General features: G+C 34.2%; 1 protein-coding gene and 1 non-coding gene across 3 annotated transcripts; one reads left to right on the top strand and one right to left on the bottom strand.

Moving 5' to 3' along the window:
- The first annotated feature begins 13394 nt into the window (after positions 1–13394).
- DCN (decorin) lies at positions 13395–55822 on the top strand. Of its 2 annotated transcripts, none has more exons than XM_049783729.1 (8): positions 13395–13556; positions 17337–17589; positions 38211–38323; positions 43441–43654; positions 44531–44644; positions 48159–48252; positions 52994–53132; positions 55551–55822. In XM_049783729.1, exons 2-8 carry the CDS (start codon positions 17370–17372, stop codon positions 55743–55745), a joined length of 1089 nt encoding a protein of 362 aa, XP_049639686.1. In that variant the 5' UTR covers positions 13395–13556; positions 17337–17369; the 3' UTR covers positions 55746–55822. The 2 variants fall into 2 exon arrangements, with proteins under 2 accessions (XP_049639686.1, XP_049639687.1); XM_049783730.1 differs by lacking the exon at positions 13395–13556 and adding an exon at positions 16478–16565.
- Positions 55823–60711: 4889 nt separating this feature from the next.
- LOC126023135 (small nucleolar RNA SNORA51) lies at positions 60712–60844 on the bottom strand. The gene has a single exon (XR_007500342.1). It is a non-coding gene; the product is annotated as a small nucleolar RNA SNORA51 (small nucleolar RNA).
- Positions 60845–68196: the final 7352 nt, after the last annotated feature.

Here is a 68196-nt window from a genome sequence, read left to right as displayed (position 1 = left end):
AAAGGAACAACTCTGGGGCTTTCTCAGAAGATTGAAAGCAGATACCCCTTTCTTGTGAGTGCACACCAGTCCACAACCACACTTGAAACCCTCCAGGAGAAATGGCCCTGCTCTATAACTTAACCTTATTGAAATGCTACGCCATCAAATTGTTCTACTTCTATAGGTTCTAAACAACAGTGCCACAAGAGGATGCACAACACTTCAAATTTCACAGGTTTGTCAGTCAAGTACCATCACAGAATATCTGATGGGAAACTTGCATAGAAGACCACCAAGTTTAGTGAACCTACACAGTAACATAGAAGACTCAGTGAACACCAAACACAGCCCAGTAAATCCTTAGACATTGACTTTAGTAATACTATTTAGAGATATAACAATCATTTCAAATTTACCCTTATTAATCTAAGTTTTGAACATTTCATGTGCCTTTGCGTTGTCACAAATAATATGAAGGAAATTTGTTTGTTTCGTAGAGGCAGACTATATTATGGTAGTGGGTGGACACTGATGAAAGAAGGGTCACACTGGTGGTAGGATTGGTGTTTGAGCATTAATACCTTAAACAACTGTATTATAACAACTTGATAAATGATCATTATAATAAAAATTTGAAAATAAAAAACTCATTAAAATTTGTAAGGAGCATTAGGCTCAATAATATTAAATATTTTCCAAAAACAGAAAACTATCATTGCTAGCAACTGTATAATTTCAAGTAGACACTGTTGATTAATTACATTGGAGAAATTATATATTTATTGAAATATATCACAAACTACATCACAGCCACAATTGCGACTATTTCTGACTTTATATTTTGTTTGTTTTTGTTTTGGGGTCACACCCTGCAGTGCTCAGGGGTTACTCCTGATTTTGTGCTCAGAAATCACTCCTAGCAGGTTCAGGGGATCATACTGGATGTCAGATATTGAACCCAGGTCATTCTGGGTTGGTAGCATGCAAGGCAAACCCTTTTTCAACTGTGCTATCAATCCAGCCCCAGAGTATTGCTGACTTTATAATCTTTTAGAACAGTTGGGGTCAGTGTGATTGTAAAGTGGATAAAGTGCTTGCCTGTGGCTATCCCAGGTTCGAGCCCTGTTATCCCATTTTGTTTTTGGAGCACAAGTGCAGAGTAAGGAGTAACCCTGGAGAAATATTGGGTGTGGTTCACAAACAAAAAAAATAATTAAGAACTAATAAAATATAAGTAAAACTGAGGGAATTAAAAGATAACTCAAAGGGTGGGGAGCATGTCTTTTGTACATAAGGTCCCAAACTGATCTCTACATCATCAGCCCTGCCTCATCCCTCGGGTTGGGCTAGTAATCCTGCAAGAAATTGTCATGTGAGCAGCATCACATTGGCTGCATGAAAAACTCAAGAAGTGTCTCCAGCACTCCTGAAAATTGCTGGTCAGTCTTCCAACCCCAAAAATGTCAAACAAAGAAGCCAATAAATGGATGATACTGGTAACTGACTAAAGTTTTAGGATAACTGAATTATGGGGAAATGATATAAATGATGGAACCGCTGCAGTGGAATGGGTATGGAAAATGGGGATGAGAATGGGTATTCAGGGTATGGAAAAGCATCGGTCTGAAAATAGAAGAGAAGCATGTAGAATGTCTTTAAAGATAGGTTATTAAAATCCAATATGTAAATTCTGGGTATCTAACATCCGACTACAGAGATAGTGAATTCTGAATCATGGTAGGGAAATGTGGATGGTCTAGATCTTCAAAACTGCCATTGAAAAGAATGTTGCACATCTGTGGAACATGGACTCCACCTAATATAAGAGACTCTGCCAATAAAGGTATACTTTTAAGGTCTCAAGTATATATGACATGGAAGAATGAAATGTATTTCTTTATGGTTTTGGAAATTTAAGTTCTATTGTATGTCAATGACTGTTACTTTAGCTCCAAGGTCCCATACTTGCTATAATCATGAGAATGATGAAAGTGACAAATACCCCACACTTAGATATGGCTTTTCTTCTGATACCCACTTCTTTTTAAATTATAAATACATTTTATTCTCCTTTATAAGTTTTTCTCCTGCTTTGTAAACATTTTTAAATATCTGAAATTATTTTAACCATCCAGAATTAAACATTGAGGTACATTTTGTTTCAACATTCTTTATATTTTTCAAATATAATTTATTCATTAAATATCTATTACAAAATAGAAGACAAAAATATAAGACAACCTTTTAGGAACAAATTGCCTTTAGTATTTTTAACTATGAAAAATAGTTTACCTGAGATAATTAATATAACATGATCCATGCATCTAAAGCAAAACATACACTCCTTGTTAGTATAGTCATAGATATGTGAAAACATTACCATAAACAGTTTTAGAACATTCTATCACAACCAAAAGAAACCAGTTACAACTCACTGTTAGAAATGTGAATACTTTCACATTCCTCAAAATCTTTTTATAAGCAATTATTTTCTGTTGTTGTTACAGAAATATTTCTAGTGAGACCAAGATTAAAATGTTTATTTGACTGTGCCAAGTTAGTATACTGGTATCTAATAATCATAAACGAGATTGTTAATATTTCTTGTTTCACAGAACTCCTTAGCTTAGTTACCAGAACTGAACAAATAACTGAAAATGGGTGGCTGCTTATTAATGAGAAAAAAGAGTAAACATACCAATCACAAGAGAGCTAATGACTTCAAATGAGATCCTCAATGAATATTTTGTAAGCAATTGTTTGTTGATATTAAAGCTTTCTTTAGTAAATTACTTTTCACTCAAAATATCTGTACACTATTTTTTCCTTCCTTTATTTGACAGGGAATTTTTGTGACTCCAGATCAGTTCTTGACAATATTAGGGCAAATATCCAGGCTCATTTATCAGTGTTTATTGCCTGATGTCAGGGTTATATTCTTAGAAGAATCCCTTCCCTTGAACAACTTGTTTTTGGGCTCCTATGAATTCCAGATTGTTTCATTTATTCACTGTTGTCCTACTTTCAAAAAAAAGTAAGTAAAAACTAACCAAAATAAAGATTTTTCTCTTTTCTAAGTGAAAAACATGTTGCATATTTTTACTTAAAATGATAGCCTGGATTGGGCAAACTTATATAGATAGAAAGTAGTAGAGAGAATACTAGACATTGAAAAAGGAAATGTGGAATTACTGCTAAATGGGTACAAAATTTTAATTTGACATAATTAAAAGGTTCTAGGAGTGAACTGTAGCTATGATTATACAATACTGAAAAACATTTAGGGGTACTAAATTGAGAATATTAAAGGTAAAATGACATGCGATGTACACTTTAACATAATAAATAGACAGTTAAAAAAACACTTTGAATCCACCAAATTTAAAAGGCTTTATTCAAATCTTGTTATTGTATATCCTTGGTGCCACCACATCTTAATTGTCTGTTGGCAAAAGTCAACATTAGCAACAGCATAAAATTCAAAACAAAAAAAAAATTGTCACTGTATTTTTTGTAATCTCTCAGCAACTCTTACTGTGTGGTTTTATTTTTGTCAAACACAGAACATTTTTATAATTCATAACATTAGCAAACTATCCATTTTAAGTAGCTGTTTTGATAGCAGAGTTTCATTTTCCTCAGCCTTTGTGAAGAATAAATGCTCTACTTATAGTTGCATTTTTTATATTGAGACCATTGTGAATTACAATTATTTCACAGTTTTAGTTTAGGCATTTAGTGACAGTGAGTTAGGGTCATTCCCACCACCTGTATTACCTCCCTCAACACTGGTTTTCCGTTTGCATCCATAGCTCAACCCCCAGCCCCTACAACTACCTGTGTACCTGTGTAATGGGTCCATTTTGGTTTTAGCCTTTTATAGTTTGAGTTTCTTAATTCTATTGTCAATGAATTTGCCTTGGGTATTTAGATCTGACATTTTTTTTCCTGATTCAATGCTCCTGAGACTGCTTGGCCCTTGGGTCCCATCAACATGTTTTTTTCTTTTCTCAGTTTGTAGGAAGACATAGAACAATGAGAGCGAAGAAAATGAATCAAGTTCTATGGTTATATAGAAAAAGCGGGAGCCTCTATCTAGAATATAAGTAAAATTAAACGAAAAGAAAGGGGGTGGAAAGGGCAGTTGTGGCTTTTGTTTGTTTGTTTGTTGTTGCATAGGCACAGCAAATGTTGGGGAAATTAGAAAGGAAATTCCATTGGCCTAAGAAATACAGGGCATCTCCACCAATAAATCATACTGTCAATGGACTGAGACTGACTACAAACTCTAGTTGGGTGTCCAACCCCAGTGTCTCTCTTTATGGTCCCAGGAAAAGTTCTGTTCAGTTGCAGTTGTCAAAGTCAGTCTTCTATAGTTAAAGATTTTTTCCTGCAGAGATCCTTGGATGAAGCCTAGAATAAAATCTTACTTTTTGGTTCCAGGATAAATTCTGCTTAATCATGACACTAACCTGCTCCAGAGTAGGTCCATAAGACACCCTGATGAGGAAACAGCAGCAACTTGATCTAAGAGTAGATTGCCCTACTTCACTATCCAAAGGTGATATAAAATCAGAAGATGCTCTGTCTTAGGATCTGTTCAAGAAACAAAACCTCTAAGGACAAAACTAAACAAGACATAAAGAAGAAAAGATCTCTTAAACTCATAATCTTCTGAAAGTCCAATTTAATTCCAAATTAATAATTTATATTAAGTTTACAATAGTTTTTATTCTAAATACCAACTAAATTTCTTCTCATTACATTTTATATGTATAAGGTAAGCTATTTTGTAGGGAAATAGCTTATGAATACATAAATAACAAAAGACATAAAGACTCAAATCAGTCAAGACTGAGAAGCATGGTTCTAAGGCATGAGTTTAATTCTTGCAATCTGCCAAATTTACTGAAAGCTAATGGAGAGAATTCACTTTCGTTGAAAGCATTTACAAGTATAGGATCTTTGCCTTGGCTCAACAGCTTCACAAAGGGTATTTTTTTTTTGTTTGTTTGAAAGAAGGAACAGCATGGTAGATTGATGGAAGCAACCATAATTCTAGCAGCACCACTCAATGAGTATGTAAACAATCAGTAGTAAATTTTTTTGATTTGATTTGATTTTTGGAGATTTTTGGAGATTAATATCTAGCTTTTATTGCTTTGCTGTGCAATATCACCTGGTTTTTTCATATGTAAAAGCTGATCTCACGTGTAATATCTCAAACTTTCTGCCACTGATGAGTGCTGAAGGTCTTTATTTTACAAAAAAACTTGTCTCATTGGATATTTCACAGGAAGAAATAATATAACTACCCTTTTTAATACATTTAAATTTATGATTTCTCTGTAGTCTCTAGATTTTTACACTAGAATTACTATCATGATGACAAACTAATTATGTACCTAAAGAGCTAGCTCATAAACAATGACTAATTTAAAATAATTATGTGGCCAAACTCAAGCTTGTGGTTAAAAAATACAAACCATGCTTATGTAAAATAGAACATGATGACTATACTTAATAATATATATTGTATATTTGAAAGTTGCTCAACAACTAAGTCTTGTAAGCACTAATAACACACCAAAAATTGTAACAAGATATAGTAACAGATGTTAAATCAATTCATTAGAGGTGATAATTTACAACAGATTCAAATAGCAAATCACTATTTTCTATACTTGAGACAAATATAATGTCTTAGGTCAATTTTTTCCCCTTTCTTGTGTGTTTTTTTTTGGGGGGGGAAGGGACACACACAGTGATGCTCAGGGGTTACTCCTGGCTATGCATTCAGAAATTGCTCCTGGCATGGGGGACCATATGGGATGTTGAAGGATTGATGGTTCATCCTGGGTCAGCCGCATGCAAGACAAACACCCTGCTTCTGTGCCATCACTCTGGCCCCAGTCAATTTTAATAAATTAATCAAAATTAAACTTTTGAAATGTAAAAATAAGGAACATATGATCATCTCTGCTCAGCATATGTGCTGATCTATATTTTGATCTTTAATGTAAAGATTTGATTTTAAAAAATTTGATCTTTAATGTAACACATCAATATATTATTAATTACCTTATTTTTGTGATAGCCATCTTGTGACTAAGGCATTAATATAACAAAGTGCTATTAAATAACAGGGCTGAGAACATAGCCTAAGTCGATGAATCCCATGCGTAAGACCCCCAGGGTGATTTCCAGTATAACATGGCTCTCTACGCACTTGCAGTGTGGTATTTGTGATTACTCAGCATCTCTGATGTATGTTAAACTGAAACAGGTATTAGCCATAAAATCATCAGGCCTGTATCACTAAGCTGATTAATGCCCATAATGCCTCATGGCCCTAGCACTGATGGATGGAAAGTCAACAACCAATACCCAATATTTTAACTAATTTTAATTTTATATCTTTACAAAATTGCTATATTTTATTTTATAAAACTAAAGCATGCATTATATTACTACATTATTCCAGTGCCTTGGGTAATATTTAACTATTGTTATATATTTTTCCTTTTTTATCTATTTTTATTTATTATTATTATTTTTATTTAAACACCTTGATTACATACATGATTGTGTTTGGGTTTCAGTCATGTAACGAACACCACCCATCACCAGTGCAACATTCCCATCACCAATGCCCAAGTCTCCCTCCTCCCCACCCGACCCCCCGCCTGTACTCTAAACAGGCTCTCCATTTCCCTCATACATTCTCATTATTAGGACAGTTCAAAATGTAGCTATTTCTCTGACTAAACTCATCACTCTTTGTGGTGAGCTATTGTTATATTAATTGACACTTAAATCACTAAATAAATATTTCTTGAACAAATAAATGAATACATAGCTATAGAAGACTTTGAATTTTCTAGACATTACCCTGATATTTAGTTCCTTTTAGTTATTGTTATTAACATTAGAGCATTTATTTATTGTATGAGTCTCACATGCTACATACCAACCATTGTAGTTATTGAATAGTGATAAGAGTTTATGGCTTCTGTGAAAGTCCCACTTATATTGCATTGTATTATTGACTTTCTCTATTTTCCCACTGCTATGACTTTGATAAGTGCTCATCAAAAACCATTCTTTGGAACCAAATTTTTGGCTAATCATGTTCCTTTTATGTTTGAAACATTGGTTTGGTCTTCATATCTGTAAAATAAATAAATAAGAAGAAAAATAAATATCTCCCTATATCTCCTTTTTTGTCACTCTGGATTTAGTTCTCCAGAAATGTCAATTACTCATCCATGCATATGGTAATATCCCCACTTTGACATGCTTAATTGTTATTTGGATCAGTTTCATAATCATAGGCAAAATTATTAGACTTCCTGGTATGATTTCTATGAACTTACATTTGAATTTTCACAATAACTTCTGTATTATCTTCTTTATTGTAGCATTAATCTTCTGAAGAGATGGCTTTCACTTTAAACATTTTTTTTTCATGCTATCTTATCTAGGACTGCTACTGTTTTATATAGTTATCCATCACTTAATGTTTGCCATTTGGTTGACTAAATGACTGAAAACATTCTTTTTCTTTTGGGGGGGCACACCCGTTTTACGCTCAGGGCTTACTCCGGGCTATGTGCTCAGAAATCGCTCCTGGTTTGGGGGAACTGTATGGGATACCAGGGGGTCGAACCTCTGTCTGTCATAGACTAGCACTTGCAAGGCAGATGCCTTACAGAAAATTGTTCAATAACTTAACAAATCAAGTTTTTACTAAACACCTGTCCTTCTTTTGAACACAATTGTTGTAGTTAAGTCGAGGATAATTACCACTTAATTTACATTCATAAACAAACCAGAGCCTATATATTTAACCCTCTAACGAGGACCCAAGAAGATGAGCACTTTTTCTGGGGGAGGGGGCACACCCTTTTGACGCTCAGGGGTTACTCCTGGCTATGCATTCAGAAATTGCTCCTGATTTGAGGGGGCCATATGGGACACCAGGGAATTGAACCGCAGTCCGGTCTGCCCTAGGCTAGCGCTTGCAGACAGATGCCTTACCTCTAGCGCCAAATCTCTGGCCCCAACAGTCTTACACTTAATATAGAAGCATGTATGTTGCAAATACTTCTAGTTCTTTGATAAATGATGACTTGCTGTTCTAATACAAACTGCTTGATACTATGAACAAATTATAAATTTCTTGACTGTCACTGACGAAAGAGTTTCACCTAAGCATTTAGTAAGACTCTATTATTTCATTGTAATGTGTTTGTTTTACTTTGCTATAATTTAAGTAGTTTTTTTTTTTATTTGCTAAGCAGTAAAATTTTTGAATTACAAGAACATTCATTCTAACCACTGGAATGGTCTAAAGACACTAACAAAACCAAATGGCAATAGCAGAAACAAAGACATATCTTATTTAAAATGTAAAAAAATTATTTGTATGTTTACTTTTTTTTTTTTTTTTTTTTGGTTTTTGGGCCACACCCGGTGGTGCTCAGGGGTTATTCCTGGCTCTGCTCAGAAATAGCTCCTGGCAGGCACGGGGGACCATATGGGACACAGGGATTCAAACCACCCACCTTTGGTCCTGGATTGGCTGCTTGCAAGGCAAACGCCACTGTGCTATCTCTCTGGGCTCGTATGTTTACTTTTTTAAGTCGTGCCATAACCTAATACATACTCAATTCTCTGTTCATCAGCACTGGATAGTTAAGAACATGAGGGACAGAAAGCTTAAATTACTTGGGCAAAGTACAAGATCAGGAAGAACAATAAATGAAGTGATCTATTATAGAAGGAAGATGAACAAGGTAATGTTGTCTACTAACAAATTTTATAACTAACTTAAAAAATATGTCCTCCCCATAAAAGATATATGAGGGTGGAGAGATACAGTAGATACAGTGGATAAAGTCTTACAAATGGCACCAGATATGGTCAATGCAGCACCATCAAGGTGTGATCATGAGTGTAGGGCCAGAGTAAACTAAGCAAAGCTAATGGTGGCTTAAAACCATGTTGAAGGATTCCCAAAATTCTACCCCAATCTTCTTCCTGAATGTCTCAAATAGCAAATCTTTCTGGGGTGCAAAATGAAGAGAAACATAATATGCCCCTGAGCTTGACCTAATTTTGAAAAGTCAATCTAAGAATAAATCAGTTGCCTCAATTACTTGGAAGATAACTAATTATTTTCAGACCTCTTAGAATATAAGAGGATATCAGAAGTAGATTTTTCTAACCTCTGGACTTCTCTTTCTTAATATGAGGGTACAATTTAAATTACTTAAACCTGATGTCTGAGAATGAGTGACTAATCATGAAATCAACTTTGATAATATGTATAATATAGATTCCCTATTAACTAATATGTAGTCAGTAGGTAGAAATCATGGGATCTTTGGTTCCAACAGAAGGTGTAGTGGGTGCTCTGAAAGATAATATATTAAATATCTATAAAGCAGTCATGGTTTTAGTGAAACTATCTTCAAACATTCCAACTAGAATAAGTTGAAACAATGCTTTTACCCTCAAAATTGTTCCATTTCCCAGGGCTAGAGCAATAGCACAATTGAGGCCAGCATTTGCTTTACACATAGCTGACCTGTATAATTCTTCCCCCAACTTCCTTTATCCCTAACCTCTTCTTTTGGTATGTAAAAGCCCACCTGGATTACAGGACCTCCTCCCACCCTGCCCTGGTGGGTGGGGTTCTGAATAATAAAGAGAAGAGTGTGGCTTTGGGAGAGAGAGAAAGCACATGGCACAGGCAGTACAGAGCTGAGAGAGCTGACTCCAATGAATTTCTTTTCTGACTAGTGTATTATGTTTGCCACTACCCTGCGTCATCAGACCCATTGGCCTAATGGGTTAGAAATATGGTGCCTGAGGCAGTCTCACCCAACTTATAGATTATTTTTATATTTTTATTTTACAGACCTGGTTTTATATCCAACATCCCATATGGTCCCCCTGAGACTGCCAATAGTAAATCTTAAATCAAGAATAACAACTGAGTACCTCTGGATGCCCCAAAACAAAAACAAAAAAATTGTTTTATTTCTATACTGATTGCAAACCATTGGTTCTATAATAGTCCTATGACTTCTTTGCCATTTAACTATATAGGGCTGTGCTCTGACTTAATTTCTTCTTTATACCAGTGGGTAAGAAAATACATGCAATTTAAAATTAATGACAACACATATAATAAATAAGAAGTTATTTGTAAAAATTCTTGAGAATTTGTAATCAAAGACACTTTGTCCAAGATTGGTAGATTTGGGAGTTTTTATTTTAGGGCCACACCCAGTGATGGTCAGGGGCTTCTTTTAACTCAGGAATTATCTCTGGTGGGTGTGGGAAAGGGCGGGAATAATGGAGTGCCGAGATTGAATCCAGATCAACTGATGTACAACGTACTGTTCTATTGTTCTGGTACTCAAGATTGAAGATTTGTTCCTAAACAAATAAAGATTAAAAATAATTCATAGTTTTTCAAATAGCTTACAAAGTTAATTTTATGATTTATTTTCTATTGGATTAAATATTGGCTATTTATTAAAGTATAGTATAGTAGTTAAAATCTAGATTAGGTGTTATAACAAAAGTTTAGTTCCTGCTGCACTTCTTATCAGTTTTATAACCTTAAGTACAAATGAACAAAGTGTTTTTATCATATTTAAGTGGTAGTAGAAAATATTATTTCCTTACTCAGCTAAAAAACAAATGTGATATAGAGTTCTACACACACACTATCGCCATATAGAACTTAAGGGGTTAGTTTTTATATATGCATACATCTCTTAGATGACACATCTCTTCATTCCACCATTATGACATATCATTTTGCTCCACTCGGAATTTTTTTGGGGACAAACTGAGCTGTACTAAGGCTTTACTCCTGGCTCTGTGCATAGTTGTCACTCTAGAGGCTCTTGAGGGGACCATATGTGATGCCAGGAACCAAGCCCAGGTCAGCCATATGCAAAGTATGTGCCTTACCCACCATATTATCTCTCCTGCCCTAAATAGATCATTTTAATAAATTTTATAACCCTGAAAAATGGCATTGAGAAAGTTTAAGTAATACTTTGTTTTGATTTGGTATTTGGTACTCAGTACTTTGTTCTGGTCCTGCAATTAGATATCACTCCTGGTGGGAAATTAGGGGTCAATAATGGTGAAAGGATGGAACCTAGGTTTCCACTTGGAAGTAAGTGCTCTGCTGCTTGTACTAGCTTCCTGAACCAAGTTACATAAGTTTTCTACATCCACACAACTTATCCTCCAAGGAAAGATATAGAAAATAAACCAAAATGCAAATGCTTCTATTTAATTAAAGATGATTCTCACTTCAGTATAATGTTGTGTGCACTACCTTTTCTTGCCTTGTTTCTACTTTGCAAAAAAAGATATTACTTTTAAGCTCCTTTCTCTGTTTCTGTTTTTCTTTTCATAATCATTACTTTTATTGAAGCAAAATGGTTTTATTGAAAGAAATGAAGACAGATGTTCTGTGAGAGAGGGTAGAGAGATAGAGAGGGGGGGTTCAAGAAGAGAATATGAGCCTATTCAGAGGAAGAAAATAGGTTTACTATTGTCATTATTTTTTCTATATACTTCATTGAGTTTGGGTCTTTATAAGAAGAAAACCAGGACTGAGGATAATTTTTATCATGTTGCAACTAGCTTATAATCATGAACTAAGTTTATTTAAATGTTAACCAAATACTTCTTTCTTTCTTTCTTTCTTTCTTTCTTTCTTTCTTTCTTTCTTTCTTTCTTTCTTTCTTTCTTTCTTTCTTTCTTTCTTTCTTTCTTTTCTTTCTTTCTTTCTTTCTTTCTTTCTTTCTTTCTTTCCTTTCTTTCTTTCTTTCTTTCTTTCTTTCTTTCTTTCTTTCTTTCTTTCTTTCTTTCTTTCTTTCTTTCTTTCTTTCTTTCTTTCTTTCTTTCTTTCTTTCTTTCTTTCTTTCTTTCTTTCTTTCTTTCTTTCTTTCTTTCTTTCTTTCTTTCTTTCTTTCTTTCTTTCTTTCTTTCTTTCTTTCTTTCTTTTCTTTCTTTCTTTCTTTCTTTCTTCCACACCAGGTGATGCTCAGGGGTTACTCCTGGCTATGTGCTCAGAAATCGTTTTTGGCTTAGGGGACCATATGGGATAATGGGATTCGAACCACTGTCTGTCTTGGATCTGCTGTGTGTAAGGCAAACGCCCTACAACTGTGATATTGCTTGAGCCCCCTGAATATTTCCTAATAATTTATAAATAACTAAACTAGACTTGATCTAGGCATATTAGTGGAGGGTAGTTAGCACATTGGTGGTAATAGGTTTAAGCACCTTTGTATCTCAATACCATAAACATTAACACAGTCTAACCACTTAATTGTAAAATTTAATTAATTAAAAATATTAATTGGATGGTCTGCTTGAAGAAAGAAGGTAAACTCTCCATGTAATAGCACTCTTCCCTCATTTAGATACTCACTTAAGAATTTTAATTCCTTCAAGTTTCATCTGGGCAAGAAGATCATCCTTATAAAATTCTATATTTTGATGACTAGAGGAGGGAAAGAGAAAGGTAGACAGAGGGGTGTCTTCTTAAGTTTCACAGATGTGAACTTCAAATTTCTACCTGGAAACAAGTATACAAGTCAGAAAAGAGAGACACACATAGTGGATGAAATAAGGGGGGGATTGTCTATTATATAGAAAATATTATATAAAATTAAGTTTTTAATTTCTATTATAAAAATCTTGTTACTATTATATGAAATTTAGAATAAACTGACAAACTCTAGAGTCTGAGTACATAAAAATACACAATACAAAGTCAACTCATGTATTTTTAAACTGAATAATAAAAGTAATAAATGACATGCTTTTCATGCAAAACTATGGCTTTCTTCCAAAACAATTTAGAAGTGCACTCAAAATACTACATTAACAAATTAAAAGCCTTCCATCATGGTACTTGAATTAGCACAAACAGCCCAATCAAATAAGAATCCAAATAAATGTTTTCACATAAAATTACTCATTTGTTTTCATAGATCACATTTAAAAAGACTACAAGATGAACTTCACTCCATTTGTGGACATATGCCTCCTACAAGGAAAAGTGCTATTTGCAGAAATATAATATATATTCCTTATAAGCAAAACTATAAGGGGGAGATAGTGCAGTATAATTGGGGGAGGGGGAAGAAAGTCTTGAGCTCCAATATTTAAGGGGAAATGAAGCAACAAAATAAGACAAAATTTGAGTCAGGTTGTTCCATGCTACTAATTTAAACAGATGCAAAAGGAGTAAAGCAAGTGAGGGGGCTGGAAGAGACCGATAAAGTTTCTGGCTAGAGTACAAGAGACATATCATTACCATATGATCTAATGTGGGTGTCAGCCGGATTGTGTTCATTGAGGGAAACCTTACTTTTTTGACTGTGCTATGGAGTAGAAGCAGAAGCTTTAGTGACAGTCAGTGCTGCACCTACCCCTCCTTCTCCCCACACCTGCAAGCTTTTGCTTGGGCTGAATTTAGTGTAATTACATCTCAGCTTTGCTCCTGAGGCAAATCCCCGGATTGAAAGGTATGCTTTTCAATAAATCGTCCTGAACTCAGCTGCAGAGCAATAATACTTCAATCAAGTGGAAAGCAAAAAGGAACGATTTGTTGAGAAAAGGCAAAAAAAGGAGAGAAAAGTTGAGCTAAACTTGGAATCATCTTTATGCAGCATTTGAAACAAGTATTGCTTGAAAACAGAAGCTAAATATTTGGGCAAGTGGTTGAATATATTTTAGTTCTTTCTGTTCTTGCAAAGATGTTTATTTTTTAAAACTTGTAATCTAACTTTAGGACTTGATGTGTATATTTTATGTTTGTATTCGTAAAATATGTTTTTAACTCTTTAGGAAGTCTTCTCAACTGTTATAAGTGTTCTCAACTGTTAAATTACTTGTAATTAGAAGATAGATTTAAGGCTGTAGTCCACTTCAGAATTCCTGTCTATTTTGAGAAATTTTAGCCTCAGAACACTAATGTGATTTACTTGTCCTAAATATAGTTCTAAATTCAATAACAGGATAGAAATTATAATCAGAAAATTATAGACATTAAAAGAATTATGATTATTATCTAAGATCTAACTAAAATAATATCAGTGATGATTTCTTAAAGAAATAAATAAAGAACAGGCTGTCAAAGTTTTAATCAAATGAACTTTTAATATAAATTACATTCAGTACATAGTCGGCTATTGGTATTTTTCTTTCTAATTTCAAAACAGGGAAACATGATGACTTCTGGTGAATAGAGGTCCAGGGACATAAATACCTGTGGCTTTTTCTTGCAGTTTGACCAGAAAAGAACCAATTATTTCCTATAGTAGCACCTATTTATGGACATGTAATATTATTACTGTTAATTCTTAAATCCTTCCTCTCTTATTAGCTCTTTGTATTTTTTTAAGATATGGAAGATTTTAGTTTTGCTTTGCAATTAGCTTTATTTGGTTTGCAATAATTTCAACTGTCTCCTAAGGATTAAAATTTGACTTTGACAATCTCCAAGGCATTAATTAATAACGACACAGTGATGTTGATTGGAATGCTAAAATTTCATGGGTTGAGGTGAGTTAAGGGAAGAGAGAATTTTTAGCAAAACTTGTGTAAACTTTGTATGAATTAGAACTGTTATTCTTAGCAATTAGCATTTAGAAAGGAGTTCTATGTTTTGGGATCAAGCAGTTTCATGAATATTTTAAGATGTGTCACTTGAATCATATTTCTGTACCATAGTTTCTTTGTGAGCAATATTTTGGTTCATCTGATTTATTAAGATAGGACAGAAATAATTAAGGAAATAATTAGGATCAATTGTTCACATTATGTTCGAACATGCTCTTTTCTAGTATCATGAAATTTATTTAAAAGCAGAGATTTTATGGAGGAATTCGTATAAAGGTCCCTGCCATATTCCTCCCTAAAATGTTATGGATTAAAATGCTCATGTGCAAGGAAAAGTGCATACAAACAATTGAGATCTAGATTAAATAAAATATGGGCACTTCTTGTTCATGGTCAACTTTAGCCACACACACAAAAAAAGAATATTTGACAAAAATACACAAATGTCAATGATATATTCCTCTGGATGTTACAATTTCCTTTTTTGAAATAGACAAAGAGCCAGACATTTTCTGCTCTGGAGAAAAGATTTAATTTTTTTTCAATTAAAAAAAAAAGCAACCAACATCTGCATTAATTCTTGTTGCTATTTATTAAATCTGCAATTACTTTGCTCATTTTTCTGCTAAAATTGTAAGACATTAAATATGCAAGGCTTGCAAACTTGTGGTAAACCATAAACGTGGCATTTTAATGTGAAACAGACAGAAAACCCACTCAGCTCGCAAAGATCCAATCCAGAAAAAACATTGTCAAAACAATAGGGTCTGCTTTAGAGAGCTACTTTGTAAGAGGGATAAGGGGTTCTTAAAGGAAATTTGATAATCAACTTAAAGGGACAGGGCACATAATAATCTACATAGTATTTAAAAACCGAAAACCAGAAACCCATGGATGTTCCACATCTGATATTTTTTAGTAACATAATGTTTTATTTTTTTTTATCAGTAACTAATAACCAAAGTGCAAGACACTGATAAATGTTTTCTCTTCAGAGGACCTTGGCGAATATTTTCCCAGATTTAATGAGGTTAAGGCATAAACATTTTTTTGCATATGCTACATTTGGATAAGGAATCCAAATAATTGTCTAATAATTATGGTTATGATATACAGCTTTAATTTTGTTATAAGCATAAAATTTGAAGAGTTGATATTAGACATATCTACACTCTATTCTGGAACTACTTGAGAGTTTCAGTGGGGTTTCTTACTATCAACTTAAAAATTGTCTTTTCTCTCTACATGATCAACTAACTTTCTTAATCATATTTATTGCATTTGTAGCAGTCAAAAAAGCAATGAAATCAACATAACTGTATAATGAATGAAAGACAAAGCTGTAGGATGCTGTACTTCTTGCTAGTATTTTGACAAGATAACCTTAACAAGTCAGCCAATAATAATAATAATACATAAATATGTTATTTTTCCTCTCCATATTTAATTAATGTATTTGAAATGATCAGTTTGAGAAACCAGACAAAATATATTCTGTCAAGGTGGATCTTACCTAACCAAGTTGAGGATTTTTAATATTTGTTATTGAAACAAAGATTATTTTGTGGTCTCAAAAAAGCAGGGCTGCTTCCTGGAACAAAATTGAGCAACTTGTATTGCTAATAAATTGATGGCCATTTGAGTCATTTCTGTGCATAATATTGTGCAAGCTGGAGAACAGAACAAAGACTAAAAAGGCACGCCCTGGAGGAGTACATCTTCTAGTTGGGAGAAAGGGGCAGACCAAGTATGCAAAACAAAGCACAGTATTATTTGATAAGTTCTTTAAAAGAGGTCTGAGCAATTGTGCTTTGGAGAAAGGAGAGGGAGAAAGCAACATCTTGCTTGGATGAGCCAGGAAACACAGCAGGGAGGCTCATTCCCATCTTTAAACTTTGCCACAGTCTTACAAGGTAGGTGTTTTAAGTAGCATTTATTGTGAGTAGGGTGTGGGGGAGTATATGTGTGCTTGGATATTGAAATGGAAATCTCTCCAAGAATATTGTGGCTAGAATATCAGTTGGTATCAAATTATGAATGGTTTGAAATGTAGGACAGAGGAGGGAAGCTGTCAGACCTCACTGTCAAGCGATGGAAAAGTTGGCAGTGTTTGCAGTAGATTAATCCAGTTGCATTTAGCTGTAAGCAGATATTAGGTAATAGAATAGACCATGGCCTGGAAAAGAGATCTTCGGCACAAATCCCTTGGAAGCTCTTGACAGTGTTTAGTGAGTGATGGGGATGGCTTCAACCAGGATAAATACACAGAGATGGAGTGATAGGATTGAATTCCAGAGACATTTCTGAACTAGGAATGAGAGATCTCTTTTGTGATTGAATATGGCATGGCCTGTGCTGAGAGGGCCTTGAACAGTCCATTATCAGCATCATCATCAACCTTTCACAAGAAGTCTAAGTAAATAACAAATCATCAATTCATTCCCGCAATCCAATGAAGCAGAATTAAATAGTCTGCAGTTTCCTTTAGAGTAGAGAGTCAAATTAGCCTTTTATGGGTGCTTTAAGCACCTTTTCTTTCAAATGTATTTCTAAAGTGCTGATTCCTAAGAACTGCCAGTCAATGAAAAGCCATTATTTTCTTTTTTCTCTGTGCTGTCTCCACTGTGGGATACCAGTTATACAAAATCAAGCAATGCTGTTCTAAACATTGGTTTGTTTCCTAGGTTCCTTGGTTTCGAAAACATATGAGATAGAAGATGAAGGCCGCCATCATTTTTCTTCTGCTTGTCCAAGTTTCCTGGGCTGGCCCTTTTCAACAGAAAGGCTTATTTGACTTTATGCTTGAAGATGAGGCTTCTGGGGAAGGTTCAGAAGAGGTCCCCAAGAAGCCTGACTTTCCTGGTCTAGATCCCTTAGGACCAATGTGTCCCTTCCGATGTCAGTGCCATCTCCGAGTTGTCCAGTGTTCTGATTTGGGTGAGTGGTTTGTAGATTCTCTTGACTGAAAATACATGTCCTGCTAATTGAATGCTTTTGCTCAGAGTATGACATTTTCAGTTGAACCTTTGCAGACTCAACTATGAGAGACAGTGCCACCTAATGAAAAATAAAGGAATCAGAGTAGGATAGAAAGAGTAGTTTGACATTTGGAGGACCTTTTTTTTTTCTTAAATTGGTGCTTTATCACCTTGAAACCATAGGCAATTTGAAAACTTTCAAGGGCTTTATGACACACATACTCTTAAGATAAAAATGTTCCCCAAACAATACCTTGTTCTGTGCTTCCAGAGTGTTTTTACTTTACTCAATCTTTTTCTTCTTGAATATTAAATAGTAAGAAATCTTGGCCTATCTAAATAACAGCATTTGAACATAACTGAGTATAAGAAATGCATAATTATCACTATAAAAACAGAAAAAATTTTGGCAAAAAAATTGCCTTTTCAGGTACTTAAATTCTTTCTTAATCTCTGAGTTTTAGATTTAACTTTACCTTTGATATAGTCTAGTTTATATTTTTAGTTTCAAAGAAAATTTTTATAATTAAGATATGGTGTTAACATTTAATATAATTATGGAACATATTTCTTTAACTAGCAGTGTAAATTACTTTGATTGATTGTCTTTCAATAAAATTTTGTCCTGGGAACTCCAAAAGCAATACACTCAGAAGATAAATCTTCAGAAAATATGAATACAAGTAGAATGGACAAAGGAGAATGAATTTGCTTTACTTGACTGATGATTCACATTCCTCATATTTCTCTTTGTTTGATACATTTTCTTACTTAAAAATAAACAGAAAAGAAAATCATGCTTTCCAAAATTACTTACAAAATACTTGAAAAATGATTCTGCCAATTTGCATTTCCTTTCTGAAAAATGATCCATTTACTAGGAAGACATGTCTTATAGAAGTTCTGTGCTTATTTATATTGTGCTTTCATTCTACATTTTTTGCAGGAAAAAAATGCCACTAACTTCACTAGTTGTAATAAACTATGGAAAAACAAAATCAAGAAACCATAAAACATGTTAAGGAAGTAACAACTGAAAAATTATGTGCTAGCATCTTCAGTGCTAGTATATTGGAATTTCAAAGTTTTTTTAAGTACATAGAAATTATTTCAAAATAATGACTGGAGAAATACTCTTCAAGTGATGGCTAGCCTTACACATAGCCAGCCATCCTGGGTGTAATCTTTGATCCTGATTACCCCAAATGATTCCCCAATTTCTCTAGGATTCTTTACTTAGCCAGGAGTAAATCCTGAGCATTGCTGGTATGGCCCAAAACAACAACAACAAAAACACACAATGATTCTATTGATTCATCATTCAATGATTCTTTTATTAAACAAATATATTAAAAATCCACATGCATCAGATGTCTGGGCATAGAAGAATGGAGTAAAAGAGCAAACATGGTCCCCTTTTTGTGGGTCAGTTTATATTCTATTTGTTGTACTTATGTTTACTGAATTTTACATTAACTACAGGCAGAATAAGATTTACCAATCAAAGTTCTACAATAACATTTCAAAAATATCTTCTGAATTTATTAACTATAATAACTATTATAGTTAATTATTAATACTTATCAATACTTTGTTATTAACATTTCATGAAAATATTGTATGAATTATTAAGATAATGAACTTAATTAAAAATCCAAAGAAAAATGTCACTATTTGATATATATATAAATATTTACATAAGGATGGAGTTTCTGAGAAATGTTTAATTTCACTTTTCTACTGAAAGCAAATTTAAAAGTATTTATGATTATTATTAAAACATATGATCATTTTTGAAATATTAATACTTAAAATGAATGGATCAAACTTGTCATTAAACAAAGTTTTGCTTTTTTATACATATTTTCTTGTGCTTGTATGGCAGGGAGTTATGGCTTGACTCTGATGAAAGCAATGGGGGTGATTTCCCAATTGTTAATATTTAAGATAAATGCAAATCTAATGCCCAACACTTGACAATTTTGCCATAAAACATTAATGTTTTACCTTCGATATATTCTAGATGAATTTTTTTTATAATTTACACTTATAGAAACATTTTTATATGCTATCTTATTTCTATGAATTCACAGTATGCATCTATCCTCTAATAAGAATAATCTTTTGAATCATGCATGAAACATCTAATCAAGAAGAGCCACATGTGCTTCTTGGGTATGTGGTACCCTATCACATGTTGCTTTACGTACTCCTCTCTTGAGATGTGGAATTTCACCTTTCCTACTTTAATACTGGGATGTTCTGGGGCTTTGTATATCTTTGGAGAAGGCCACCTTCACTGGTGAGCATGTTACTCTCTTTCTCTCCTCCCCTTCCTCAGATATTTTAAATAAAGTTTGCTTCTGTTTTAAAAAAAGGAAGATTACAGGCCATGGCAATGGAGCAGTGGTAGGGTATTTGTCTTGTACTCTACTGACCCAAAACACAGACCACAGTTCTATCCCCCAGCATAGATCCCCCAAGCCAGGAGCAATTTCTGAGCGCATATCCAGGAGCATCAGTGGGTGTGGCCTAAAATCAAAAAAGAAGAAAAAAAAAAAAGGAAGGTTACAATGACCTGTTTTGGGTGAGTTTTTAATTAATAAATATTATATTCCAAAGTTGAGCTCACCCAAATTTGTTTCAATTAATTCAACTATATATATATATATATATATATATATATATATATATATACATATACATATATGTGTGTGTATATATAAACATAGATAGGTGAATACAGGTAAATATATAGATATAGTTAAATATGTTATGGAACTTTTATCAGACATTTTATCAAAAGTCATGTTTCTTAGAATAAAATAAATTCATCTTCCTTTAAAATAAGTTAACATTTCTGGTGTCAGAGCAATAGCACCGTGGGTAGGGCATTTGCCTTTTACATGGTCAACCAGGGTTCAATCCATACATAGCATATGGTCCCCAAGTATGCCAGGAATTATTTCTAAGTGCAGAACCAGGAGTAACCCCTGAGCACCACCCCAACCCCCACCCTCACAAAGTTTACATTTTTAGTACTACCAAACTCCTACTTATTTGGTCTCGGCAAATTACTCAGATCTTGACATATTTATCAAAATTACAGAATATTTTAAAACAAAAAAAGGCAGTCTTAAATACCCTAAGTCTGGGGTATACTATATAAAAGAGGCTTGGTATATATATATATATATATATATATATATATATATATATATATTCATATATATATACTTATATATATTTCTAGTAAAATTATTAAATGAAAGAATATTGAGAGAAAGCAAAGCAGAGGAACTTAGTCACATGAAGGATAATTCAGCTTGGCATTTTTTTTTCTTTCAAATTCTATAGTGTGCTGATAATGAATACTTACTATAATAATTTTTGTTTCATTTTGTATTGGGGCCACATACTGAGGTGCTCTGCCCAGTGATTCCTTTATCTACACTTAGAAAACCATCTTAATAGACTCTGGAAAATCATATGGGATGCCAGGGATCAAACCTTGATCAGCCACATGAAAGGCAAACTCTCTATCCACTGCCACAAATTATGATAATAATTTTAAAAATGTAATTTTGTTTGGAATAAGAAATGCAAATTTTGAGTCAGCAGGTAATTTGTTTATCTTGCTCTTCGCTGTTAGATTTGATTTTGGAATTTTATTGTCTGTCCCCTGAGCACTTTCAGGAGTGACCCCTGAAGCAGAGCCAGGAGTAAGTTTTGGGCATTCTATGTGTGACTAAATACCAAAACTAATTAAAATTTAAAAAGAATTATCTTAGCCAATATGAAAAACTTATTTCCTTATAATTATTCTTGCCAGGTCTTTTAATGAACAAAGATTTTTTTGTTTTAGAGAACAAAGTCTATTATCTTATTACTTAAGAAGTTATTAATTATACAACCATTTAAATTTTTTCTTTGAATTGAGGTATGATTTTCATGATATTATAAGGGTTTCAAGTGAAATGAATAATAATTTAATATTCATATAATTTGAAAAATAAAAATAAATCTAGTTAACATTCATCCTCCAATCTCACTGCAACTTTCATATAATTTCTTAAATATTTTGATGATTTTTGAAAAAGCTATTTCTTCTGTGATTTTTCAGTACCTAGCTAGAGTCTGTAGGCATTAAAAGACTAAAAACCACTGCTTATGCAACAATACATTTTAAAATATTTCTTTTGGCATTAAGTAAATCCAGAGAGTGAGGAGATAGTACATAAGTAGAGAGATTGCACATGTCTTGGATGTAGCTAACTCTTGTACTGTCCCTGGCACCATATGGTCTCTGAGCATTTATTACATGATACACCCCTGGAGGCTTCTGAGTACTGCCAGGGTAAACCAGGTAATCTGCAGTGCAAGGTAGTAGTCTTAGTCCATCTAATTAAATCCTGCCAGGATGGCTGGGAATTGCTGGAGAATTGTGGGCCAGGATGGCTGGGGATGGCTGGGAATGCTGGGAATTTCTGGAGAATTGGGAACTGTGGGCTTCCTAGAACCTCTTGAGTAGGTCTGGAAAAAGAAGAATGAATTTGTAAAATTGAATAGTTTTTCTACTGAAAAATTTAAGATCTACAGGAATGTAAATTGACTGGTTAGTAGCTATATCAAGCTTATCATACATTATTGTAGGTTTTGCTAGGGTCCTAAAGGAATAATGAAGGAATATGAGGAATAATGAAGTTACTGCCTATTTTGGCCATATAAAAACATAATAAAAATTTATAGACACTAGACAAATTGTTGAGCTGAATTGGCAATTTAAATGTTATTTGAACCAGAATTTTATATTAATATTTTATGCATATACCCTCTTAAGTTATAAAACAATTCTTAGTTATAGCATTTATAAAAATAGTAATATAAAATAAATGTTACTAAAATTAAGAAATCTATGAGTTACTTAATCATAAGTCTACATTGCAATATACTTTTGCCATATCTTATTTTAATATTTATCTATAGACATATATACCATTAGACATTGCTAAATTTTAGGGAAACATCTTCACACTGAGTATGCACAAAACTCTCCCAAAGACTATTTTCCCACCATAATTAAATGAGTCCTCTTTCACCTTACATTCACTTCCTCCATTTTTCTCATATATATATATATATATATGTGTGTGTGTGTGTGTGTGTGTGTGTGTGTGTGTGTGTATGTCCAGAGATTTTCATTTTTCTTTTTGTACTTTCCCTTGCTTTGCTTTTCTATCTTACACATATGAATAATATTGTTTGAGAATATTTGTCTGCTGAAAAGAAATTTATTTTTCTCTCCTCTCTTTTTTTTTTCTTTTCAATTTTGGGGCTAAACCTAGTGATGTTTAACGCTTGTTCCTAGCTCTGTGCTCAGTTATTACTGCTTCTGGTGGTCCTCAGAGGACCATATTCATGTCACTTACAAGACAAACAATGACTCGATGTACTATTTCTCTTTATGTTAATGCCTGAGTAGTATTCTATTCATATTTAATTAAAATTTTATTATAATAAAGAACCATGATATAAAGCAATTCATAACTGAGTTTTAGACATATAATGGTTCCAGCATCAATCCCATCACCAGTGAGAGTCAATTTCCTTCCACCAAGTTCCCTCCCATATTACCCCTAACTCTAGCCCTTCTTCCCCAAGTCTGGCATCATTTAAAGTTTAGATCTCCTGGATTTAGGGTTATTGACTCTGTAATTTGTATATTTAGGTTCAATTATTCCTTAACACCACCCATATACCATTGTTTCCTGAGTATTATTTTTCATTTGTTTCTTCCCTTTCCCATCCATTATATTTGTTTTCTTCTCCCTACACTGTGAAAAAAAAAATGATCTAGGAATCTCCATTTAAATCATTGCAATCTTCATCCAGTTATCCTAAATACTACATATAACAGTAGCATCTTACGTTTATCTTCCCTTTTCATCCACGTTGCAGCAAATTGCATAACTTCATTCTTTATAGTATGTAGTATTTCATTGTATATATGTACCATATCTTCATGACCCCATTCATCTATTATCAGACAGTAGGTTGATTACAGATACAGTTACAATACAGCTATTATTGTGTTGAGTGCTGTAATGAATAATGGTGTGCATATGGTCTTTTGAATGAAAACTTATTTGTCCTAGGGATAGACATCCAAAAGTCATAATATTAATATTTCTAATATTTTCTCTAAATATTTGTCTTTAGCTCCGCTCTTTTCTTTTCTTTTTAACTTTTGGCCAAACTTAGTGATGCTCAAGGTTTGCTGTGTTTCCGTATTTGTATTTTGCAGTGTTAACTCCCAACTCAAATTTTGCTACCTGTTTAAATTTATTAACTATCTGGAACTTAAACTTACAAGATATTTCCTCATTTAATAAGTGTGACTATATCTTACATCACTAAGTAGGAAAATTAAATATGGGGCCCAGAGAGCACAGCAGCGTTTGCCTTGCAAGCAGCCAATTCAGGACAAAAGGTGGTTGGTTCGAATCCCGGTGTCCCATATAGTCCCCCGTGCCTGCCAGGAGCTATTTCTGAGCAGACAGCCAGGAGTAACCCCTGAGCACCGCTGGGTGTGACCCCCCCCAAAAAAAAAAGAAATTAAATATGCAAAAATGTTATTGCAATTTCAGTCAGCTAGGAACTATTTTAATGATAGTTATTTTCATGTTATTTGATTTTCCTTTGAAACTGAGATTATCATAAAGAATATCAAATATTATTAAACTAGACACAAAATAGTCCCTTTACCTTTTTCTACCCACAAAGAAACTCAATTGCTTCCAAATATAAATACGAGTCTGAAAGATAGTTCAGTGAATATGATGATTGCTTTGCACACAGTTGGCCAGGACTTTATCTGGCAACACATATGGTCACCTGAGCACTTCCAGGAGTGAACCCTGAGCACAGAGTGAGGAACAATATGTGAACACAGATGAGTGTGCTGTCCCCCAAAAAATGTGAAAAAAAACATTAAACAGAAAATTGTTCAATAACTTAACAAATCAAGTTTTTACTAAACACCTGTCCTTCCTTTGAACACAATTGTTGTAGTTAAGTGGAGAATAATTACCACTTAATTAATTTACATTAATAAATAAACCAGAGCCTATACATTTAACACTCTAGGAAGGACCCAAGAAGATGAACATTGTATTTTGTCATAGAGAGGAATTACAAGTATATACTGATTCCTAAACATAGTATAAAAGGCAATTTAATTTTTATTATAATTTCTTTATTTAAATACTGTGATTACAAACATAATTGTAATTGGGTTTCAGTCATAACAAGAAAACCCCTCTTCACAGTGCAAATTCCCATCACCTATGCCCCATCTCTTCTCTCCCCACCCCCACCTGTATTCTAGATATACTTTCTACATCCCTCATTCACTGACATTGTTTTTTTTTTGTTGTTGTTGTTGTTTTTGTTTGTTTTTGGTTTTTGGGCCACACCCGGTAACGCTCAGGGGTTACTCCTGGCTATGTACTCAGAAGTTGCTCCTGGCTTGGGGGACCATATGGGACACCGGGGGATTGAACTGCGGTCCGTCCAAGGCTAGCGCAGGCAAGGCAGGCACCTTACCTTTAGCGCCACCGCCTGGCCCATCACTGACATTGTTATGATAGTTCTCAGCATAGTTATTTCTCTAACTGCTCTCACCACTCTTTGTGGTGAGCTTCATATCTTAAGCCAGTCTTCAGACCTCATCTCTGGGAAATATTTCAATGTCTTTAATTTTTCTTAAAACTCATAGATGAGTGAGACTATTCTGTATGTGACTCTCTGACTAATTTCACTCAGTATAAACAACCAATATGCCCTTCAACAGATGAATGGCTAAAGAAACTATGGAACATATACATAATGGAACATTATGCAGCTATCAGGAGATATGAAGTCATGAAATTTTCCTATCCATGGATGTACATGTAATCTATTATGCTGAGCAATTTAAAATTTTAATCTAAGGGAAAATGTGTCCTGTTATAATTGCATAAGATTATTTTTACTTATTTTTAACCATTTGGCTTCAACTGGTGTATATTTTTCTCAGTGAACACCACTATTAAGTACTACTTCACAGCTTTTCTCGTCTTGGGTCAAATTTTACACACAAGATTAAAGAAACCATGAAACCATTTTCACAAAGTGAACTGAAAGGAATGTTTGAAGTATTATTTAATGAATCAGATAGGGTACTGGAAGCACAGATGCCTTCATAGTTTTTCCAGAATGTTGCAAAAGCAGAGGTGTGGGGATGAACTTCAGTTGTTCAGAAGATAATAAAAACAGTATCTTTAAGATCTGGTACAGGAAGAGGGCTGTGCACACAGCATACCCTGGAGAGCTTCCCAAATTAATCTGATAGAGATGCATTGTGACAGCTCTTCAACAAGAAAAATTCTCAAATATGACACAATCTAGACTCCCAACTCAAGAGTGAAAAAATGGCAGAAGAGAGAAATCGGGGAGGCCAAAGAAAGCATCTGTTTCCTCAATCTGACCGCGGACTGACCTCATCCTTGATTTCTTTCTCAGTCCCAGGAGGAAGAGACAGCTGTGGAGGATCATGGCATTTGGTTAGACAGCAGCTGGAAGCATTGTCCTCAGGAAGTTTCTCCCTAACTTTGGAGTATGTGAATAGGTTAGCTAGAATATCCATCAATTTCTTGGATAAAGAAAAAAATATAGATAACTGTCTACTTTGAAATTTCTTAAAGATCTAGCAAAAATGATATATTTTCTTGAGAATAAAGATAACAATTTAAGTTGCTTGCAATCAGTTCCAATGTTTATAGAAAGCCTTACAATAGAATTACATTTTAATTCCCAAATTTCCAAAATCCCTTAGCAAGTATTCAGGTTGTTTTGACTTGCAATTTAGTGTACCTTAACTCTATTCAAAATTTGCTTTGATCATTCTTTTAAAGCAATAATTCTATAACTATATATGACAATTATTCAGCATACATAATTGTATATATACTTTGCCAGAGGAAACATACTAATAATTGACTTTTTTTTTGTTTCTGGGATTCACTCACTGCTGTTTAGTGCTCACTCCTGAATCTGTGCTTATGAATAACTCCTGCTGGACCACAAATAAATCATTGTGCTCATGAATAACTTCTCTGAGGGGTTTAGGGATTTGGGGATTTAGGGATTTGGGGATAAAACTTGGTTCAGTCAAGTTCAAACAAAGCAATCTTTCCTACTGTATTATTTTTCCAGTCCCACTACTTAATTTTTGTAGACTCTCTGTTCAAGCAAATTCTTTATACTTGATAAGTCTTAGGTATATATGTGTTTGTTGAATGAACACATTGACATATGCATTAAGTAGTATTTGTATCAGTGCAATATTCTATCCAGTTGGCATATAAGGGAACATGACTAAAAACTGGTGTGTTCCTCTTTTCTCTCTCTGAAATGACTATTGTGATGGAATCCAGACTAAAATTCAAGGGGAAATTTTATATTTTTGAAATGTATGATAAATCATAATGTCTTTTCTTAAGAGGGACAGAGGGAAAACAGTCTTGCATTAAGCAGAAAGTTTAATCAATAGGTTTCGACATTTGCAAGTTATTTTTGTTACATAACAAAAACATATTGCTCTTTAAAAATGATTAAATTAAAAACAGCATTATAAAATTATATTTTAGCTATTAATATGGAAAATATTATACTTTGGACCCTTATCATGAGATGGGTAAAATAATGTTTGATGATAATCTGAGTTTTGTCCAATGCTATCATTGACATTAGCAAAACTATAATGCTATTCAGAAATGAAACAATTAGGGAGAAAACAGATAAAGCAGGGGGTAAAGCAATTTCTTTGCATAGATCTATTTAACCTGGGTTTTATCCCTGGCACTCCATACCTTGGTGTCTAATCTCCACCAGAGTGATCCTTAAACACAGAGCAAGGAATTATCCTAAGAATTTCTGGATGGGGCCTGGAGAGATAGCACATCGGCGTTTGCCTTGCAAGCAGCCGATCCAGGACCAAAGGTGGTTGGTTCGAATCCCAGTGTCCCATATGGTCCCCCGTGCCTGCCAGGAGCTATTTCTGAGCAGACAGCCAGGAGTAACCCCTGAGCAACGCCGGGTGTGGCCCAAAAACCAAAAAAAAAAAAAAAAAAAAAAGAATTTCTGGATATAACTTTCCAAAGAAAAATAAACCAACAAAAATAAATGAAAATGAAATAAGTAGGAAAACAATTCAATTATTTATTACTCTTTGAAAATATTACAGTGGAGTTTAGGTACTTGTCCACAATTAAGTTTTTTAGATTTCATGATCAATAAAAGCATACATTATACATTATTTAAAGTCAGAGACATCACATATCTCTATGTAAGTCATTATTTGACTACATGAACCTAAAGCACTGAAAGGAGTGAATGTGGTCTCTAACCAAAATAACAGTGTATGCAAATTCTAATTTCTCCTTATCCTGAAATGCTATATTTACATTTTTATAAACACTTCTTATTTATGACATTTCTGTTATTGACTATTTTAATTTGTGTGAGTGATATATCACATTCATATATGTATATATATGTATATAACATGTATTTTTGATGTCAATCCCTTATATAGAGAATAAACCAATATTCCATTTAGTAATCCAACTGATATTAAAAAGAATCCTCTTTTCTTAGCTAGGGAGATGTCCCAAGTAGTACTCAATTTAGAGGCCCCTCCATGATCAACTGAGTCACTACTTTAATGGGAAGATCAGAATATATGGCACTATTCCAGATCTGTAGTGCCAGTGAATACTGGGGTCAGATTCATGGTATTTGGGGTCCCCAGAAATACACCCAGTGGTAACAGGGGTGTGCAAAGCTGTACCTAATGATGCTCATGTGACCATATAATTTCAGAGGTTGAACTGGGACACCTTTACCTCAATACAATGTCTCCAGATCAAAAATTAATTTCTTTGTTTTGTTTTGGGGCCACACCTGGTGAAGCTCAGGGGTTACTCCTGGCTATGCACTCAGAAATCGCTCCTGGTTTGGGGGAGCTTATGGGGTTCGTCCTAGGCTGGCATGGGCAAGGCAGACACCTTACCCCTTGCGCCACCGCTCTGGTCCCCCAAATCAATTCTTTTTGTTACATTTTTTCAAAAATTTATTTAAAGAAAATATATCACATAGTTGACACAATTGATTATAATACATTTCAGGAAGAACAGAGGCAAAATCATTTTAAAAAATAAAAAAAACTAACGAGATGGAAGAGAAAGAAAAGGTTCAGTAGCAAGTATATTTTTGAAAATCATTGAATCACCATTTAACTCATTAAAGGCCTAGCAGAAGGTTTAATAAACCTTTTCTGTTTTTTTAAGGATAAGAGTTAAAGAAGTACAGCTAAAACAGTGTTAGAGTGGCAATTATTGTTTGCATAGGCACAGCAAAATATGGGGAACATGGAAAGGAAAAGCCTTGGCCTAAATACAAGGAGACCTTACTGCTGAAGTGTTCTGGCATAAGACCATTTCTAGGCTCCAGATATACTAGGTTGTCCAACAAAAGTCATTGTCTGTAGTGCCAGTAAACGTCCCCCACACCCATAGTCAATGTTGTTTGTGTCAGGTTTCTGTAGTTAAAGATCCTGGAATCTTTGTATATCCTACATGGAAGTAAGGATGATGTGGAGCGTCCTCTAGTTTCACCTCACAATTAGAGGGCAATGCAGATAGCCCTGCCCTGAAAGTAGGTATTGTTGCTGTTATATCTTCTAGGTGTTAAGGGACCTCTCTTTGGAGTAGGTCGATGCCAGGGCAGCGGTAGGGTCTTCTGTGGTAGAAGATTGCTCCCAGGTGATGTTATAGACAACCGTGGTTGTTTTGTGGATGGCATCCTAATTCAGGGGTGAATGGATGGACAATTCCTGTTCTTCTGAGGCCTGAGCCAGGTCATTATGACAATGTTAAGGGTGTAAGGTCCCACTGCATTACAATATTTGCATGTTTCTATCTCTATTAGATAATAACTTGCCTGTATGTTTAGTGTTTTTCCATTTTAATGTGCCTATGCAAAAGCAGAACACTGCCTCATAGCGTTATTGGTGCATATGGGGACCACTGGAGCAAGTCCAACAATCCCCATAACTTGGTTCTAACATAAACTCTAAATCAAGGACTCTTTTACCAGAATTCCTTATTGAACAGATCACAAAGAGAAGAACAGACAAAACAGTGGGGAAAATCATTCCTGTATAAAAGAATATTCAGTATGAGTTATAGCTGTAAAGGGAATACATACAAGATATTCAAAAGGTGTGTGTGTGTGTGTATGTGTGTGTGTGTATGTGTGTGTGTGTTTATGTGTGTGTGTGTGTCTCTTTTATGTTTCTGAAATAGTTGGGGGTGTGTTAAATACATTGCATTTGCTCTTTGGTCTGTGATTTCGCTTGTGCAGTCTGATAACCAGCTGGCGATGGACCCATATCAGGGACCCAAATCCTTGAGCTGTGACTTCCCAGAAACCGAGTCTCTTAGCAAGCAAAGGTCCACAACACTGAGTTTATGTTAGAGTTATGTTAGAGTTTATGTTAGAACCAAGTTATGGGGATTGTTGGACTTGCTCCAGTGGTCCCCATATGCACCAACACTGAGGTGTGTTAAATACATTGCATTTGCTCTTTGGTCTGTGATTTCGCTTGTGCAGTCTGATAACCAGCTGGCGATGGACCCATATCAGGGACCCAAATCCTTGAGCTGTGACTTCCCAGAAACCGAGTCTCTTAGCAAGCAAAGGTCCACAACACTGAGTTTATGTTAGAGTTATGTTAGAGTTTATGTTAGAACCAAGTTATGGGGATTGTTGGACTTGCTCCAGTGGTCCCCATATGCACCAACACTGAGGTGTGTTAAATACATTGCATTTGCTCTTTGGTCTGTGATTTCGCTTGTGCAGTCTGATAACCAGCTGGCGATGGACCCATATCAGGACCCAAATCCTTGAGCTGTGACTTCCCAGAAACCGAGTCTCTTAGCAAGCAAAGGCCCACAATGAAGGAAGGAGGAGGGAAATAGGCCTCTGGGGGTAGATCAATAGCAACAGAGTATTGGAATCTTCTTAGGCTGAGAGTCTATCATATCACTTAGGGTGTGGTTTTGTGTGAGGATAATTATCTGCTTCTTGAGGAGCCAAGAATTGAAGGTAAAAGGGTTAAATGGGGGGAATGATGGTTGGGGGTGAGGGAGTGAAGGACTTTACATGAGCTTGTAGGGCAGTAGACAAGGGCAGAATATATTATGGACATTCTGCATCTGCAAAACATGAATCAATCATAGGAAATCTTATTGATTTATATCATAGCCCCCACATGGTTTTGAAAATGGAGACCAGTGAGAAAGAAAGTTGCTGGTGATTGTCCCTGCCCAACCCTCTTTAGAGTCCTCCCCAGCACCCACCTTTCTGGCTGCCTGGGCCAGCACCCAGGCATGCCCCTGGAGTTTGGGAGAAAGTGGGGGAGATAGCTGGCAGCCTCCCTTGTCTTCCTGAATTCCCCATGCTAGGGAGAGGGCCTTCAGCCCCGGGACTCCCCACACCCCATTGTGGCAAGAGCTAGCCTCCAGGACAGAAAAGGATTCAGTGTAGAACAAGAAGCTGGAAATCTGCCCACCCCCTCCCTAATCTCTTACCCCCATGTGCTGGGTGTGGGTGGAGGATAGTCCTGTGATCCCCTTAAGACCAAATAAATTTCTTAAGCAAGATTATTTTGCTTCATTTTGTTTGGGAACTACAGCCAGCAGTGTGCAGGGCTTAATCTTGCCTTTGCTCAGGAACTACTTCTGATATGACTCAAGGGATCATAGGGAGTGCAGGAGATTGATCTCAAGTCAGGAACATGTAAAACAAACACCCTGTCTTTCCAGCCCCTTAAGTATGTCATTTTAATGATAGTTTCTCTAGGAGAAATTTTTCAGCTCTACAGAGAACAATTTGTTTATTTTTTCTTTTTCTCCTTACTGTTGGAGCAAATTCCTAATTGTGTAACAAAGTCAGATTCACAGAGTTCTTTGTCTATCTTTTAATCTGTATCTTATGGTTTTATCTGTATTTTTATTTTTTAGTCTGTATTTTATGGTTTCAATTCTTACTTTTTGAATTTATTTTGAATTGGTTTACACATCGCACAAAATTGCAACTCATTGTTCAATGTCATTTTGTTTGTTTTGTATAATAGAGTGATTCAGTTATCCCAGTTCCAAGAAACTCTTTTTTCCTTTATGTGGCAATGGTTCCTTTATCATAAATTAGCTATGTGTGAGAATTTAAATATTGGTTCATTGCATTTTAGTGATATGTACTTTAGCATATAGTTAAATTGCATTTTATTATCTAATATTTTAGTATAGAGTTAAATCCCAATATCATAGTATTTTGATGACTATGGCTTTGGAGTCTAATTTGAAATCAGGGAGCATAGAAACACCACTATTTTACTTTGTCGAAGTTTTTTTTTTTTTAACTATCCAGAATTTTATGTGGTTCCATATGAATTTCAGTGAAGTTTGTTATATTTCCTAGAAGAAAGTCACTTGTATGCTGATAAGAATATGATGCGGGCCCGGAGAGATAGCACAGCAGTGTTTGCCTTGCAAGCAGCCGATCCAGGACCAAAGGTGGTTGGTTCGAATCCCGGTGTCCCATATGGTCCCCCGTGCCTGCCAGGAGCTATTTCTGAGCAGACAGCCAGGAGTTACCCCTGAGCAACGCCGGGTGTGGCCCAAAAACAAAAAAAAAAAAGAATATGATGCATAATAACATTTTGTATAAAAATAGCTATATCAAAGCTTTGATGAAAAAAGACTTTTATTCAAACTTTTCTGGTATAATATAAACTTAAATATAAGTGACTTGAGGTTGAACTATTTTTAATCTGGAAAATTTTAAGATTAATATTATACAAGAAAATGAATATAATTATTTTTATTTTATTTATTTGCTTTATTTTGTTTTATGTACCATCTCTTAAAGTGTTCAGAATTTACTCCTGGATCTGTATTAAGGTTTTTGTCCTGATGGGACTCAGTGGACCTCATGTGGTGCCAGGGATCAAACCTAAGTCTGCTGTATACAAGACAAGTGCCCTACCCACTGTACTATCACTCTCACCCCAATGGAGCATAACATAAAAGATTAATTAGATTCAAAAGTAGGAAAATTAAGTGACTAGATTTTTATTTAATTTAGTAATTAAAACACATTGGGTAAGCTGCATGATTACTCTGGTCTGTTTCTTTACCTGTAAAAAGAGAGTATAAAAATGCAATATTTGAATGTTGCAAAGATAAAATTATGCAATTTGCTTCTCTGTGGATGGATCCACTAAGTATCATGCAGAGTGAAGTTAGAAGCAGAGATACAGGAACAAAATGATTCTGTCATACAAGAGATATAAAGAAACATAAATAACCCAAAAAAAGAGAAACCAAGACCTTATCCTCAGTAGGAAGTTTACCATCAGGGATGAAGGAGAGGGACAAAAGGATGAAGGAATACAGATAATTGGGAAAGAAAGTGGACACTATAAAGGAGGGTTTGATGTAGGATTGTGTTATACATGAAACCCTACCATTAACAGTACTATTAACCATAATATTGTGTAAAATAAAATAAAAAAACTACACAAAAAGCTAACTTATTAGATTCAAATTAGATCTAAGCAAATAATAATTTATTACTGCTAATGGATTCTTGTTCAAAATGTGATTTATTTGATGTGTATGCAAGGTCTAGTAACAAATATGTGTAACTATTTTATATAAATTTGCCATACTGACAGTTTAAAATTTTTACATGTAATTTGATAAAAAAAAGACTTCAGGAATTTCTTCTTGATCAGCTTTTGAGTTATGGGATTTGCTGATAATATGAACATTACTTTTTGTTTTTCTAAGAACTTATATGTATTTTATATAATTTTTCATTTTTGTCTATAATTTTATGCAAAGTACTTGCTATAAATGTCCCACATATGAAGCATTTGAATGAATAGCATATTTTTATTATTATTTTATATTTTTTGCTTTTTGGGCCACACTCGGTGATGCTCAGAGGTTACTTCTGGCTATGTGCTCAGAAATCGATTTTGGCTTGAGGGACCATATAGACACTGAGGGATGGAACCATGGTCAATCCTAGGATAGTGCATGCAAGGGAAATGCCCTACCGCTTATGCCAATGCTCCAGCCCCTAACTAGCATATTTTAGATTGAAACTGAAAGCAGTTCTTGTAGAGAATGCACATTAGCAATATAAAAACAAAAATATACAAAAATATGTTGTAAGTTAATTAAATATGTTGTAATGTATATGATCTTCATTTTCTCACTCCTACTGCACATACTTGTTTATTTCTTTTGCTTTTAAATTATTGAAAAGTTAAATTTAATACTTCCTTACTTTTATTTATTTTTTTGTTTTTGGACCACACCCTGTGATGATCAAGGGATCCTCCTGGCTATGTGCTCAGAAATTATTTCTAGTTAGGGGGATCATATGGAACAACAGGGACTGAAAGGTTCATTTTGGGTAGCTGCACGCAAGGAAAATACCCTATGGCTATGCTATAGTTCCAGCCCCCCTTACTTATTTAATTGGATTATTATTGTGTGAAAAGATGCTATCCTTTGAAATTTTTATAAATAGAAAAGTACAGAAATACAAACACTTAATAAAACACTTATATGTGGGGTCCCTCAAAGGAATGCAAAGTAAGAGGAAATTGAAGAAATTAATTGTAATAATATTGAAATTCAAATTCTAAAATTTAATTAAACTCTAAATTTTAATTAACTCTATAAAATTTTGTTAAAATGTAATATACTCTAAAATTTAAGAAATAAAGTAAACTCTAGGAACTAAATTGAAAAATTCACAAGGCTAAGTAAGATACATGTGTGCATGTGATGCATGTGTGAATATAAAACAAACTCTTAATAACTATAATGAACAATCACTCGCCTGATAATCTATATGCAAATATATATTTTGTATATTCTATACTCTTAAATTTTTTGCAGAGGGGAACAGCATGAATTTCAGCTCCCAGCAATTCTGCCACTAGACTGGCTTAGAACCCAAACCGTCTGCATCCAAGGCATGTGCCTTACCATTAGTACCGTCTTCCTGGCACTTGAAGATACTTTTCATGCTTATCCTTTACTATATGTATATTTAAGGGATAGAGAGCTAATATATAGGTTGGGTACTTGACTTTCACATATGCATTTAGCATATTTCAGATCCATTCTCTGCACCTCATATGGCTCTGAACACCTGCCAACAGTAAGTTTTGAACATAGCCAATGTAGTCTATAACTTCTCTCACCTGCAAATCACTTCCAGGGATAAAACACTAAGACAGAAAATTCAAAATTTCTGACATTCAGGTTGATCTATTTTTTATTGGATTTCTAAAATTAATTTTATTTAAATTAATAAATTTCCCTGAAATGAATGTGCACTTTATAATTGGACAGGTATTGAGATAACTGCTGAGATTATATTCAACAATATATAAAAATTTGCATCAGAGTAATTTAAGATTTTGATAGAGAAACCCACAAAATAATAATGCATGATAGGCAGTAATTTATAGGCACACACACATGCATACATCATATATTAGAGAAAATGTGAATTTTCTTGATTGGAGAACACTGTCAAGATTTGGCAGATGGGGGCAGGAGAGATAGCATGGAGGTAAGGCATTTGCCTTGGTGCAGAAGGTCAATGGTTCGAATCCCGGCATCCCATATGGTCCCCCGAGCCTGCCAGGAGCGATTTCTGAGCATGGAGTCAGGAGTGACCCCTGAGCACTGCCATGTGTGACCCAAAAACCTAAAAAAAAAGAAAAAGAAAAAGAAAAAAGATTTGGTAGATGTTTTTCATTTCCAATTGCATGAAAGTATAAATTGACATTTTTGAAAACATCAGTGTACACAACTATGAAGTGTAGCTAAATATTTTCTCCTCACTGTTCTGGTCATTTAAAAAAAATCAGTCTTGGAGCTGGAGCAATAGCACAGCAGTAGGACGTTTGGTGGATACTGAGCACACAGAGTCTGACCCAAAAACAAAACAAAATTAGTCTTGTTATCTGTGAAATAGTCTTACAGCGAATGTTATATTGTGTGTTTAGAATCACCACTATTTTTAATAAAATTCTTTATAAATACCACTGAGTTGAAAACTAGAGTACTTTTTAATTAATAAAAAGTGATTATATTAACAAAAATACTTAAGTATTCATAAACAGGTAATTTCATATTCATTTTCTATGATTTTTACTTAAGACATTAAGTTGGGAATTTGACTAATAAATTCTATTTGTATGTGTATCCTTACATAAGCTAAAAATTAAAAAGTATATACAATATACCTGTTATACATAGCTCATAATTTTATTTTTAATTAAAATTTTGAAAGATAATTATATTTTCCATAAGACACATATGCAGTTCCCATCTACATCCTGCTATCTTTCCAGGTCCTAATAAATTAGTGGTACAGGAAAAGTGTCTTTGTTTTAGTTTGCTTTGTTTTATTTTGGAACCACACCCAGCAGTGCTCAGAGGTTACTCATCACTCTGCACTCAGAAATTATTCTTGGTAGGCTGGAGGTATATTGAATGCCGAAGATCAAACCCTGGTTTACCCCGTGCTAAACAATGTTGTGCTATCACTCTTCCCCACCAGAAAAAGTACTGAATAAATCTTTATTGACAAACTGTATGAAAGATCTTCAGCATTTATGAGACTAAAATATTTTTGATTGAGAATTTTTTGGTATTGAAATAATTGTATAATTTTGACTGAATTTGTATCAAAATTTTTCTTAGCATGTTGCATCAATATGGAACAAAAAATGAAAGACTAAAAGTTGAAGGTAGTGAGAGGAGAAATAGTACAGTGGATAGAGCTCTTGTCTTGCACACAACAACCTGGATTTAATCCCTGCTCCAGATGTGGTCACCAAGCCCACAGTGATCCATGATTGCAAAGCCAGGAATAAGTTCTGAGTAGTGGATGTGGCCCAACAACAACAACAACAATAACAAACAACACTGAAGACTAACATTTTAACATTTTTTATTATTAATGCTCATGATGTTTAGTTGTTCAAAACATCAAACTTGAAAACCCAGTCCATCTTATTCATATAATGGTATGGCATTCTAAATTTCATAGACTATTTAGTCATTTGGTTTATTTATATTTATAAACAAAAGCAATATTTCAATTAATTAGACCCGCATTTAAAGGCTAAAACCATGGCTTATTGGAGATAGTACTACAGGTAAAGCATTTAATTTGCATGCAGCCAATTTTATTTGGATCCTGCCACACTCCTCTCCCTTGTTCTATATATGTTCCTTCAAGTTCTACCAGAAATAATCTCTGTGCTCAGTCAGGAGTTAAACTCTGAGCAGTAGCTGAAACTCCCCCAGATCCTACCAATAAAAGTGAAGTTTCAAATAATAAAATTTAGAAAAGTTACAATGAATGAATTTATTCTAATTATATTCTATTTATATTTATTTAAATATTAATCTAGTTAATCACTTGTCCACTGGTTGTAAAATACATATTGCTTTCATATTTCATTGAATGAGTTTGAACATATTTAAAGAGTTCATATAAATTTTCAAGGGCCAGAACGGTGGCACAAGTGGTAGGGCGCTTGCCTTGCATGTGTTAACCTAGAACGGACCATGTTTTGATTCCCGGATTCCTCACACCAGGAGCAATATCAGAGTACATAGTCAGGAGTAACTCCTGAGCGTAACTGGGTGTGGCCTAAAAAACAACACAAAATAAATAGAAATAAATTTTCAAATTTTTGACAATAATTTGGGCACATGCTGATATAATTTTAAGGTCAAATATGATCTTTTAGTGTGTAATTTACCAAAGGAATTTTTACCTTATTATTTAACACTTTTATATCAACCATGTATATATTGAAAGGCAGTTATTTCATAATCATTTATGCTTATTAACTAACAAAAGGGATTGCTTTCTAATATAAAACAGTGATGAGATATACAAAAACAAAGAAGCTGAATCACTATAACATAGTAAAAATTGTCTCATGTGGAAAATTATTTATATGATAGAAAATGCATTCTGCTGATTATAAAAATATGACTTTCTGGGAAAAATAAAGTAGATTTTTGTGGGGGGGGTCACACCTGGCAGTGCTCAGGGGTTACTCCTGGCTCTATGCTCAAAAATTGCTCCTGGCCAGTTCGGGGGACCATATGGGATGCCAGGGTTCGAATCACCGTCCTTCTGCATGCAAGGCAAACGCCCTACCTCCACGCTATCTCTTCGGCCCCTAAAGTAGATATTTTATACTATCATTGATAGGATTCCTAGAGGAAGAAATTATTATGGTAAACTATGTCATGCTCAAACTGTCATCAAAATATTAACTACTTTGTAAACTTACCCCTGGTGATATCTATGCACTTTCTTCCCCTTACTGACTTCCTATTACTGTATTTTTCATGGTAGATTTGAAGGAAGTGCCAAAAGACCTACCCCCTGACACTATGCTGCTAGATCTGCAAAACAACAAGATAACTGAAATCAAAGATGGGGACTTTAAGAACCTGAAGAACCTTCATGTAAGATTTTCTTTTTGAATTTTCACAAGCTCTCACTCAGAGTATATTTAAAATGAAACATAGGAGAGACTGTGTACCTGCCTGTTTATCAGTTCTTTCTGACGTGTGGGTACAGGAATCAAGCATCTGATTTCTTCAGCTCTTAATATTTATCCAATTGACTTACAAATATCTCATGGATCTTTTGAGGTTGAATCATAAAATATACTTTATATCTTTATTCTCTCTTATAAGTAATGAATAAGAATATTTTCTTCTAATTAGATTTATTCTAATAGAGAGAAACAGTACACACAAAGGGTTGCTGTTAGCATTATTTCATTTTATTTTATCAATTAAAATTTATGTCCTAAATTGTGCAAATTACTCTGTAAACACTCAGAAAGTATTACTAAAGATAATGGGAATGCCACCTTATTTTATGATAGTATTTTTATTAGTGAATATAAGTCCCTTTCCTGTTTTGAATTTAGGATAACATACACTGCCTAGTATCCAAGTGTGCTTTACTGTGATTTTTAGTAAACCCTCAAAAATATTTTACATCAGTATTTTACATCAGTACTACTTCTAAATTCTTGTCATTGTAATTAACAGCTGAACTGATTTGGAGACTAGACGATAAGGACATCTGACTAATGCAGAAGTCAGTTGTCCAAGGTAGATTGAAGGTCAAGGAGGACAAAGAATAATAATATAGCAATAGTTGGGAATGCAGTATAAATAGAGAATAGCCAGCTAACTCAGGGTTGGCAAGACAACTTTGCCAAGACTACTTTCATAAATTGCATTTTCCTCCCATGGACTAGAACATTAAAAAACCCTATTTTGTTTGTGAGATATTCCAGAGTTTGTTAGAATTTCCAGAGATCTATTTGGCCTCCATTCAAAATACAAGTTCACATTTAGGGAAAATAAACCATATTTCAACACCAAACAGCAATACTAACTATATACTGTGTAATATACTCTGCTAGGATACTAGAATTACTAAAATTTAAAATTACTTAGAAATTGCATTGACCTTCAAACATCCAAGTCATTGTCATCAAGGGGATAAAGAATTTGGTAATAAAATTTTATAGGCACATTTGATAGAAATATAGTTGTTTGGGTTTTATTAAAAAAAAGTCATGAGTGAGGATTGTAAAAAAAAGTAAAAAAAATAAGTCATGGATGAAAAATATTAAGAGCAATGCTAGGAAATAATAGGATTAATTTAGTTGGACTACAAAATGACATACTTTTACTTTTATTCAACTGGGAATTTTAGTAAAGCAGATCTTATTCAACATTAAAATATAATTCAAAGAGAATTTTTAGAAAATATAATTAGTCAGTAATATATAGTTAAATTTAATTTCTTATTGTAACTAGTATAGAAATACATTTTGAGGATTAGGAGAATTAACATAAAAACATTAAGTTCATGTCTTCTAACAATTATTGTAAATAACTGAGGGGATATATAGTAAGAATAGACAATATGAGAGATATATAGTAAGAATAATCAATAAATATAACACAATTGTAATGCCAGCATAAATATAAATTAAATTATCTGTATGTTGTATATTAGAATGAGAAATAATGGTACACATAAAATAAAATGTGAAGTAGGATAAACAGGTCATACTATACTACGTAGTTTATATATGAACACACACTGTATCTGTCATCTGTCGACAAAAATTATGAGCAAAACCAGTATAAATCTTTTCATTAAAAGAAAATATAGCTGGGGCCGGAGAGAGAGCCAGGAGGTAAGGCATTTGCCTTTCATGCAACTGGCCAGTGGTTTGAATGCCGGCATCCCATATGGTCCCCTGTGCCTGCCAGGGGCAATTTCTGAGCGTATAGCCAGGAGTAAACCCTGAGTACTGTTGGTGTGATCCCAAAACCAAAAACCAAACACCAAAAAAAAAAAAAATAGCAAGGAGTAATGAAGTTTTCTTAATATTTTCAATAGTCTCCATAAAGTAGTTTAATAAATACAATAGCACATAATAAAATGACAGTTCATTTATAGAAGAATACAACATCTTAATAACAGTTTATGAAGTATATGTAAAGAGAACCAAGTTAGAGAAACACCAGACAATGCTAAGAGTTTGTATTCTGAGAGGATATAAGATTAAAAATATTTTAATATTTGTAGGATTTTGAATAGAAAAGCAGGCTTTCTTCGTGAGAACAAAGGAAAGGTAGAAAGGATATTTCTGGGGCCCGGAGAGATAGCACAGCGGCGTTTGCCTTGCAAGCAGCCAATCCAGGACCAAGGGTCGTTGGTTCGAATCCCGGTGTCCCATCTGGTCCTCTGTGCCTGCCAGGAGCTATTTCTGAGCAGACAGCCAGGAGTAACCCTTGAGCACTGCCGGGTGTGGCCCAAAGACCAAAAAAAAAAAAAGAAAGGATATTTCTAATCGACGAATGGCAACAGAAATAGATGGAGGATGTGACAGTTGCATTTATATTGAGAAATGAAGCTAAACTCTAGATCTTTTATAATATCAAAAATCAATGAAAGATACACAGATGGAAAATAATAAATGTAAACTTCTAGAATAAAGTTAGAGTTTTTAAATGGTAGCGAATTGAACTAAAGATTTCAATCATTGAATCAGTGATGGTTTGTAAACAATCCTCATTGTTTGTAAACTAGACCTAGCATCCCCTTTGCTTTCATACTGTGGTTTTACTAGGAGCAAAACAATGGAATAAACCAACTAAGAGTCAATCAAAAAGATGTCTCTGATTTTTTAAAGTGCAGTTAAAATAACATAAGTAATAAAAAGTGATTATATTGTTAGTTTTAATTAATTAAGACATAGAGCTTCATGTTATGTGTTTATTTTTTTTGCATTTGGGCCATATCTGGCTCAAGGATTACTCTTTGATCTGTAACCAGAACCAAATGGGATGCTGAGGATTGAACCTGGGTCAGCCATGCAAGACAAATGCCTAACGCACTGTACAATCTTTTCAGCCCCATTCATTTTATTTTATGTATTTACTAAAAATTTACAATTTTCCCAAATGAAACGACTTTTGTTTTTGGGTCACACCCAGCAGCACTCAGGAGTTACTCCTGGCTCTGCTCAGAAATCACTCCTGGCAGGCAGAGGGGACCATATGGGATGCCGGGATTCGAACCACTGCCCACCCTTGGACGGGTTGCTTGCAAAACAAATGCCCTACACTGTGCTATCTCTCTGGTCCCAAAATGATATTATTTTAATTACAATTTATGTGCATTTATTTAAGTGTAAACTGAATAAATTATTTAAATGCTATGACCTTAAATAAGAGAAGTCTAGTTTCTGGGAAGTCCTCACTGAATTAGGCATTTGTAATAGTATGTTCTTTCAACTACAAGACTCCTATTAGGGATGTTTTTAAGCAGCCATAATTTTGGCAGTCTCCTTCTTCCTACTTCAAATTATATAGTGGGAAAAAAAACAGAGTGTATTAGACCTTCTAACCGTCCAAAAGAATGTTAAACTATTTTCCCTGACTCTTTCATTTGTAATCATTTCTAAACTTGTTATTATGTAGAAAAACATCATAATTTCAGACAGGAAAGCTACATTTAATGAAAAGAAAGAGAAGAAATAAAAATTCAGCATTGATTAAATAGAAGGGATTTAGCATATTTTTTTGTTTTTAGTAATTTGTATCAATTACCATTCTGTGAGTACTACATGTTGTATGAGACATTTTCCTCTGATGTAGATTGAGAAACAAAAAACAAAAAAATGTATAAAATAATAAAAAATGAACCATGATACTGCTGTATGCAAAATATATTTTCTTTAAATTAAAGGTTAATGAGTCTAGCAATAATTATCATTTTGATTAAACAAAAATTATAAAATATTTAATACGAGGAAATAGTCGCTCAGCAAAATATGTACTAGGCATTATGATTACCACTATGTATGTAATTAGTCTTCATCACACTTTTTATTATCTAGACATTCTCAATAATCTCTGTGCATGTAAGGAAAATCAGGCAGAAATAGTAAATTATTTGTTCAGAGTCATACAGCAAATAAGAGTCCAAGTTTAATATCTAAACTTAGGAGCATTCTGTAATCAGTCTTTTTGTAACAATTGTTTGAACTATAATTTATAACTTCATAGTTTGCCACTATGAAGCTCCTCAAATATTAGCTATATGGTATAAAACATGCTAAAGTGACTTTGAATAAAAGTGTACATAATATTGAGTAAAGTCAATATGTAAGATATAATAAGTATTTTGTATATTTTATTACATCAATCCTTTAGAATTTCATCCTAGACCACTAGCTATACTACCTGCTGGATATTTTTGTTAATATCTACTATGAATTCAAGCCTCTTAAAGGTTTTAATTTTCTTTAATGTCCATTGAAATTTCTTAGGATTTTGTTTAACTCAACCAATGTATTTTTTAGGATTATTTATTATTTAGTTAAGATTTTGTTAAGTATATTATACTTGTAAAAGATTAATAATTAATAAATTAATGTGAATTGTATGAAGTTTGAAAAAAATTTTAACAGTTATTAACTTCTGAAAGCTTTCTTGAATTCCTGAGATTAAAACTCTGACTTTTAACTTCATTCATATTTTCCTTTTATATGTTCCTGTTTCAAAAAACTATATGATCATTGAAAATTTATATTTCTTATAGCTAGATAAATTTATTCTAAATTCCATAAAATTAATTGATAAGACAATATAAAATAAAAAACAATATCTTCTGTAGATCTGACATATACAAAATACTTTTCTTTATAGCTATATCTAATAATTCAGTGAATATTAGTATAGATATATCTTGATTATAAAGTAAGCAGATATGATAACAGTGAATTAGAAATAATTTTTCTATTATAAATCCCAGAAACAATATGTCCCCAATTATCTATAATCATTATCTTAATGCATCTGAATATTAATGTCTAGGTTCTTATACATTTTATATACATTTATTTGTCTTACACAATATCATATTTCATGAATCAAATGGATTGACTGAATACTTACTTTGTATTAGTTTGAAAGTATTTGAATTAGGAGGCTTTCTTTTATTTTATTTACTTATTCATTTATTTTTGTCATTACATTAGGCACTGATTCTTATCAACAATAAAATCAGCAAAATCAGTCCTGGAGCTTTTGCACCTTTGGTGAAACTGGAACGACTTTATCTATCCAAGAATCAGCTTAAGGATTTGCCAGAAAAAATGCCCAAAACTCTGCAGGAACTTCGTGTCCACGAGAATGAGATCACCAAATTGCGAAAAGCTGTGTTCAATGGACTAAATCAAATGATTGTCATAGGTAAAGATATTCTTGTAATTTTAAATCCTGGAATAAACCTTCCCTTTAAGAGATTGGATGTAAGCAAGAGTTGCAGGAAGATGAATTAGCAACAATTTGCATGTCTTAAGCATAAAGAAGATAATCACAGTGAGAATAAACAGGATCTTGAGACTATCTTTGATTAGAGTTTTAGTCTCTGTCTTGAAATGAGATGGTGAAGAAAGTTCTAGAACTACATTTACCTTATTGCATGCTCAAGAGATAGAGTAATTAAGTACTTTTTAGGTGGGTTATATTTGAGGCTGTTTCTATATTTTTCATTGTGTGGTTATATTTTATACCAAATATATATACATATACATAGATATATAAGCTATTGATTTAAGAGTATTCAAATATTTTGATATAGGTGGTAAATTTTTTTTCAGTTTTATTGTTTTATTTTAAATGTTGATAATATCACTGAATAACATTTTGTTGTATCTTATTTAGAAAAGTAGTAACCCATAGTAGATTCTGACTTAACATTTGCTTTTGTTAGCTTTATAAAACTATCAATTTAGTTTAAATATTTTTATTGTTTATGCTTTTGTAAGTATTGCTTTAGTTTTAGAGTATTTTGGGTGTGGTTAAAATGGAAATCAGATATTTCTCAGTGGTAGAACATTTGTCTTACATGTGTGAAACTATGTATTTTATCCCTACAATTGTAAAATGAATAACCAAAGGAAAACTTCACATTATTTCACTATCATTTTGAGGATTATGTCCTTTAATTTCTCAAAAAGGTTGTGACTGACCCAAATTTTTATTGAGGTTTTAGGTGGGAAAGATAGATACCACCCTATATTTTAAATTTATCCTTTCAAAACATTGCATTTATTGTATTTGCAGAACTGGGTACCAACCCTCTGAAAAGCACTGGGATTGAAAATGGGGCATTCCAGGGAATGAAGAAGCTCTCTTACATCCGAATCGCTGACACCAATATCACCAGCATTCCTCAAGGTGAAAGAAAATTCTCTAAGTAATTTGAAAATCAAAATGCAAAGGGTTTGACATTTAGCTTTTTGTTTGGAAATGCAAGTGATAAACCATGTTACCAATTATTTTTCTCATCAGTTATCTATACTTTAAAATGTTTCTATTGTCACACCAAGCTGTGTGTCATCAGCTCAGTAGAAATAGTCTTGTTAGCCTAAAAATGTCCCTTTTAACACATAACTTATTATTGCACAATAGATTTATATTTTAGAATTAAGATTGCACGTATTTTAGAAATGCATTATTATTTAAAATATATAGTACTCTGGTTGTGCTTTATTAAAAATTATACAGGTAAGTAGTTTTAACACTTAACAGAATTTTACCTCTCCAGAATAATAAATTTCTTTCCTTTTTAGGTCATAGTGATTTTTATATCTGCATAAGAGTAACTTAAGTGACCGTATCCCATTAAAAAGTTTATTTTATTTTATTTTAGAAACCATGTATACAATTTCATTAGTGGTAGGGCTTCATGCACAAAACAACTACCAGTGGTGATCATTGTATAGAGTAAATACTATGAATTTTTGAGTTAATTTGCTTCAATATATGTTGTCACTGTTAGACTTTAGGACATTGAAACTATTTGTCCTTCAAGGGGGGAGAATACAAATAATAGTTTAACTCAACTCATAGGGTTGTTTTGTTTTTTTAAAAAAAACATTAAAATTCCTGCATGTTGTTAAGTAGTGAATTACTATTATTTTCTATTTATTAACAGATTAACAGTTTTTTGGGGGTCAGGGAGGCAATACAGTAGTTAAGGCATTGGTCATGCTACAACTGAGTTTATTCTCCTACTGCCAGGAGTGAACCCTGTCACATACAATTTGGATCAACCTCTCCTTTTCAAAAAACAAATGCTTTGAAAATGTATTTTGCTTAAGTCAAGACCAAAATATTAGTCAGTAAATAGGATGAATACCTGAGTTCATGAACAGAAAATCAAGAAGCCATTATCATATATAAGGAGAACATAGTAAACTGTAGTTTACTTATTTTTTATTTATTTGATTAAAAAATAAAACCATTAAAAATAGGTTAAATATTCTCATAATTTCTATTTTATATTTTTAGAACTTAGAAAGTTCTTTTCAAAACATCCCCTTCCTCAACTTCATTATCTTTCTCATGTGATGAATTTGAACTTTAGTTACTTTTACACTACCCTTATTAGCCTAAAAACAATTAATTCAATCAGATACTTTAATTCTTGAGAGCATACATTCTATAAAATTTCTTCTTAGCATCATGAATTATTGCTAGTATTTTTGCAACTAAAGTAATTTGATTCTCATAGACATTACTGGTGTAAGTAGATAGGAGATAAAATATATAACCATGTTCTAGATAAGTCATTTATTTATATATGCACTACATGTATTTATAGAATCCTTTTAGGTATACATTTTAAAATATTATATATATTAATACTACATTTTATTGCATTACATTTTATATGTACTATAGTTCTTTTAAAGCCGTAACAATATATATTGTTATGGCATTATATATAAAATATATTTATATTATTATATTTATTTATATATTATATATTAATATATTATATATTTTATATAAATATATAGGTAAAATAGATGAACTATAGTAAAAGTGTATAAGGTTCAGATTTTTGCATTATTTGACTTGCCTTAGGCATAGTCTTTGTGCTTCTTTCTTAATTTATAATATAAAATATTCCTCTGGAAAACATTTCATCACTTAGCAATATGTTTTCTTACACATATTTTATCCCCATCCTCGGTGCTATTTTATAATCTCTAACTTAGTTTTAGTTACCAAACACTTCATATTAAAATTGGAGGACTAATATGTTAAACATTACCAGGTTATGTGCCAAATGATTTTTGTGACATTTTTAATCTGATTCGAAAGTATTCTTCTAAAGTAATATTAACATCCCTGTTTGATAAGTGAGAAATGTAAGTCTCAGAGAGATGGTGCTAAGTGTAGTCATGTATTGGCTCTGGGATATAGATTGGCTCAGACATTGAACTGTACTGGGAAGACATTGGTGCTCATGTGTTTGATCATGTCACTCAATTGCCATTTTGTCTTCTCTCCTGCAAATAATTATACCTCAGTAGTGTTTCCATTCCTCATTTCATTGACTGGACCATATTATCTGAAAATGATAAAAATTCTGGGGAATCCTAATTTCTACATAGTACTTCCCATTATTGATGCAATTTAACTAAAGTATAAAATATATCTTTGATAACAAAAGGAAATAAAATAGTTCAACTTTTATAGTTACATGAATCAAAATTTAGAAAATAAACTATTGTATAAGGAAGTAGTGAATACTTTGGGTCTAAAATTATTTTCCTAGATATTCAAAAGAACCTTTTGATCATATTCTTTTCATGTACAGAAGAAGTCTTGATTTAAGGTCCAGTCAAACTCCTTTTTCTATACCTTCACATTGCAAAGGCATTTTATGTTAAAACAAAAAGCCTAACATGAAGGCCAGAAACAACATATTAGTTATTAATAATGCTCATTAGCCAAATATCTATATATCATGATTATGGGCATTACTTTTATATGACCTATTTGTTATTATTAATATGTCCATCTATTTTATGATTATCTGTTGTCAGTTATAATATGAGTTCATTAACAATGTGCCAGGACCTAATAAGCTTAAGAATCTGACTTCAGGGGCCTTGCAATAGCGCAGCCATAGGGTGTTTGCCTTGCACAGGATGGACTTGGGTTCGATCCACAGTGTCCCATATGGTACCCCAAGCTAGGAGTGATTTCTGAGCGCATAGCAGGAGTAACCCTGAGCGTTGTTAGGTGTGGCCCAAAACAAAACAAAAGAATCTGGCTTCTGTTCCATATGTGCATATTGGGTATTGCTGGAATATACTATTTCATATATATAGTCCATCTGTTTACTATAAATTCTATTCTAAAAATATATTTGTATTTCTTTGTTCATTGCAACACTATAATAATCACAATCTGAAAACAAACCAAATATTCAAAAACAGATAGCTGTAGAAGTATGACTCAACTATGAGAACATGCAGTTTGTTCTGCACTCATGCTGAGTGTCCTTAGCCAGAAGAAGAGGACAGTACAGAATGATTTGTTTCAGATGTGGGGACCTAAAGAAACAAAATAAAGAATAGCAAATGTCCAGAGCCAACAGAACCTGAGAAATGATCCTCAGGACTGAAATTATCATAGCAGGAAAATGGGATAAGTGTTAGGGAAAGGACTAAAACAACGATGGAAAAAGGCAAAAACAAAACAAAACAAAATAAAAATCTATAACTAACGATATCGTAAATCATCATAACTAAAATATTTTTTAAAAGGGTGTTTTTTTTAACTCCTGGGTTTTTTTTTTTTAGAAAATCAATGTCAAATATCTTAGTTAAATCACAATATTCTGCAATTATGTTTTATAGCTAATTGAACATCTTTTATTTCTTTATTCCAGATCTTCCTCCTTCTCTTACTGAATTACATCTTGATGGCAACAAAATCACAAAAATTGATGGATCAAGCTTGAAGGGATTGAATAATTTGGCTAAGTAATACTATTTCTCCATGATATTTAACCAGTAAAATAAGTAGGTGTGTTAGAGCTTATATGCTCAGGAATGAAAATATGAGTTATTTTTCCTTCATATTTTGTTGTTTCTAGAAACCTAAATTTTAATATAAAATTTAATATATTTAATGTACTTATAAATAAGTCAGAACACTATTGACAATTTTAAAATGCATTCCAATGAAAACTATAAGATATAGAAATATTGCCCAATTATATTGCAGCAAAAATATATTTATAGTTTATAAATATATATTTGTATAAATATATTCATATTTGAATATAAATATATTCATAGTTTTGATTGATGAACATCAATCAAATTTAAACTAAACTAAGAAACAAACTGTCATCTCATCATAGAAACTTCTTAAAATTTTTATTTTGGGCAGTTCTGTGCGTACACTCAGTGATATTCGTGGTTTACTCCTGGCTCTGCACTTTGGAATCACTCCTGGGATGCTCAAGGGACTATATGAGATGTTGGGAATCAAACCCAGATCAGCTACATGCAAGGCAAATGCATTACAGGCTGTGCAATGGCCCAACTCTAACCCCAATCTTAATATTTTTAAAATAAGCTAAAAAAATGCAGCTTTGCTCTCTAACATATTTTAAATCTTTTGTTCTAAATAATAAAGAATGGAGGATACTGGTGAGCTATTTTAGTTAAATTTTAGTTAAATTTAAAGAAAAGTGATCTGGTTTCTGTAAACTTGATATTTTATTGTGAAATATTTTTATGTTTAATATATGAATATTGATTAATAATTGTTGTTATATTAATATTATTAATAATGATTATATAAATTAATATTTAAATAGAGAAACTATAAATTATATCAAATTGCTCACTCCTTCTTTTTCATATATAACATGACAAATAAATATAAACTATACACTTATTTTTGCAAAAAGCCTAAAATAGGTTGGAGGAATAATACAGTTTTCTCCACTGCTATTGATATTCCTCAATGCCCGAGAGATTGGAGAAAGCTAAACATTTGCACATGACTATAGTTACAAATAGTATTCTGGTGTATGGTTATGAAAAATAAATTGCATTGTACTGTCACATATGTTTACCTATCTTTTGATTATTTCTCTTGTACAAAAATCAATGTGGAATATAAAAAATAAATTGCATTGTCTATGCTTTAAAACTCTCTATGGAAAGCTCTTATTAGGTTAATAGTAGTTGACCAGTAACTGTAGTAGGAATGAACACTACTACACAATTTTAAATATATGATGCCAGACCAAAGAAATAGTAATGTGGTTAAGGCATTTGCTTTGCATAATCCAAAACTGGGTTTGATCCGTAAAACCATACCTGGTATCCTGAGCATCACCAAGAGTGACCATTGGGCACAGAATTAAAAGTCCTGAGAATTGCTGGGTTTAGTCCTAAAGCAAAACAAAATAAATATATAGATTTATAATTTATATTATATTTTATTCTGAATTTGATGTGGGAATTTTGTGATACTACACTTTGATTTTGACATTGTGTGCTTTGTATTAAATAGAAGCATAGGGGCTGGAGCGGTGGTGCTAGAGGTAAGGCATCTGCCTTGCAAGCGCTAGCCTAGGATGGACCACAGTTTGATTCCCCGGCGTCCCATATGGTCCCTCAGGAGTGATTTCTGAGCTCATAGGCAGGAGTAACCCCTGAGCATTAAAAGGTGTGGCCCCAAATAAAAACAAATAAAACAAAAACAATTAGAAGCATAAAATTATTTTAAAAGATCAGTAGTAATAAAGAGCACTCTAACTTTTTTAATTTCATTCATTAACTGAAAGAAAACTGACTAATTGGCCAAGCATATATTCCCAAATCTTGAATTTATCAAACACATTTAATTTTTGAATTGACTCTAGGAAAATCTATTAAAACATCAAATCCTGGGGCCGGCGAGGTGGCGCAAGAGGTAAGGTGTCTGCCTTGCAAGCACTAGCCAAGGAAAGGACCACGGTTCGATCCCCCGGCGTCCCATATGGTCCCCCCAAGCCAGGGGCAATTTCTGAGCGCGTAGCCAGGAGTAACCCCTGAGCATCTAATGGGTGTGGCCCGAAAAACCAAAAAAAAAACAAACAAACAAAAAAAAAAATCAAATCAAATTGTTTACTCCTCACTAATGCTGGAACACAAGAAGTAATTTTCTGCTAAAATAAAAATTGTGAACATATTTTTTCAAGCCACTGATCTCAGAATATTATTACAAAGTGAATATTTTATTTAGTTATTAAAACAATAGGGAGAAATTATATTACTCTAAAATATAGAGTGGATATCAGAAAATGTAAATTGATATATCTATGTACATTTATATATTTATATAAATATTATATAATTACCTCTCTTTTTAAATGACATACTTTCTTGTAAATAATTATACTATAATTCCATTTGTCCCCTAATATCACAAGTCTGGTTTATCATATTGAAAGTACTAGGATCTCAAAAACAGTGCTGATTGATTATATAAATATAGGAAAAACAAAATTTTCTTAAAAAATATTCATAATATTATTAGATAAACTAGTTATGCCATCATTCACTAAAAATCACCAAACTCAAATATTTGAACCATAAAGATATAATTAGAATTGGAAGGCTTTGACTACATAAATCAGAATCTAAATCTCAAAGAAAATCTTAAAGATTGGTAAAAGCTGAAATTATAGAAAACATCCTACAGGGTCTGGTGTGGTGGCGCAAGTGGTAGGGCATTTGCCTTGCATGCACTAACCTAGGATGAACCATGACTCGATACCACAGTGTCCCATCTGGTCCCCCCAGCCAGGAGCAATTTCTGCGTGCATAGCCAGGAGTAATCTCCGAACGTCACCAGGTATGGCCCAAAACACAAAAACAAACAAATAAATAGAAAAACAACAGAAAAGAAAACATCCTACAAAAATTTGCATAAAGTCTTCATTGCATTTGAAAAGTGTAGTGCATTTGAAGAATGTCTTCTTTGTCCTCCTTTTATGCTTGATAAATCTTTTCCAAACAGAAAGTTCCCTTACCCTTGATAACCTCCTTTCACATTTATGTGCTGGATGTACCATGTATTTGACCAGCCCATTCCTAGCAGGCTCCATTACAAGCATTTGCTCGTTAAGTCAACTTCTCCTGATTTTATAACCCTGGTTTCCATGAAGAGATATCAAGCCTCAGACCTCTCAATTGTTAGGTATTTAATAATAACTTTAAGACAAAAACCATTTATTGATAGCAAATGAACAATGGTAGAAAAAATAATAGACTGAAACTAGAATCTGGGACTGTTTTCAATAGCCGAATTCTTACAATAATATAGATTATCACTAATGAACACTTTAAAATAAATGCAAAATGAAAACTGTTAGACTTTCAAGAGATATTTTTATCTTATATATTCACTAGAATCGTATACCTTTTATTTCAAATATGTATCAAATACATATGTATTTTCCAACATATAAGATGACTGGGTATATAAAATGACCCCCTACTTTTCCTGTTAAAATATAGGGTGTGTACTATATTTGCCGTATAAGACTATCTCTCTTGTAGCGCACAGTAAATAAAATTTTAAAAAATGTAAGATTTGACTTCAATATGAAAATTTTAATTCAAATGCTTATGTCATGCATGTACTTACCTGTAAAACTGTCACTTAGAAACATAAGGCTATTTGTTATCAAACATGTAAACATAAAACAATGATTTACATTAAGAGCAGGGAAATGGGACTCCTCCAAGAGCAGCTGGCTGGGGTGCAGTGGTTAATAGGACAGCTAGAAAGAGACAGAGCACTGTCCTCTGTGTCCTATAAAAGCTGAACAGAGAAATGCGGAGGTGGGGGGGGGGCGGATCACTTGTCCCTGAAGCTGGAGTAAGTTTCAGGATGTTGTATACCGACATATAAGATGACCCCCGACTTTTAAGAAGTTTTTCATGGGTTGAAATGTTATCTTATATGCTGGAAAATATGGTAAATGTATATGTCAATATGCGATATTTGATTTGGAAAATAGCTAATTTATAAAAGTATTCCTTTTATTTTTTTCAATTTATTTTAAGTGTATTTATTGCTTATTTTTACATATCCTTTGATCATATTAGTTGTGGTAACCCATATTTAATACTACTCAGTTATTTTTTCTGTATCTTCAATTAAAATGTGTATTTAGGCAATATGACTTAAAATATTAAAACATTATTTATAATAGAATTTTAGAGGCCTGAGAGATAGCACAGTAGGTATGGCTTTTACCTTCACATAGGCAAAATGGTTGTAACTCCTGGGATCCCACATGGTCCCCTAGACCTTCCAGGAGTGATTACTGAGTACAGAACCAGGAGTAACCCCTAAGTGCCACTCATTGTGGCCCCAAAATAAACAAACAGAAGTTTCTAATTTTGTTAAAGATATTTATGCAGTTTTATCATCCTTTAATTCTACAGGGAGTTCAATTTGGAAACAGTTTGAGCATTTACTAGTGGTATCTTTTTTACTCAAAGAAGATTTAACGTGTGTAACTCTATGCCGCAAATTTAAATACAAATGGGTCCAGTATATCTCACAAGATTTGGAAATAACATTCTACTTAAAGGGTATAATCACTAAAAAATAAAAGTGTGTGTTTTAATTGTGTTTGATCTCAAACTATCAGTGTGAAAGAACACACATTTTTTTGTTATAAGCTTGTATATCTGCTTTCTGTTGAAGGTTGGGACTAAGTTTCAACAGCATATCTACTGTTGAGAATGGTTCTTTGGCCAACACTCCCCATTTGCGTGAACTTCACTTGGACAACAACAAGCTTATCAAAGTGCCAGCTGGGTTGGCAGAACATAAGTACATACAGGTAAGGCAATACCACAAAATATTGTGAGGACAATTTTGGGATAAAACTTCTCAATTAAGAAAAGGCAGGAGTTCTGCTTGAAATTCTATATTTGTTGTCTGAATTACCTTCAAAGATGCTCAGATGTTACTTCTGGCTTTGCAGTCAGGAATTACACTCAGTGGGCAAGAGGTATCAAATAATGTACCAGGGATCCAACTTGGTTTGGCCACATGCAAGGCAAATAACTACCTGCTGTAAAATTGCTCCAGTCCCTAGGAATCATTTTTGTGGAGATAGATTTAAAAGCTTCACATAAATAATATTTATGTATTTGTTGGTAATATATATTAAAACAATTAACTTTAAAGAAATAGCATTATTTCTTGAATTGGCTATAAATTTACTACCCAAAATAATAATTTTTGAAGAAATTTTTTATTTGTTTTTTGGAAGGTTTTAATTTTTTAATTTTTTATTAATTAAATAATTTTTATTTTGACCAAAGTAAATTACAAATCTTTCACAGTAGTATTTTAGGTACATGGTGACATTGAACCAGGGTATTCCCACCACCAGTGTTGTCCTCCCTCCACCCATGTTCCCAGCATGCATCCCATATCCCCCTCCTTTGACCCCTGTGCTGCTAGTATATGTGGTCCCCTCTGTGTTTAGCTTGTTGTAGATTGGGTTTTAATTTTGTTGTTCTTGGCTTTGGATTTGGTATTTAAGTATGATCATTTTTTATCTACTCAATGTTCATATACCTGTTTGGTCTTGGTACCCTTCATTATTTCCCCCTCAATTTGTGAGGCAGAACAAGATGTGTGGTTCTGTTTGGAGGGGAAGAAAAAAGAAAGAAAAAAAAAGGGGGGGTAAAATTAAACAAGAAAAAAATGGGAGGAGTTCTTCTAGAGGCTATAAATATCAATTTAAGAAAAAAAGGAAAAAGGAAGAAAAACATAAAAACTATACCAAAAACTATCCACCAAAAGAACCCAAAAAGCATCACAGCAATAAAGACAACAACCAAACAATAACCACGGTCTTGAAATAAAAACAAAACAAAGCACACAAAAAAAATAAAAAAACAATAATGACAACAACAACAATAACAAAAAAAAGTTAATTTGTGCTTTTTTTTTTTTTTTGCATAGGTACAGTAAATATTGGGGAGATTAGAAAGAGAATTCCCTTGGCCTAAGAGATAGCGTTTCTCTGCCCTTGAAGCATACTATAATTTTTAAGGAAATAAATAATGTCAGGCAGAAGAGATAGTACAATGGTTAGGATACTTGCCTTGCTCTAACTGTCTCAAGTCTGATCCCAGGCACTACCTATGGTCTCTGAGTAGTACCACCAGGAGTAATATCTGAGCACAGAGCCAGAAATAAACCTGGAAACAGCTGTATATGACTCAAATACAAAAAGCCAAAAATTAATAATAAAATAGTTTCAAGTCATATACCAGATAGAAAATAAAATGGAAGGAATAATTTATGATATATAGGTATGGAATAAAATATCTTTCATATGGGGCCAGAGAAATAGCATGGAGGTAAGGCATTCGCCTTCCATGCAGAAGGTCGGTGGTTCAAATCCCAGCATCCCATATGGTCCCCTGAGCCTTCCAGGAGCGATTTCTGAGCACAGAGTCAGGAGTAACCCCTGAGTGCTGCCAGGTGTGACTCAAAAACCAAAAACTAAAAAAAAAAAAAAAAAAGCTTTCATAGACATCATATAAATCAAATGGAATTTTACTTAAATGATTTAATTAAGTTCTTATAATTCATCAAGTCATACTACACATACAAGAATAAGAAGCTAAGTTTCAGTGTAATGTGGTAATAAAGCTTTGTGAGCTTGAGCTTTATAAAGTATTATTTTTATTTGATTACTTTTCTTTTTATAATAAACAACATTTAATATTCTCTCTTCTCAATATTTGAATGAATTTCCTGATTTCATTTTGAATACTCTGTGAATCAATAAAACTAATAAATTCCATAATAATTTTATATATCACAATTTATATTACTAAATTTTCATTGTCTAACACTTTATAATCACAAAGATAAAAATTGTATTTCATGTTATTTCATTTTCATTGGATCTTCCGTAGTGGTGTAGCATTAAACAAAGTTGAATTCTGAAATGAAATTAATATTCTTAGATGACCTATTAAGCAATGTTCTTGGTTCTTGTTTATAACTTTGTTGTTTGAGAAAAAAGCAGTAGTACAGTAGGTAGGGCACATGCCTTACTTGCTGCCCATCCAGATTTGATTCCCAGCACCATCTATGGATTCCTGAGTCCTACCAAAAATGACCTCTAAGTAGAGAGTCCTGGGCACAACTGAAAGAAAAATACTTAAAATATGAGATAAATTTCCTTCATTTTTAGAGGAAAATAAATACCCTTTGTTATTTTATCTTTTAGGTTGTCTACCTTCATAACAATAATATCTCTGCAATTGGAACTAATGACTTCTGTCCACCTGGCTACAACACCAAAAAGGCTTCTTATTCTGGTGTGAGCCTTTTCAGCAACCCAGTCCAATACTGGGAGATCCAACCATCCACCTTCCGGTGTGTCTATGTGCGCTCTGCCATTCAGATTGGAAACTACAAGTAATTTACATAAGGGGGATTTTTTTCATATGTTGAAGTAAAATCTCATACATGACATTTCTCAGAAGAAAGAAAAGAAAATCTAGATACTGGAAATTGTAACTCCAATGTGGAAGATTTTCCTACATGTGTTATTATTAATAAATTCAAATATGCAATTTCAATAATTGCCTATAATTAAAAATTGCCTGCCATATTTAAAATCCTATTTTGAAGCTTTCTGTTGATGTAACTGAATTATTGCAAATACTCTTATTTCACTGAGTGTTAAATTTGAAGTGAATATATATGTCAACAATTTAGTAAAGCCTCTCTTTAAATTCTCACAAGGAACTGACTAATACCAATCTTCTGTAACAGATTTGTTAGTTCATTTGGCAGAAAGTAAAAGGTAAATTCTAGCGCTGTATTAATCATAATTATTACAGGTTAAACCTATTTGAACGTATTGATTCAATATAGGCTATGTAAAGTCATTGCTAATGTCATTATTTTGAAAAATAAATTCATAAATGCATTACAATTAATAGTGAATAAAAGTATAACTTAAACATTTTACCAGATTAATTATACAAAGAGAAAATACATGTTTGTTGCTATTAAAAAAAGGAATTTTATGTTTTCAGGTATTTCTTCTATTCTTGTCCTTGCCATGTAAATTCTATTCAACATTGTGATGTGTGAAATATGTCCAAAATTATTAAGCTTAGTATAAAAACAAAGCCAACTCTAATTATTATATGTAATTCTAACTATATAATTTTAATATGCCTATAGTGTGTTATATTCAACATTATCAAGCTCAAGATAGAAAAAAGCGAAATCATCGTAATTATAAAACCAATATATTTTTTAATTTTTATTTTGACCATATTGGCTTACATATCTTTCACAGTAGTATTTTAGGTACATATTAACATTAAATCAGGGGAATACCCATCACCAAATTTGTCCTCCTCCCATCCCTGTTCCCTTCCTGCAACCCATATCCCCTACCATCACCCCTGGGCTGTGAGAGTAAGTGGTCCCCTCTTTGTCTATTAGTGATCATATATCTATTTGGTCCTGGTACCCTCCCTTGTTTCCTCCTCTATTTGAGAGGCAGAGCTAGATAATTCGAGTTATGCAGTTTTGTTTGAAGGAAAAAAAAGCAATAGAATGGGGAGAAAGAAAGAAAGAAAGAAAGAAAGAAAGAAAGAAAGAAAGAAAGAAAGAAAGAAAGAAAGAAAGAAAGAAAGAAAGAAAGAAAGAAAGAAAGAAAGAAAGGAAGGAAGGAAGGGAGGGAGGGAGGGAGGGAGGGAGGGAGGGAGGGAGGGAGGGAGGGAGGGAGGGAGAGAGAGAGAGAGAGAGAGAGAGAGAGAGAGAGAGAGAGAGAAAGAAAGAAAGAAAGAAAGAAAGAAAGAAAGAAAGAAAGAAAGAAAGAAAGAAAGAAAGAAAGAAAGAAAGAAAGAAAGAAAGAAAGAAAGAAAGAAAGAAAGAAAAGAAATGAAAAGAAAAGAAAAGAAAAGAAAAGAAAAGAAAAGAAAAGAAAAATCAAATAAGCTGAAAATGGGTGGAGTCCTAGAGGCTTTCAACATCAGTTTGAGAGAGGACATGAAAAAGGTAATTGAAACACCACATCAATACAGAAAGAAATATCAAATTAAATATCCAGTGAGCAGTACAGCAATAAAGACAAGCACCACATAATAGTCTCGGTCCTGAAATCAAACCATGCCGGAGTGCAGAAAGAGAAAGAGAAAGATAAGAAAAAATAAAATAAAATAAAATAAAAATGAAGAGATCAACTGCAATATCTACACCAAAATAAAGAAGTCAAAAAAATCAATCAATACATATATATGTGGATAAAATGATTATTTTGTGCTTTGTTTTTTCTTTTTCCCCCTGCATAGGCAGAGTAACTATTGGGGATATTATAGAGGGAATTCCCTTGGCCTAGGAGATTCAGGGTTTCTCCACCCCTGAAGTATACTGTCATGGGATTAACTATAGACTCCTTGCATGATCATTTACTCTCCCCTCAGTGCTTTTGTGGTTTTTGGAGGACTTCTGCTTCATCATGTGTATGGTAAAATCAGACCTCTGTATCTAGCGATCTTGGTGTCTGTACAGCTCAAGGAATGGAGCTTATGATGAAGTCTTTCTTTGTGGTTCTAGCAGTTCTACTTCTTCAGTGTCATTTTAATCCATTTTCTGTAGTTGATGGTCCTGGTCATTATGCGACTCCTAGGATGGAGCCTGGGATAGTCTTTCATTATGTTTCCGGAAGACTCGTACAGTTGCGATTGTCTCAGTCAGACCTCTGGAATTGGAGATCTTGTTTGTTGAACAGATCGTAGACCAAATTCTAGACTAGAGCTTGTTGGTGGTGGTGGTGGTTGTGGCGGTCCCAGGATGCGTACTGTCCAGTCCTGGTTCTAACAGCCAGTCATCTGTAGATAGCGATCTTGGCTTTTGTACTGATCAAAAGGTGACATGTCTTCTGATTTTGTCTTATCCTTGGCTGGTGAGGAAGTACAACTTGCTCTTAGATCAAGTTCTTCCCATTTCCTCGTTGTCAGGTTATTAATTTAGAACTGGCGCATGTTGGTGTCAGAGCAGCATTATGGATGCCCTGGAGGGGATTTGGTTTCTGGAGCTGTTGTGGAGAACTCTGTCATTTCTATGTTGGGGATCCAGTAGTCAAGGCTGGACGGTCGGTGCCTAATTCCCTGGTGTCCAAGTTGGTTCCACATGATATACGTTCAGAGTGGGAGATGCCCCTGTGTTGTAGAAAAGTATGAGTTCTTATCTCTAGTAGATAAGAGCTTGATAAAACCAATATTTTAATTTTTTAAGATACTGTATCAGATTTAAAGCAATCATTCATAAAATTAGTCTGTTCACTTGAAAACATTATGCCTAGTGCCAATAGGAATGACACTTTCAACCTTCTTTTAAAGGAAGTTCGTCACAGAAAAAAGAGACAAATACATAAGATGATGACATAAGGAGAAAAACAAACACACATGTATGGTACAAGTTTAAGTCACCTGGGTAGCCATCCTTGAGCTCACAGGCAGACTGTATAGCTGCCCCCATTCCCGGGGGCTCTCAGGAATCGAGCCATCGTCCAAAGAGATAGCAGTTAGTAATTGCATCAGTGTTCAATGGGTACATCAACGTTCAGAGACTGGGACCTTCCACATAGCTAGTCATCAGAATACTTAAAATCGAGTCCTGAGAGATTGCTATTCTGTATTTGTGCATGTAATCCTTACATCTAAATGGTGTTAAATAGCCATTCTATGCCTACCTGGAAAATATTTGCTGTAAATATTTTTTCTTTTCTTTCCTTTCCTTTCCTTTAATTTTCTTTGCTCTTCTCTACTCTTCTTTTCTCTTTGCTGTGCTTTTCTTTTATCCTTTTCTTCCTTTCCTTTCCTTTTTTCTTTCCTTTTTCCTTTCCTTTCCTTTCCTTTTTTTCTTTTTCCTTTCCTTTTCTTTTTCCTTTCCTTTCCTTTTTTCCTTTCCTTTCTTATCCTTTCCTTTCCTTTCTCCTTTCCTTTCCTTTCTGCTTTCCTTTCCTTCTCTTTCCTTTTTTCTTTTCTTTTCCCTTTCCCTTTTCCTTCCCTTCCCTTTCCTTTTTCCTTTCCTTTTCCCTTTTCTTTTCTCTTCCCTTCCCTTCCTTTTTTCCTTCCCTTTTCTTTTCTTTTCCTTTCCTTTTTCCTTCCCTTCCCTTCCCTTCCCTTCCCTTCCCTTCCCTTCCCTTCCCTTCCCTTCCCTTCCCTTCCCTTCCCTTCCCTTCCCTTCCCTTCCCTTCCCTTCCCTTCCCTTGTCTAGTCTATCCATTGTTTTCTGCTACACTTTCCTTCTATACTTTCATAGGTATGTATTTGCAAACTCTTTGCATTCCAGGATCTAAACTATCTAACTTAAGTGACTACCTCAGTTCTCCTAATCCTAATTGACACTCCATCAAAACCTCACCAGGAGTGATCCCTGAACAGAGAGTCAGAAGTAACCTCTTATTACTATCAGTTGTAAAACAATTATTTGACATTTTCTTCTGCAAAATTTAGAAACAATCATCAAAACAAAACATGCAATGCATCCAGGGGAATAATAAATTTATAAGGACATGTATATAATCGTATAGTAATGATATCAGTATCTAAAAAGCAAGCATGTGGAGGCAATTTAGTCCCTATAAAATATCAGTTTTAGAGGTTTTATGGTTTCAAATACTGCAAATCAGGTCACAAAGTTAAACTATAAAGGAAAACACAGGCGTGTCATTACATGAGACTTGTGATAAGTTTTGCTTATATTTCTAGCTGGGTTTTTATTTTTAAATAATATCCTTCTTTAAGCATAATGATTACAAACATGTTTGTAGTTGGGTTTCAGTTGTAAAAAGAACACCCTGATTCACCAGTGCAACATAACCACCACCAATGTTCCCTATCACCCTCCTCCTCCTCCACCCCCTGACTGTATTCGAGACAGGCATTCTACTTCTCTCACTCATTAATATTATCACCATAGTTGCTAGTGTAGTTATTTATCTAACTACAGTCACCACTATTTGTGGTGAGTTTCATATCATGAGCCAGTCCTTCCAGCCTAATCTCTATTGTCTCTGGTAATTATTACAACAATGTCTTTTATTTTTCTTAAAACCCATAGATGAGTGAAACTATTCTGTGTCTATCTTTCTCACTCTTGATTCACTCAGCATAATAGTTTCCATGTCCATCCAAGTATAGGAAAATTTCATTATTTCATCTCTCCTGACGGCTGCATAAAATTTCATTGTGCATATGTACCCCAGTTTCTTTAGCCACTCATCTGTTGAAGGGCATCTGGGTTGTTTCAATATTCTGGCAATTGTAAATGCACTGCAATGAATATAGGTGTGCAGAAGACATTTTTCTTTTGTGTTTTTGTGCTGGATCATATGGGAGCTCAATTTCCAGGGTTTTTTTTTTTGTCCCCCAATTCACAATACAGACCAGGCAAAGGGCCTGTGTTGAGGTGTATATGGGGTACATTTACTGTACCTCCTCTTTCTATACAGTCAGTGTAAAGAACACAGCCTGTGGTAATAATTGGGAGGCCTTTTCTTTTCTTTTTTTATTTTTTTAATATATATATAAAATCCTTCATCAGTGCAACATTCCCATGACCAATATCCCAAGTGTAGAAAGCCTGTCTAGAGTACAGGCCCGTGTGGAGTGGGGAGAAAGTTCAATTTTCAGTTTTTTGAGGAATCTCCATATAATTCTTGTTCTTTGTGATGTGTGCCAGTCTCTGTGGCATGACATGGTAGCTCATTGTTGTTTTGATTTGCATCTCCCTGATGATTAGTGGTGCAGAGCATTTTTTTTTATGTGCCTTTTGGCAGGTGAGAATTCTACTGCTGAAACACCAATGCCTGTCTTTTGGCCATTTGTATTTCTTCTATGAGAACTGTTCATTTCTTCTCCACATTTTTGATGGGATTAGATGTTTTTTTATTAAGTTCTGTCAGCATCTTGTATATTTTCAATATCAGCTTCTCATTTGATGGGTATTGGGTGAATAGTTTCTTCTGCTATGGGGATGGCTTTAGTATTGTAGTCACTATTTCCTTTGAAGTGCAGCAGCTTCTCAGCTTAATAGAAACCCATCTGTTTGTCTCTGCTTTCAGTTGTTTAGAAAGTGATGGTTCATCTTGACCTTTGGCATTGTGTTAGATGGAGGTCTGAGTTCACGTTTTGCATTTGGTTGACCAGATTGTCCCAACTCCACTGTTGAAGAGGTCTTCCTTGTTTGATTTTGTATGTATTGCCCTTTAATCAAAGATTACTTCATTATTATATGTCTGGGGAACATTCTCTGACTACTCAATTCTACTCCATTGATCTGAGGATCTGTCTTTATTCTAATACCATACTGTTTTAATGATATTGTTTTATAATCAATTTAAAGTTGAGGCAAGTGTTGCCTCCCATATTTCTTTTCCAAAGTGTCGCTACAGCTATTTGCAGGTGTTTATTGTTTCAAATGAATTTCAGGAGTATTTAATCCATTTCTTTGGGCAATATCATGGATTTCCTTAGAGGGATTGCTTTAAATCTGTACAATACTGTGGGGAATATTATTATTTTAATGTTGTTAATCCTCCCAATCCATGAGCAGGTTATGCGTGTCCATTCTCTTGTGTTCACTATTATTTCCTGAAGCAGTGTTTTGTAGTGTTCTTTGTATAAGTCCTTCACCTTTTTAGTTAAATTGACTCCAAGGTATTTCAGTTTGTGTGATGCTAATGTGAATGGGATTGTTTCTTTAGTGTCCATTTCTTCTCTATCATTATTGTTGTATAAGAAAGCCATTTATTTTTGTATGTTAATTTTGTACGCTGTCTCTTTGCTATATGAATCTATTGTTTCTAGAACCTTTTTTGGTAGGGTGCTTACAAGGCTTTTGTTGTGTCCCATAAATTCTTACAATTTGTGTCTTCACTGTCATTTGTTTCCAGGAATGTTTTGATTTCCTGTTTGATTTCATCTCTGACCCACTGTTGTTCAGTAGTGAGCTGTTTAGTTTCCAGGTTTTAAATTTTTCTTCTATGTCCCTTTGTAGTTCACTTCTAATTTCGGTGCATTGTGGTCGAAAAGGTATTCTGTATAATTTCTATTCTATTGATTTTATGGAGATATGCTTTATGGGCCAGCATGTGGTCTATCCTGTAGAATGATCCATGTGCATTGGAGAAGAAAGGATTCCTAATTTTCTGGGGGTGAAGTGTTGTAGACTTTTCAGTTTTTCTCTCTGGGTTGTGTCTGTAAAATTTCTGAGCTGCTGTTTATCCATGAAGCTATGTATACTTCCTTCAAACCTGAAAGGCTGGCTGGGTGCAGTATTCTAGATGTAGCATTCATTTCAACTGATTTTCTTTTGGGGGGAGCACATCCAGTGACACTCAGGAGTTATTCCTGGCTATGCATTTAGAAATCGCTCCTGGCTTGGGGGACCATCCGGGACACCTGGGGATTGAACCGCAGTCTATATTAGGTTAGCACATGCGAGGCAAGTACCCTACCACTTGTGCCACCACTCTGGCCCCAAGGTGTAGCATTCATTTCAATGAGTTTTGTCACTATATCCAACCCTGCCTTCTGCCTTTGAGGATTTCTTTTGACAGGTCTGCTGTAAATCCTAAGGATGCTCCTTTGAATGTAATTTCCCTTTTTGATCTTGCTGCTTTCAGTATTGTGTCCCTACCTGTGGGATGTGTCATTGTGACTGGGATGTTTCTTGAGGTACTTCTGTTGGAATCTCTGTTAGCTGGTACTCTTTGGGCATGCAGGATTTGTTTGCATGCAGTCTTTAGTTCTGTGAGTTTCTCTGCAGTGATATTCTTGACTGTTTTTCTTTATGGTGATTTTCTTTTTGGATCTCTGGGACTCTAATGATTCTTATGTTGTTTTTGTTGAGTTTAACAAAGGGGGCCGGAGAGATAGCATGGAGCTAAGGCGTTTGCCTTTCATGCAGAAGGTCAGTGGTTCAAATACAGGCATCCCATATGGTCCCCCGAGCCTGCCAGGAGCGATTTCTGAGCATAGAGCCAGGAGTAACCCCTGAGCATGGCCGGGTGTGAACAAAAAACAAACAAACAAAAAAACAACCAAAGACTTCTATTTTCTCTGTTCACATTCTTTCAGTACTTTTTCTTTTGTCTGATCATTTGCTCTATGGTTGTTTTCTAAACTGTTGTATGGAATTGTTATACATTTCATCCTCCAGTTTACTGACTCTATTCTCAGCTGCAGTTATGCAGTTACCCTGTTGAAAAAGCTCTCGATTGAGCTTTTCATTATTTACTGACTTTTTCAGACCTGGTATATACTTTGGAGTTTTCTGATTTCTATTTTCATATCCTCTTAATTCTTATTTGTGGTTCGCTCAGCTCGACTATACTTTCTTTGAGTTCTATGAATATCCTCCATATTTCTTCTCTAAAATCTTTATCTGAAAGGCTTACTGGGTGGTTGGCACTTTTCGAGTCATCAGTGTTGCTATCTTCATTCTCTGTGCAAGGTGTTAGCCTGCATTATTTCCCCATTGTCATGCTGGGTTTTTTTGTATTGTGTATTTTGTATTTGTATGTTGATTGTATTGTGTTTGTTTTCTACATATTAAGGTGGGTTTCATTGGCTAAAAAATGTGCATAGTCGCAAAGTGGAGCAGCTTGAATCCTCTGGATAAGCCCTTTGTGGGCAGGGACAGCTCACCTCTGAAGAAGTGCTCTCAGGGAAAGATCTGGTTAGGGAGGTTCAAAGTCCAGGAAACAGCATAGCAGACAGAGTTCACAGTGTCTGCTGTTTGCCAGACCACACAGCAGGAATCCCAGGCTGAGTTTTAACATAATTCTTTCAGTGTTGCCTTTGTTTTATTTTAATGTTGGCTTTCTATATATTTGCAAAATAGGAATTCCCCTTCCTTATTTACCCAACTCAGAGCACTGGAGTTAATGGTGCATACTCACAAAATTTCTAGGGAAAAGTCATGAGACTCCATTTATTACAAAGTACCTGTTAACTCTTTAGGACATTAACATTAATTACTATTGTTTTATTTATTAAAGCAAGATATTACACGACATTAGATCATGTACAGGCATTCAGCATTAAACACAGACCTAAGAAGTCTCTTTTAATTCTTTTTTGTTTGTTTGTTTTGGTATTTGGGTCACACCTGTTGGTGCTCAGGGGTTATTCATGACACATGCACTCAGAAATCACTCCTGGCAATCACGGGGAACCACATGGGATGCCGGGATTTGAATACCATTTGTCGTAAATTGGCTGCATGCAAAGCAAATGCCCTAACACTGTGCTGTCTCTCCAGCCCATTTTTTTGCTTTTTTTTTTTTTTGGAGGGTAGGGGGTCACACCCAACAGCGCTCAGGGGTTCCTCCTGGCTCTATGTTCAGAAATCACTCCTGGCAGGCTCAGGCGACCATATGAGATGCCAGGATTCGAACCACCGTCCTCCTGCATGCAAGGCAAACACCTTGCCTCCATGCTCTCTCTCTGGTTCCAGCCCATATTTTTTTAATTTTTGTATATGTCAAGATTTGGTAGAAGCATAGCCATGGATTAATAAAATGAAGATAATTTAATAGAAGGAAAACTATTACGTGTACGTGGAGCTTCTGAAGCACCAAACAAATACTAAAATGGATAAAACATTTTCAATAAAATGACTAAATAGACAAGGGAAGAAGGCATGTACTTGGACATCATGGAAATGTCAGAAGAAAGATGCTGGAGGAGTTCTGCCCCAAAGAGAGCTGTGTTCCTTCTGCCAAAGGTTGAACCTCTGCGGATTTTCTGCTTTTATCTTTACTTCATTTTCACTTCTGCTTCAGAAACCCCCAGTGGATCAGACTGAATGAGTAGCCAGACAATCATTCATCCAAGAGAAAAAGACTCCTCCCGGAATAGGGAAAGGGAAAGAGGAAATGTATCTTCTCAGAACATTTAGAAAACAGGGGCCGGCTTTCTATACACCAATAGTAATAAGGATGAAATGGACATTAAGAAAGCAACCCCATTCACAATAGTGCCACACAAACTCAAATATCTTGGAATCAACTTGCCTAAAAATGTGAAGGACCTATACAAAGAAAACTATAAAACTCTGCTCCAAGAAATAAGAGAGGACACAGGGAAATGGAAACACATACCCTGCTCATGGATTGGCAGGATTAACATCATCAAAATGGCAATACTCCCGAAGGCATTATACAGATTTAATGCTATCCCTCTAAAGATACCCATGACATTCTTCAAAGAAGTGGATCAGGCACTTTTGAAATTCATTTGGAACAATAAACACCCTCGAATAGCTAAAGCAATCATTGGGAAAAAAAATATGGGAGGAATTACTTTCCCCAACTTTAAACTGTACTACAAAGCAATAGTTATCAAAACAGCATGGTATTGGAATAAGGACAGGCCCTCAGATCAGTGGAATAGGCTTGAATACTCAGAAAATGTTCCCCAGACATACAATCACCTAATTTTTGATAAAGGAGCAAAAAATCCTAAATGGAACAAAGAAAGCCTCTTCAACAAGTGGTGTTGGCACAATTGGATAGCCACTTGCAAAAAATTGAACTTAGACCCCCTGCTAACATCATGTACAAAGGTAAAATCCAAATGGATTAAAGACCTCGATATCAGCCCCAAAACCATAAGATATATAGAACAGCACATAGGCAAAACACTCCAGGACATTACAGGTATCTTCAAGGAGGAAACTGCACTCTCCAAGAAAGTGAAAGCAGAGATTAACAGATGGGAATATATTAAGCTGAGAAGCTTCTGCACCTCAAAGGAAATAGTGCCCAGGATACAAGAGCCACCCACTGAGTGGGAGAAACTATTCACCCAATACCCATCAGATAAGGGGATAATCTCCAAAATATACAAGGCACTGACAGAACTTTACAGGAAAAAAACATCTAATCCCATCAAAAAATGGGGAGAAGAAATGAACAGACACTTTGACAAAGAAGAAATACAAATGGCCAAAAGACACATGAAGAAATGCTCCACATCACTAATCATCAGGGAGATGCAAATCAAAACAACGATGAGATACCACCTCACACCCCAGAGAATGGCACACATCACAAAGAATGAGAATAAACAGTGTTGGCAGGGATGTGGAGAGAAAGGAACTCTTATCCACTGCTGGTGGGAATGCCGTCTAGTTCAACCTTTATGGAAAGCGATATGGAGATTCCTCCAAAAACTGGAAATCGAGCTCCCATACGATCCAGCTATACCACTCCTAGGAATATACCCTAGGAACACAAAAATACAATACAAAACCCCTTCCTTACATCTATATTCATTGCAGCACTATTTACCATAGCAAGACTCTGGAAACAACCAAGATGCCCTTCAACAGACAAATGGCTAAAGAAACTGTGGTACATATACACAATGGAATATTATGCAGCTGTCAGGAGAGATGAAGTCATGAAATTTTCCTATACATGGATGTACACGGAATCTATTATGCTGAATGAAATAAGTCAGAGAGAGAGAGAAAAATGCAGAATGGTCTCACTCATCTATGGGTTTTAAGAAAAATGAAAGACATTCTTGCAACAATAATTTTCAGACACAAAAGAGAAAAGAGCTGGAAGTTTCAGCTCACCTCAGGAAGCTCACCACAAAGAGTGATGAGTTTAGTTAGAGAAATAACTACATTTTGAACTGTCCTAATAATGAGAATGTATGAGGGAAATGGAGAGCCTGTTTAGAGTACAGGCAGGGATTGGGTGGAGAGGAGGGAGATTTGGGACATTGGTGATGGGAATGTTGCACTGGTGATTGGTGGTGTTCTTTACATGACTGAAACCCATACACAATCATGTATGTAATCAAGGTGTTTAAATAAAAATTTTAAAAAAGTAAAAAAAAAAAAAAGAAAAGAAAACAGGGGCCGGAGCTATAGTGTAACAATAAGATGTTTGCCTTGCACATGGCTGATTCAGGATGGACCTCGGTTCAGGGACCCATATGGTCTCCCAAGTCAGGAGAGGTTTTGAGTGCATAGCCAGGCGTAACCCCTGAACGCCTCCTATTGTGGCACAAAAAACGAAAAAAAAAAAAACCATTTAGAAAATAAGTTGGCCAATATTGATTGATGGTAATAAGTATAGAAATTAAGCATATTATATCTAATTTAGAAAAGCTTTTCATATTAATATCATGTGTAATCTAAGACAAACTCCAGTTAATTTTACATTTCTTGCACTGATTAGAGTTACCAATTAAAATATTAATGTATTGTGAAATGTTTAGATAAACCTTATTTTTAATTATGACATACCAGGTTACTTTTATAATAGCTATGAATAATTCTGAATCTATTTTATTTATAGATATGTACAAATTTTGGTTTTAGGCCACAGCCTCCCTTGCTCAGGACTTTTCCCCAAATATGCATACAGGAATCACTCTGGCACAGCTCAGGTAACCATTGGTGACTCTGGAATCAAATTCAGTTGGTCATGTGTAAGCATCTGTGTCCCATATTATTCTGCCCCTGTATTATTCTTAAGTCCTTGAGTTTCTTTTTTCATTATTTTTGGGGGGCTTGAGGCCACACCTAGTGACATTCAGGGAATACTCCTGGCTATGCACTCAGAAATCACTCCTGGCTTGGGGGGGACTATATGGACTGCCGGGAGATCGAACCCAGTCCATCCTAGGTCAGTGCATGCAAGGCAAATGTCATACCGCTTGCACCACTGCTTCAGCCCCTTTTTAAAATAAACTGTTCCTCTTTAAAAATAAGAACAATACAACTTACACTTAGCATGCAAGAAGCTCAGATTCAATATTTGACAATACATAAGTTTCTTGAGCCCCAGCTGGAAGGAACCACCAAGGGCAACCTGCTAT

Source organism: Suncus etruscus, chromosome 11, assembly GCF_024139225.1.
Source record: "Suncus etruscus isolate mSunEtr1 chromosome 11, mSunEtr1.pri.cur, whole genome shotgun sequence".
NCBI classification, from domain to species: domain Eukaryota; kingdom Metazoa; phylum Chordata; class Mammalia; order Eulipotyphla; family Soricidae; genus Suncus; species Suncus etruscus.
The sequence above is the reverse complement of the archived record's forward strand: the minus strand, read 5'-3'. Positions and strand labels throughout refer to the sequence as shown.

Bases quoted from the DNA above. Each gene is read 5' to 3' on its own strand.
- DCN (XM_049783729.1), top strand. From the start codon at position 17,370: ATGAAGGCCGCCATCATTTTTCTTCTGCTTGTCCAAGTTTCCTGGGCT. The intron at 48,253-52,993 runs GTAATACTATTT...TTTCTGTTGAAG, and splicing joins GGATTGAATAATTTGGCTAA to GTTGGGACTAAGTTTCAACA. The intron at 53,133-55,550 runs GTAAGGCAATAC...TTTATCTTTTAG, and splicing joins CAGAACATAAGTACATACAG to GTTGTCTACCTTCATAACAA.